This window comes from Leiobunum rupestre, chromosome 2 (assembly GCF_980474605.1).
Source record: "Leiobunum rupestre chromosome 2, qqLeiRupe1.1.hap1, whole genome shotgun sequence".
Classification (NCBI taxonomy): domain Eukaryota; kingdom Metazoa; phylum Arthropoda; class Arachnida; order Opiliones; family Sclerosomatidae; genus Leiobunum; species Leiobunum rupestre.
The window spans coordinates 31,869,592-31,930,539 of record NC_143385.1 but is presented as its reverse complement, the minus strand read 5'-3'; the positions used below and the strand labels follow the sequence as shown (position 1 = coordinate 31,930,539).

Genomic DNA, 60,948 nt, shown 5'->3' with positions numbered 1-60,948 from the left:
AATTGCTCAGAAACTGGCTTTTAGATTGTGGATTTTCTCTAATTTATGGTGAAATAGTAAGCATCGAACCAATAAAAGCTTTACTAGAAATGTATTCTGGAGAAATAAAAGCTTGTCATCGCGTCAGACCACATACTCTGCAAGAAAACTGAGCGTCAAAATGTGAGAAAACTGAGAATGGCAGCTGAGCTTGTGTCACATTCCATTGCTTGCGCTTTGCGTCGTTTTATGCCCGGAGAGAATAAACACATTTCTTTAGATACCGCTGACTTCATCGATTTGGTAAACGATTGGTTTGATGTGCTGAATAGTAGAATCAAGACTGTAGTAGATTGCCCTAAGAAAAGTGGATATGGTACTAGATTAAGTATCCAATACAAGTGCTTGGAAGATATGATTCAAGTTGCCTCGAGTATGACATGTATAGGAAAGCAAGGATTGCAAGTATTCCAAAAAGACATTATTATGACATCAAGATCACTTCAATCGCTATACAGGGAGCTTGAAAGATAATTTGGTATCAGTTACATACTGTGTCACCGGTTTAATCAAGATCTTTTAGAGAACTATTTATCTCAACTTAGAAGTAGAGGTGGTCTTGATGACCACGCCACCGCTTTAAATGCCATTTACAGGATGAGAATAGTGATGCTAGGAAATAACCCTAAACAAATTGAAATTGAATTCAGAAAGTTTCACGGTGAAAATATAAACAAAGAAGACCATGCTATTGAAGTACTAACCCTGAAAATACACCAACAAATTCCAGAGTTTCCACAGGATGTAATCAGGTGTTATGTGAAAGTACGAACTTTTATTCGAATAAAATTTTTAAATGAAAAACTAGATGAAGCGAAAGCTAAGAAAAATTGTAATAAACAATGTGTAGACGAAGAAAGTACTGGAGGAAGGAAGATAAGAAAAATATACAGAAAATTTTAAAATAACTACCCGGTTTTATGTGGTTTTAAATGTGCAGAAGTACCCGATTTTTTTAAATATTGTTCCTAATACAAGCAAAGACCTTTAAAATAACTACTTATATTTAGCTAAAGTACCTGATTTTTATCCAGTGAAGGATTAAATAGTTCCTAATACATAGCTGTGATAAAATTGTGGGTGAAGTATTTTATATTAAAAAAATTCATAATTAAAGAAATAAAAGTTTAATGTTTGTTTTCACTACTTACAAAACCAAAAAAGTACATGTTCTATAATATACACACACCAATGACAACAGCCAAGGGTTCACACTGTAATTTAACGTTTTATTTTAAATTAATTCAATAAAAATCGTTTTACCTTTGACTGTAAATATTGAAAAGAAACCGAAATGTAATAAAATATCATTTTATCTAGAAAAAATATCTTAATTAAGTTTTCAAAGTTAAAAATCATCATCCTAAATGTAAACCGGATACTATTTGCAAGGCATTTCAATATAGTTAAAAACGTCGTCTGGTTGTGAGGGATCCAGTGACGTCAAAATACGTGGGGTGGCGGTGTGGTTAGCACTTTCGCCTCGCAGCAAGAGGAACCGGGTTCGATCCCAGCTTGTGGCACTGGGTGAAAACTCGGAACAACTCCTTCTGCGTTGAGTTTGCAAGTTCTTTCCCCACTGGTTTAAGGGGTTTTCCCCCGAGCTCTTCGGTTTCCCCTTCCATAAGAACTTGTTGAGGTTAACGGTAATAGTTAGTGTAGGGAGCTGTTGGCTCGATCGCGTGGCATGCAGGGCTTGCCACCACCCTCCTACGCATTGTAACCCGGCCACCTGAATTAAAGGCTTCAAAAGTCGCTTGATGACTTAGGCCTAAGGTGGTGCCTTGGCTATTAGCCTAGCTGATTATTATTATTATTATTATTTGAATTTTAAATAGCCAATAGCAAATACTTAAGGCTAATATGCCTCCTGGCCCTTGCCTGTACTATTTTAAATTAGGCCTGTAATGAAATGGCCTACTTCGTAAAAGAGTGTATTGGAATTGAAATGTTTCACGACTTAAAAAGATTCAGGAAAAAACTGTGCCACTTACAATATTAAAACCTTTCGAGACAAAGGCTTATGAACAAGTTCTTTCATTTTCCCAAATCGCGGGGATTGAGTGTTCAATATATTAGAAATGGTTGGAGGCACAACCTTTTGCAAATGATTACGGCCAGCTGATCGGGGAGATCGTCACCGAAATCGCTCTGGATGTAAGGGCATAGAACAATGTAAGACATCAACTGGTTTGTTATTTTAATTCTTTTGAAGCTAGTACAGGCACAAAATGTATTTCCCAGAAACGTCTGAGAGACCTTCTGCACTCTCAATTTCTAGAAACTTGTCTTTGGTATACTTCAATACATGGTTAGCCGTTAGCGTCGAAAACTTAGGTGGAAGACTCTGTTTTCATTATAAGGGCGTGGTGCTACAGGATTAAGTTTGGTACGGGAGCCATGACGCATCATTTTGCAGTTCGTCTTGTGGTTGTCAGTAACAAGTCTGATGATAAAAAAAACGAAATTTTCTACTTCTTTAATGATCAAAAGGTTTAATTTGTGGAGCTCAACACCTATGAGTTGTTTGGGGAAAAAACACGCAGCTGGGTCATTCCACGGAGGTTCGAACACAGGGGGAACCATGTGTCGTCCGATTTTAATGAAATTTTACACACGGTAAATTGTGGCTAATGGAAGGCCAATTGTGAAATTTTAGCCTAATATAATGCGTCGTTCCGAAATTATTGACTTTGGAAAATACCCCACGTTTTTAGGGTTTCGTTTGCGCAAAAGTCGTACCCCTAAGCGTTATGGTGAATATCATTTTTGCGACCAAGGCTAATATCATGCGAATCTCGCCTCTAGGACAATTCAAAGCGTTGATTTCTAAAATACTAACAAAACTTATGTATCAGTAACGGTTGTTTAAAAAATCGAACGTTTTTCAAAATATTTAGTGCATGGGGGGTCAACTTTGAAGTCAAGTACTGAAAAAGGGCATACTCCGATTTTAATGTTTCCTCTATATATTGATAGCCATAAGCCTAAGCGTTTATATGATGTACAATATGATTGTGATATCGGGGCGTTAAAACCCAAAAATAAAACAAACATTATTTTCATAAAAACACGTTTTTAAGAAAGAAAAAACCAGCATATTTTTATTCAGCTCTGATAAATTTTATTTAGATTGAAATATAATCTGTGCATTCGCTATGCAAATTTTAGGAATTTTCAACTTGGTTGACTTCCGTTGAGATGAAGACCAATTAAAAACCATTTATATCTAATTTAACGAAGATAGATGGCGACTTTTTTCTCCCGTATTATATCGGTCGTTCTTTTCACTTCAGTAAAAATATTACTACTTATTTCTTGACCTCTTTTATCTTTATATCGTCTGCTCTAAATTCTGCTAGTTATGTTACTTGTTAAGTTGTTCAAACGGATTCGAGTTTTATCACGTGTTTTTAGTACGTATATTTTCTAAAGTATGGTAGTAGAAAACCCATTATAAATGTGTTCCGTTGGAAAATTTATTCAAGAAGAATGCCATAAACTAAGCCATTGTAAAACCCAAGGAATAACAGATCTGAGCACCTTTGAAGATGAATTTCAATCGGTAATTGTGGCTCGATCTGGTGTTACGGTCGCGACGGTGGGCGTAAACTTTAAAATCCCCGTTAGGCCTATTACAATTTTTTTACGGTCACGCCCACCGTCGCGACGGTTTTGTCTTCGTGAAAACCAGCCTTTAGCGGTCCCATTCGCCTAAACTTAAGCCTCGGTCACACTTACACCTCATAATCACTTCAAAAAGCACTTTAGTTACTCGTTTTCAACCCGTTCGATCTTGCCTGAAACCGCTTCAAATCGATTGTAAGCGGTTTCGACTTTCGAAAGGAAACATTTAAATCGGAGTAGTCCCTTTTTCAGTACTTGGCTTCAAAGTTGACCCCCCATGCACTAACTATTTTGAAAAACGTTCGATTTTTTAAACAACCGTTACAGATACAATATTTTTCTTAGCATTGTAGAAATCAACGCTATGAATTGTGCTAGAGACGAGATTCGCATGATATTAGCCTTGGTCACAAAAATGTTATTCACCATTACGCATAGGGGTACGACTTTTGCGCAAACGAAACCTTAAAATCGGATTCTTTGAAATGTAAACTACAAACCAATAACCAATACTTTTGCTTGTTTCGTAAGCTTCATTAGTGGCAAAGTCTTTACTTGAAATGTTCTTAAGCCATAATTTGCATAAATAAATTTTTATAGTGAAAACGTACATTTTCGTTGTGAAATCCTACGTTTTATTTCGTAAACTTCGGCAAATTATTAGAAAAATAATTGAAAAACGTTTCAAACTGCCTCACTGTACCACCGTCTTCTCAGTTTATATCTATGTCAATTTTCCCGCCTTTTCTCACAGAAATGCCAGTGGTGCGAGCGCCTTTAGCGGCATGAAGCGGTGGTCGGCGAAATACATGGAAGAAAAATTCTTGGTCCCGGCCGCTATGGGCGCGAGTGATCACCAGGGGGCCGTTCACCGGTGCAAATGGCGCTGCGGTTCCTGGACCCTCATCATAATGTCGCTGCCCGGAATCTATTTTTGAGGCACGTTTTTTACTCAATTTTTTTAGGTGTATACTCTGTCATTTTAGAAATCGTTTATCGGCAGTGGGCGGTAGTTAGTCTTGATAATTTAATTGGGGTATTTTTTATGAAGCTGGTCTTCGATTTGAACATTAGTAGCGGCAGGACGGCTTGAAGTAGTTTTCATAATAAAATTTCCTTCTGGATTACGAGCGTTCTGGAGAGATGGAATCTTGCACTGAATATCCAAGTAAGAAACAATTTAATGTAATTTATTTATGAAATTGTTTGTAACATCGCAGTTATTAATCGTTCCATGAAAAATATTATAAAGAGGTTAAGCATAGCGACCTGGAAGTCAGGAGTACCCGCCGTAGCCAAGCAATGTATTTTTGATATATTTATTAGCATTCTTTACAACACCTGAGTCGCTAATCGAATGTTTTAGTGACGTCGTCGTCAGACCCTTTCACTTTCATCTCGTCTCTTATTTGAAGGCTTTAAAAAGGGCTGCGCGAGCACACCTATATTTGAGTTTCTAGCCACCTTGATGAGTACCCAGGGGCGGATTAAGACCTTGTGGGGCCCAAGGCCCACGCTAATTTTTATGCCCCTTTTCAGTGGCGAGCGTAGCGAGCTAGGCGCTCCCACAATTTATAATTGACAAATGGATGGAAAATACAATTTCAGTGTAGACTTTGCGGATATTTTAGCGACGTTTTAAATGATTGCTTTACATGGTATCGAAAAATGTGGACGCATTTACTAAAATTGTGAAAAGTAAATGGAAAAAAATTTGTACTTTTAATTTTTTCGAACCTCCTGGTAACCTTCGTAGGCTTGGTGCCCTACGAATTAGTCGCTCTATTGGATAATCCAGCCCTAGGAGTAAATGCTCGGGAAAATGTTAAGTTTCCTATAGAATTTTTACAATTTAGATTAACCAGGTTACCCCATGGAAATATAAACGTGTCTAAACAATATTAAAAAGCGCCATATGCATGACTGTGAGCATTGTCTTAAAAGTGAATTTGGTTTTCGTGTACCCGGGTTTACAGCTAAATATCTCTCCTTGTATATTCGTTCTGATTTCGTCCTAATTGTACAAGGATTTAGTTGCACTCATTGAATTGGGAATAGTACCGCTAGAATTAGTTTCAATCTGCCTTCCGCGAAACAATTTTTTCAAAATTGAGAACTCTATCATTTGTTGGTGGCGCCATCCGCTGTTAGCGGCGGAAACTATATACTATACCATTGAATTAATAGTACTAATGTACTTTGAAAGTGATAGATGGCGCCACCCGTAGAATGATAGATTTGACGGCTTGGTGCGCCGACTCGAAATTTCAGAATTGGTTTTGCGTAACCATGACTCCCGAACGCGCCTATGTAATACTAGCGGTACTATTCCTAATTCGATAGTTGCACTTCATATAAAACTGTATTTTATATTTAAAACAAGTATGCTGCTTGAAATGGGACAATTAGCCTTAACATTTTTTTTATTAATTTAGCTGTAAAATATAAATAATCAGAATTTGAATTTAAAAACCAAGTGTTATCATATGTAACATACCATTATCATAAGTACCATGGATGCTTTATACTTCTGCCACCTAGATATTATTGGTAACCGTAGGCTACACGGCTTGGAAAGTTGTTTCCACATCCAAATGTAAGTGCAAATACACTACCCGATCAGAATCACTAAAAAATGTAATATTATCAACACCAAATTTTCGTTCGTTTTGTAACTGTCCCAGTAAATACCATTACATTAAGAACCATATCACATTTTCCACCGTGATTAGCCTTAAAAAGGGAAATACAATACTCTATCCAAATCCAGTAAAAATTGGAAAAACAAATTTTCTTCGTCGTGTATCGTACTACACACAATAATATTACGAGGGCAGAAGTAAACAAATTCCCGTATCATAAATAAATTTTTTAATGATACCTTGTTTCACACTCAACATACAATCCATAGTGTTGTCGTTTGATACGATTTTGAAAACTTGTAACGTCACAGCTGTAGTGTTAATACTTAATAGTGGCCGCCATGACAGTTACCGTTTTTTATCAATAGGCAAATTACAATGGTGACGTCGCAGGCAGGGTCGGATTAACCAATAAGGCCGAATAGGCCTAGGCCTAGGGCACCAAGCCTACAAGGGGCACCAAGAGTATTCGAAAAAAATAAAATATAAAACTTTGCTTTTCACAAAATATTTTCCGGAGTAATTCTAATAAATGCGTCCACCCCTATGAACCAAAAACGTTTGATTGTCACATTCTCTGACGGACTGCCGTCTAGCCCCTTACGACATACTAAATCTGGCAGCAAAATGAATTTTCCTTCAATTTCTCAGTTATACATTGAGGAAGCGCCTAGCTCGCTTCGCTCACTATTGAAAGATGGTACAAAAATTAACTTGAGCCTATTGCCCCATAAAGTCTTAATCCGGCCCTGGTCTCAGGGTTTCAGACGACAACACTCTATAGACCCTAAAATGGAAAATTAAAGCCTCGCGATCACAAGATTTAATTTCCATGGTAACCTTATCAATAACGCAAGGATTATGGCGTCGTCTTAAAGGTATAAAATATTAGATTCCCTAATAGAAACGATAAATGTAACCGTCCCAAATGGTCATGTGACTCTCGAAGTTGTCGTTTTTGCTTTTAGAGTTCTGTACTTTAGACCTTTCTATTTCTAATATTAAAATGTCTACCTCGCGCTAGAAAACGTGTAGGGTAAATAGTCTGTGTACATAAAAGCTAAGTCATGATTAAATCTACATTTTACTTCTGCGTTTTTTCTGTAGAGTCGAATGTTTCAAAAACTTGAAGACCATGACATATTGCGGTCGACCTTATATCACGCTTAATACAGGGTGTTAACTAAAACATGCACCAGGGTGAATATATCAAAATGTGTTTTAGCTATGATTTAGAAATTTTAGGTTGTTATAGAGCGCTCAGGGGGTCACCCAACTATGAAAATTTCAATGACCTTGAACCATTTCTTCAAGGTCGTTCGAAAATTAACTTGATAACCGTAAGAGTTACGAAGTTGGTTTCAATTAGAAACGTGTTCCCCGTCACATTTTATGGTTAAATAGCTTTGACTCGATCTGATTTGCGAAATAGGAAGTCGAGAAATGTTAGGCCAAAAACAAGACGGTCGTTAAGTTGATAACTTTTAGAAGACGAGTTTTGGGAGCTGAAATTTTCAAACTATAGACCCTCAACCACGATGAGGTTGCCTCACAAATTTCAGTACTGTAACAGAGTAATTTTAAGTTATCAGTTGAACGTCGTCTTTAACACGTTATCAACTTAACCACCTTCTTGATTTTGGCCTAACATTGCTCAACTTCCTATTTCGCAAATCAGATCGAGTCAAAGATAGTTAACCATAAAATGTGAGGTTGAACAACTTTCTGATTGGAACCAACTTCGTAGCTATTACGGTTCTCAAGTTAATTTTCGAATGACCTTGAAGACATGGTTCAAGGTCATTGACATTTTCATAGTAGGTTGACCCCCTGAGCGCTCTATAACAAACTAAAATTTCAAAATCGTAGCTAAAACACATTTTGAGATATTCGCCCTGGTCCATTTTTAGTTAACACCCTGTATAATACTTAAATTGTGTCAATCCGGATTTTTATTAAAACAATATTCTGGATAAATCTAGAGCTTATTATAGTAAGCTGTTCTTTTTCTTGCAAAATAGTACTTGAAATAGAAATATTCCCAAGCCTTGTGTAGCTATCACCTTAACTACACTAATTAAGAGTATAAGTATTGACAATTGTGGTAGCACAGGGTACACCAAAACAAACTTGGGTGAAATTTTTGCCCTCTTTTTAATTCTGCTAGAAAACTATAATAGATAGATCGATGAAACCAATGCAACTATTATTTATTTTCTAATATCTTTCGTTATTTATCGGTTTCGTCCGCCAAAAATTAATAGTTTTGGTGGGTACCGTCAAAACTCATTTTTGACAACTTTTTAAATATTGGTTCTACGGCACTGACTCGCACGTTTTGATTTCACAATGGTTGGTTCATATTAAGAAAGTGGAAAAATTATCCCTCTACAACCAACGGTCGAAGTGGCGTTATTAATAATAACTTGATGCATTTTAGGTGTTTCCTAGTTTCGACGAAAGTTTGTAAACGCGATATATTCTCAACCATTGGTTGTAGAGGGATAATTTTTCCACTTTCTAAATATGAACCAACCATTGTGAAATCAAAAACGCGCGAGTCAGTGCCGTAGAACCAATACTTATAAAGTTGTAAAAAATTAGTTTTGACGGTTTCCGACAAACTATTGATTTCTGGTGGACGAAACCGATAAATAACGAAAGATATTAGAAAATAAATAATAGTTGCAATTGGTTTCATCGATCTATCTATTATAGTTTTCTAGCAGAATTAAAAAGAGGGCAAAAATTTCACCTGTCGAAGACTTTTAATCAGCTAGGCTAGGCTAGGCTAATACCCAAGGCACCACCTTAGGCATAAGTCATCAAGCGACTTTTGAAGCCATTAATTCAGGTGGCCGGGTTACAATGCGTAGGAGGGTGGTGGCAAGCCCTGCATGCCACGCGTACGAGCCAACAGCTCCCTACACTAACTATTACCGTTAACCTCGACAAGTTTTTATGGAAGGGGAAACCGAAGAACTCGGGGGGAAAACCCCTTAAACCGGTGGGGAGAGAACTTGCAAACTCAACGCAGAAGGAGTTATTTCGAGTTTTCACCCAGTGCCACAAGCTGGGATCGAACCCGGCTCCTCTTGCTGCGAGGCGAAAGTGCTAACCACTCCGCCACCCCACAAAGTGTACATAAATTCCGTTTTCTGAGTATCGAGGAAATTATCTAAAATGTGTGAAAATTGTATTAAAAGTGTAGTGGTTAGCCGTAGACCCAAACGCACGCTTAAGGGGCCACAGAATCGTTTACATTTATCAGGTTGGGATTATTTAATCACGTGATTTGATAAGCAAGAAATGGTTTGAGTAACTAGATGAAAACAGATGAGCTATCTGAAATTCGGTCGCAATTTTCCAAACGATTTGGTGGACATTTAAACGTCTAGGTTGTCCTAACGAGCTTCTAGAATGCATTCCTCCCACCCCTACAGTCATGATAATTTCCTCCCTCGTTATCGTCCCCAATGTGGGTTTTCTAGGGCGAGCTTAACCAAGAGCTTTTTTAGTGAGGATTTGGGGGTCAACCGCAATTTAATGGTTCAAGGGGGAGGGTGCGGAACATTTAAAGTGTCAAGGGGGTAGTTGAAAACGTAAGAGGCTTTTGGGTTCAAAAAGGGGGTCTTAATTTAATCCCACTGAATTGAATTTCTGGATGCACCGTTGCTTCACGTAAACGATAATTCTTTGTATTTTTAATAGGAAGACTATACTCAGTTGCACGTTTTCAAAGCACCTTTTCTAAGCTTACCCTGGATTCGCCAAATGGATTTTTTAAACTTGTCTGTGTTAATTATTAATTAATTATCACTTTGAAATATAACGCAATAGATGGTATTTTCCAAATTTATATAACGCGCGCAGGTATACTTAGAAATTCAACCGTAAACAGGCCAAATTAGAAATCCCCGCCGCCGATTTCATGGAAATTCTTTCTTGTATCTTTCCGCCAAATGGAACTTTTCCTTCCTTAACCTGATACCGAGTATAGTTGGCTACTGTGCTAGGGTTATTTTAATTTTTGGAGATCGTTTACGTAAAAATGTCTCAACTTAATTTTGAATATTTTCTCTTATAAAAGAGTTGAATCTATAAATGGGAATGGTCATTGATTATTAAAGTAAACCGATAGGTTTAATGTTTATTCTTACCCTCGACTCCTGCCTTCTACAAGCCCCCCCTTCTACAACGCAAACTGTTCCGGATCGCCTGGCTTTGGCCTATGCTGAAACCGTAAGCATTTTTTAACATGCATTTCTTGTTATTTTTATATCTCTAAAACTATTGGTCCTAGGCGAAATCTAAAACCACCACTGGATTCCTGACGTCGGAAACATGTGCCTTTTACATGTTTCGATATAATGGGGTTTTATTTAAGTGCTTAATCATTAGTTTAAAGAAATGCTATTTTTTCGGCGACGCTCTTAACAAATTCCCGTTTCGCGGTACTGGCTACTTGGGGAGCGACAACGGGGGAGACGGTTGATTCACAGAGAAGAGAGAGAGAGAGAGAATACGAGACAGGAAAGGCGTCGGGGCATAGCGGAGTGAACAAGGAAACAAAAATAAAAAGAATGGAATTTCATATTTTTAACAATAGTTTTGGAAATACTACCGAAATTAAATACTATTATAAATAACTATAAGTGAAAAATACAGCAATTCCAAAATTCTTAGTAATTGTTTTGGTAACGAGATGGCGTTGGGAGCCCAAAATGAATTAAAATGACAAGATAATGAATTCGAGGAATTTAAGTAATATTATTAGAGGAATTTAAGTAATATTATTAGAGGAATTTAAGTAATATTATTAGAGGAATTTAAGTAATATTATTAGAGGAATTTAAGTAATATTATTAGAGGAATTTAAGTAATATTATTAGAGGAATTTAAGTAATATTATTAGAGGAATTTAAGTAATATTATTAGAGGAATTTAAGTAATATTATTAGAGGAATTTAAGTAATATTATTAGAGGAATTTAAGTAATATTATTAGAGGAATTTAAGTAATATTATTAGAGGAATTTAAGTAATATTATTAGAGGAATTTAAGTAATATTATTAGAGGAATTTAAGTAATATTATTAGAGGAATTTAAGTAATATTATTAGAGGAATTTAAGTAATATTATTAGAGGAATTTAAGTAATATTATTAGAGGAATTTAAGTAATATTATTAGAGGAATTTAAGTAATATTATTAGAGGAATTTAAGTAATATTATTAGAGGAATTTAAGTAATATTATTAGAGGAATTTAAGTAATATTATTAGAGGAATTTAAGTAATATTATTAGAGGAATTTAAGTAATATTATTAGAGGAATTTAAGTAATATTATTAGAGGAATTTAAGTAATATTATTAGAGGAATTTAAGTAATATTATTAGAGGAATTTAAGTAATATTATTAGAGGAATTTAAGTAATATTATTAGAGGAATTTAAGTAATATTATTAGAGGAATTTAAGTAATATTATTAGAGGAATTTAAGTAATATTATTAGAGGAATTTAAGTAATATTATTAGAGGAATTTAAGTAATATTATTAGAGGAATTTAAGTAATATTATTAGAGGAATATACTTCAACCTGTGTTGCCACGTCAATTGGCCGTATGTTGTATAGCGCTCTTGATGATTTACACAACGCAGACTAAAGGTCTTTTCACACGAGCCAACTTTTCAAATCAAAATGCTGAGTCAGCAAAAATGGATCAGTGATCCATTTTTTTCTGGCGTACTTTTTTGGTGGATCAACTCATCGAACTTTTATTCACACGAACCAACTAGTTTACTCAACTCAAGTTGACTCATCTAGTTGGATCAAAAAGTTGGCTCGTGTGAAAAGGCCTTTAGAGGAATTAACCCGCTTGGCTACGTGTTTTCGCGTTCCCAATCATACCCGATCACACACACATACCCACCCACCCACTCACATGGACGACACTAAAGTACACGATTCATAAAAATCTAGTAACGTCGTTTTTTTAGTTTCAGTTTTGTCCGTCCTTGCATATACGCTTAGCTGTCGCTTCATTTTAATGAAATAATTAGCTTTAAATTCGGTAATTCGCTTAACTTTCGTTTTAATTCATTAAAAGGATACCCCAGTTCAACTAAACAAGGTAATAAAATTTAAGCCAAGTAAAAACCCTAAATACGCTTCAAATTCCAAACTAAAATACTTCGTTAAGTCTTAGCTGTTCTAAACAGTGTTTCCATATGAAACCAATTTGGTTTCACCTAAATAAATATTATTACGTTCCATTTAATCTTTTTTCTCCTTCTGAAAAAGGGACATACATTATACAAAAACCAGTTCTTCGAACTGAAAAAAAAAACAGCGTTTATTCTTGTAAGTGTTACGGCTAAGAAGGGACAGACATTAAAATAAATTTAGAATTAAGGTTTTTACGAAACATCATAACAAAAAAATGTACGCAAAGTTTATCCAGAATAAACTCTATAAATGTTAAGAGATTAAATACAAAATTAAAGAGTGGAAAAATAACTATGAAGAGCGATTCGAACCGCACGTCATAGTTATTTTTCCACTCTTTAATTTTGTATTTAATCTCTTAACATTTATAGAGTTTATTCTGGATAAACTTTTCGTACATTTTTTTGTTATGTTTCGTAAAAACATTAATTCTAAATTTATTTTAATGTCTGTCCCTTCTTAGCCGTAGCACTTACAAGAATAAACACTGTTTTTTCAGTTCGAAGAACTGGTTTTTGTATAATTTCATTTATAGTCAGCGAAGAAAGCGAAGTCCATCGAAAGTTCTAAGTCTATTCCTGAACCTGCTACTGAGTATAGTTTGAAATGGTCCTAACAAGAATGAAGGGCCACCTAAGGGAAAGGCATATATCTAGCCCTGTTAACATGACTTTTGCTTCACCATTGCCCACTTACAAAGTTCTAAAAACGGCCGCTTGGGGGGAATAGGACTGATATTATACGTAGTTTTCGTGACTGGTTGAAACACGTTTTGATAAATGAGTAATTGTAACTGCGTACTATTTAAGATAATTTAACCTTGTATTGCCATTTGCGAATATACCGGTAAATTTGTTTTACACGAAACTTTTTTATTCAATGAGCCCAACTTGATTTTAGCGTTATTATAAATTTTTATGTTTCGTGAATATAGCTCCGACTTAAGACCTTTTCACACGAGCCAACTTTTCAAATCAAAATGCTGAGTCAGCAAAAATGGATCAGTGATCCATTTTTTTCTCGCGTACTTTTTTGGTGGATCAACTCATCGAACTTTTATTCACACGAACCAACTAGTTTACTCAACTCAAAGTTGACTCATCTAGTTGGATCAAAAAGTTGGCTCGTGTGAATAGACCTTTAGTTTAACTCCAATATTTCGGCAAAATTGAAATTTACCCGAAAATTTTAGGCGTGGTACTATTATTTAAATTTTGGAACCTCTTGGAAGTCGTGAATGGAGCTTTGGTGTAAATGACAATTAACGAGAAAACAGTAATCTGCTGATGAAGACCTCATACACTGTTGGTTTGTGTCCGTACGGCTCAGAGTGGCCGTTTCCAACTGGGGAAATATAGCGCCATCTGGCTCAATATCAGTTAAAATACTGTGGGGAAGAAAAGCCGACTTTTGGACTTGCTGAAACTTTCAACTGTTTTTACGATGAATTTTGGAATCAAGCAGAAAGTTTTAACACACACACATTTTGAACTTGGTGGGCAGGATTTTTTTAAAGATTTCTACCCAAAACCGAAAAACAAACGGTACCGATAAGGTGGTTGGTAATGTGCCTTTCTTTAAAGTAAAGTAACCTTTTTTTTACCATGTAACACTCACGTCACTGTCTCAGTTTTACAAATCTACCAGCGCGTACTCGAGGCGCCAAATGATATTAGAATTTTCTAGCTCGCGCGCCAATCGCACGTGCGACGTATATAGTAATAAAGCTCTCTTGTGAAGTAAGAGTAACATTTTATGTTTAGACTTTTAATTATTTATTTTTATAAAAACATCTATTACAGCAGTTGAAATGGCTGAAGGTAAATATCTTAAATTTCTTGTCGGTTTTTGCAGTGGAAAAAGCAGAAAACCAGGACTTAGTGAAGCAACTAGCCGGCCAGTCTGAAAAGCCTCGAGCCGTTGGATATGGCGCGGCTTTGCCCTTAAAAACTCCGTTGAAGGAGAATCTGATTTCTTCGACTCCCAATATGTGGCAGAAATGTAACGGGCAGGACACGGGGGCAGGAGATCGGAGCAGAATCCGCTGTTCGTCAGGCGGGACGTCCACCCCGGGCAGACATATACCGAGAAGGAGGTCGATGGATACCGAGACGGCCAATTTTAAGCTCACTTCTTCAAGTATCTCGCAAATGTCCATGGATGAAGACGATGACGTCTTCAACGAGTCCGCGGTAAGAATAAGGATTGAACCTTGGCCGGTAGTGGCGTGACAGAGCTAGAGGTCCTATAGGCAGACGATGCCTGTTTATTCCGTTGGTAGTCTCATGGACCAAGGATCTAAGGGGACTCACTGTTCAGGCTTTAAAAAGCAGGCGTGAATATTGGGATTATAAAAATCACGAATAATTTAATTTCAATGTGGACCAACTTGGCGTCGCTGAAGTCAATTTCCGACGCAGGTTGGTAGAGAACCTGGATCGTTCAGTCAGTTTTGACAAAATAGCGCCGTTGTTGTCGGGTTAAATTATTAGGCTTAGTAAGTTTTAGTCCTTTAATTTTTGATATTGGTTTTAAGTTAAAGTAATGATAATTAACCAGTGTGTCAAATATAAATAACCAGTTTTTTATAATCAAATTCAGTAGAAAACATTTCATTTCTTTACTTAAAAAAATTAATGAACTAAGCCTAACCTAACTTTTTCACATGTACTGTCGCCTAAGCCCCGACCAGCCTATCGTAGTGATAGTTGAAAAGAATTCTTGAGGAACTTCAAAGCGGCTAGTGCACCTCAGTAAGCCTTTCGATTAAAGCCACGACTAGCGTGTTAAAATATCGGGAACAGTGAGTCCCCTTAGATTCTTGGTCCATGGTAGCCTCAACGACCAGTACTTATTCTATGCCTCCGAAATAGATAAACTGTAAATTTATACTCAAAAAAAAACAACACTATCGCTCTTCGGACTAGATTTATTCAAGCCTCGAAAACAAGTTGGCCCGTTAGGATTAATGTTTTATACGCTTCCATAGGGCCTTGCACACTATGCGAGTTAGTAGCTCAGCTAATCAGGGGTGGATTGTACGAATATACAAAGAAGTAGTCATCTTTTAAGATTTACTATTATCTGTAAATCCTGCAGAGAAAGTCGAGCCTCTTTAGTGTTTCGTAAATTGTGAACGAGAATGGGCCTTGACTCTGACATTTTTCGGAAAATGATAATGAGCTAAAAACTCACTGTACTCTCATCTAAAATAATTTAGAAGTATCTGACCTATCGCCATGTATTATTTATCTTTTGAAATAAGGTTCATAAGCGTTTACTTACCAATTCATTTAGAGAGCTTTTCACTAATCTCCTAACGGGAAACAATACGCCGTGGTTTTTGCGTGCTTTTTGGCGGCTAGCGACTGTTCTAGACCGCTCGCAAAATAAACAGAACGCAATCCTGTTATTTTTACGATCGAGATTTCTCTCTACACGCTGATTTGGCACGAAGTTGGCAATGTTTCGAAACCACGCTCCATTTCTATTAATTTAGCGAGGAATCGATTCTGAAAAACATAACTGCATTGGGCCCTTAGTTTTCAAAAACATTTTTGGTTGCCTTGGCAAAATGACAGCCCATTGTAACTTTTTCCCATAGCGAGTTTACAGATACACGAAGGTCCACTATTCCCCAGAATTTGAATCAAATCAGAGATAAACACCTTGGGTAGTCTCATATTCAGTCATTAGGCCTAATACTCGCTCGTTTAATTATTATCCCAGCAATCAATAATGGTTCTTGGAATCAATCTGCCGGCATTCCTCTAGCAATCCGTAATGGTACTTGGAATCAATCTGCCGGCATTCCTCTAGCAATCCGTAATGGTTCTTGGAATCAATCTGCCGGCATTCCTCTAGCAATCCGTAATGGTTCTTGGAATCAATCTGCCGGCATTCCTCTAGCAATCCGTAATGGTACTTGGAATCAATCTGCCGACATTCCTCTAACAATCCACAATGTTGCTTGGAATAAATCTTCCGGCATTCCTCTAGCAATCCGTAATGGTGCTTGGAATAAATTTGCCGGCATTCCTCTAGCAATCCGTAATGGTACTTGGAATCAATCTGCCGGCATTCCTCTAGCAATCCGTAATGGTACTTGGAATCAATCTACCGGCATTCCTCTAGGCTATTGTGTCGCTATGTAGTGAGTGTGGCCTGAATGACGTAGCTTCAACGGGACAGTTTTGATTTTTAATTGACTTCATGTACACGGATTTCTCGTTGTCACGTCGTGGCCACGATACCAAAAATAAACAAGGAAAATTATGGTTGATCCACGAATAAACCTAATCCAAGAATGGAAGACTGTAGTAGCGCGTGTTAGCAGACGAGTCACTGAAATAAATAGTTTTATTTAAGCATCAATTCCCAGCAAAGAATATGACCATCAATCGATTTGAAGGAAATTGCCAAATAAAATCACGTCTCTGTTCATGGTAACGAAAATGCGCGAGCACGCTTCAATGAAATTCAATAGGCGCTTCAATAAATTCCGCTACCTTCTTCTTTCCTCAGCTACGCGCTAGTCACTGATTAAAATAGTGAAGTGTTTTTTGTTAGTTTTATTTGTAAGGCTAAAGTTGATAGCACGCGTGTGAAATTGAACAATCCGTTCTATATGGAAATATTAAACAGCGCTTTCTGAACTCGCTACTTTTAGACAAATCGCCGAACAGGTTTTATTTAAGCGTCTATTGTAAAAGGAGGCACCATAGAGTAACCCACTCACTTAAAGTGGAAGGCCTTATGGAAGCGCATGAACATTAATCCTAACGGGCCAACTGGTTTTAGAGGCGTGAATAAATATAGTCCAAAGAGCGATGGTGTTGTTTTAACATTTCGAGTGGAAACTTAGTTTTTATCCAGATATTGTAAATTATCTTTAGGCCAACTTGTTTATTTCACGCCTCGAAAAGATGTTGCGTACGAAAAGTGTTTTAACAAGTTTCGCTGATAGACTTCCACTCTGAGTGCTTAAATCTTATGATGGGCATGTTACTTTTAATGGAAAGTTATTTATTCCCGCTTGATGTTCGCTGGGAATTAAACGTTTTCTACATCGATGAACTTGTTTGTTTCACCTTAAATAAATAAGGGGGCCTTCGTACATCAATTATTTCGTAGCTCTAAAACGGCGGCCCGTAGGAACAAGTGTCATCGAACGTACATTTTATGTTCGAAATGACCTCAAGAACTTGTAGACCTTCGGTCATACCACCATTTTTGGAAACCATCTGTTTAATGTATATTTCAACTGAGAGATTCGAAATTTTTAAATTTGACCATTTAATGATTTTAAAATAATACAGAAGCCTTTTATAGTTATTGAGCCTGAATTTAATTGTCTTTTATCTCGAGGATGCTTACCTAAAACAATTTGGTCCAAAGCGTCAGTACCGGCGAAGGATGGCTTGTTTGAGCGAAGGGGCGACCAACACGAGGATCTACAACTTCTCCTATCCTGAAAGTAATCAGAAATTTTCGTGAATGTATCTATTTCTTCCACCAATATCTAAAGGCCTATTCACATGGGCCTGTATTTTTGCGAAACCATTGTTGGTCAGCACGAGTAGCAAACCGAGATGCTCAGTGTGAATGGAGAAAATATTTCTACAACGTAATTGCACGCACAAAACTATTTGGTTGGTAGAGTTGTGATCGAAGCCTAAAATTCAAATATTTGAACTTAATAATTTTCGAACACAAAATTTGAATAACAAAGTTAAATCATAATATTAAAAAATTAGTAACTGAATTATTATTAATTAACATATTTGGCAGTAGAAAATAATCTTTTCATTTAAATTACCAGGAATTATCTTCGCGGTTTAACGTGTGAAATCTCGGTAACCTTTGGTGAAGCGTGTGTTTGATATCCCACCGTGTAAGCTACTGTGAATGGGCTTCATGCCCGACAAGAGAGGGGGAACGCCGCTAAAAATTACCCGGGCCCATGCGGCCTAGGGGCCCGTGCAAACAGTTAGCTTTTCTATAATCTCGGAAGAAGAATATCCCCAGTTACTGTGGTAACGGCTCTCTTGGGGCCCAGAACTTAAATTTTACCGGTCCCGGGCCCACTCTCGTCGGCCCTGATGGGCTTTAAAACACTTTGTAAACTGGGGGTCGAGGATGGGCGGTTACTTTATACACGTCTTAACCAACGAGGAAGTTACCAAGTATACAGTGGACTCAATAAAAACTTTTTGTCATCGGGATTTGAGTCGTTAACCAGCGCAGTGCATAAAATAGGTTTAAATACCAGAACAAGAACGAATGTTGAATAATATTACACACATTTCTTTATGATAAAGAAGTGTATAATATTGCTCTTACGAGTTAAGTATTCAGCTCAATGTTCTGCTGATGTTAATCGCTTGAAACATGCACCTTCGCAGGCTCCCACAGATTTTTCAGAATTTTTGGTAGAAAACCAAACGTGAGTTTCAAAAAATATTACCGAGGGGAAAGGATTCATTAATTAGTACATATTCCTATACAGTGTAATTTTATCATTTAACATAGGAAAATCAGTATAAGTGGTGAATTTGGAGCCGTAGTGCGGTGTATACGTACGCGGTTTGCCGTGATTTTCTCGCCCAATGGAATCTGCTTCGAGCTTGCGAAATAAATGTTTCATTTTTACGACCTAGATGGACATCTCCCTGGTAACAGATAATCTGCTGGTAATTTTAATACAAATTTTCAACATGAGAATATACGAAATGCAAAATTTGCTGCTTTGGTCCGCGGAACGTTACCATAATACCGATAATGAAGCGCCCGCCCACGTTTGACCCAGTGGTCAGACTACCTAATGCAGTTAAATATTCCTGGTAGAAATGAATACATTCGTGGATAAACGGGAAAATATTTTTCTCTTGATTGGCTGATAAATCTATATTTACGTTCACTAGGAGAAAGAGGTATAAAGCGTTTAAGCAGTTCGGACAAAGACATTCTTCAGCCGGACATGACCTACAGACGAACGGAGCGCAAATTGCCCAAACAATCGGAAAGGATTTTGGACTTACCCAATTTCGAAGATAATTTCTGTGAGTAAACGCAAGATGGTATTAATTTCTAATTAGGGAGAATGAACGTGTTGAGTCTATCCGCAAGTATCCTGGTCTAACTTAACCCCGCTACGAGAAGGGGACCAAGGAAGACTAAGTTTTAAAGGATCTAGGAGATACCGGTATAAATTAATTGGCTTTAGGGATGAACGATCTTCCTCTTCGGGGGATTGGGAGCGATGCTCAACTAGTGTCAACAGTCATTATCCGTAAGGAGAATTAAAAACATTTTTGGTAATAATTTCGTACAAATGGCAAAAGGTTTTGGAAAATTAAACAAATTACTCAAATTTAATGAAGACTTCCTTAAAAAGTTCGGATGAGGGTTGTAGAAAAGCACGATTATGTTAGGTACAGCCGGAATCTATAAATGTATACACTCTGAATGTCTAAGGATCCTTTGGCACTGTGCTTTAACTACGTCGAATTAAAGACGTTATTCAATTTTTCAAATTCATTGGCTGGCTGTCTTCGCTAAGAAACCGCGCTACGAAATGTTATGGTACACTCACTGGGAAAATAGAATAAACATAAATTTAATTTAAGAAAACACTGATTAGCTCTTAGAATGAAGAATTTGGATAACTAACTGGTTATGTTCTTCGCGTAAAATTTAGATGCTTAAAAAAGCGAAGGAGGTAAGTGAACACTTGATCGAGACAAGGCTTAATGTCGACTGGGGGCTGAGAGTGCTGAGTCTAGTGTATGAAGTCGCGAACAGAATCTCCGCTGTAAACCGCACCCGTTTCTGTGATAATTATATCCGGACCACAATAGCCTTCCTTAGACATTCTACATGTGTACGTTACTAACGTAAATAGTTTCGTGTTAGGAGCAATGTATGTTAAATAATATACTTCTTGCATAATATATCCCTGTTATTCTGAAAATTTAATGTTATTCACTTGAAACAGGATAGCGAGATGTATTTTAAATTTATGATTCAATCGTTATTTGCTGCTACCAATAATGCATTTGTTTTCTACTTCGGGAGAATGCCCATTTTTAGCGTTGCTCCGAATCTTCCTCACGCTCCAGCATTAATCTTCTTCCAGGGCCTATTTTAACGATTTTCTTGAACTAAACAAATGCGATTCTGCTTTCTCACCCCATCCCGCGGAAAGAATAAACCAAAGCCGAAGGAAAGGTGAAGTTGGGCCCTCTGATATGTCATGGCCTTGTCATTCGTTCTGCCCCTAAATACATGGTTTCCCATAGTTTATATAAACTCAATTTTTGAACTAGTCAAAATTAGTTCCCGAGTAAAATTTTGGGTAGTTCTTAAATTCAGAACAGCCCACTAAAATAGGCCCTGGCTTCTTCCCCTGATAAATAATAAAATCAGCCCTGCATCTCATTGCTTCCTAAAACTAAGTTTTTAAGTTTCTTCAAATTTGTTTAGGGTTTAGCTGTATTATCCCTTTTCATAATGGACTTATCTTCTCTTCGCTACTTTTATCATCCTTTACAATGCAGTCCATAGGTGGTTCCTTTTAACTTATCCTAAAACTGAAGTTGTCTGACGCGTTGGAAGCCCACTGGCCGCTGACGAATTCCCTTGTTCCCCACTCGTGGAATTCGATCGCGGTGCCAACGGTTCGTCTTAACAGTGTCATCCTCCCTAAGTTGAAATAAACGCTTCTAGACTTGTTACGTGTGTTGTTTGTCTCGTTCTTAGTTACGCATACCATGAAATGGTGGACAGAATCAACTATAATATCTGCTCTCGAGTGCTGCGTGTTCATCTGTAAAGTCGATGGTTCTGGTGCCGACCTGTTGCACGAAATGCCCGAGAACACCAGCTACTCCGCTGTGGCGGTGAACAAGAATGTTTTAGCATGCGGCACCAACCGAGGTGAATTGCAGGTAACTAAGTCCTTCCACGATTAGACAACATAAGGGGCGTTTCCCAATTCTGTTAAATAACGGCGCGCGACGCACACTCAGTGGCACGTTTCAAATAACACGTACCCACATCGTGCGGCACCCGCCATTATTTAACATAAACGGGACAGCCTCCCTAATGCCATCTAGCGTCGTCTTCTGCATAGCCATTTAATTTAATTTAAGAAAAATATTAGGGGCGTTTCTCAAATTATTAGACGTTCAATTAAAACCTGATCAGTGATTTGCTATAGAAGTAGTAATATAGAGAAGCAGGACATATTGTAAAAGCGTTAAATTTTAAGGCGCGCATTGCTTAATATTCCCATAAAGAAGGGCTTGTTCAATTTCACATGCGCCTCCTCAAAGAAAAACTATGAGCTAGGCTAATACCCAAGGCACCACCTTAGGCCTAAGTTTTCCAGCGACTTGTTAAGCCTTTATGCCACGCGAGCCAACAGCTCCCTGCACTTCACTATTACCGTTAACGTCTACAAGTTTTTCTGGAAAGGGGAACCCTCTAACCAGTGCGCTATCAACGTAAGCCTTACAAATAAAACTAATATAAACACGTGACTATCGTATTCGGTGATTGGCGCGCATGCGCGTAGAGGGGAAAAAACGGCATTTATTGAAACGCCTATTGTGAAAACTCTCACCCTCGAACTTATGTAACAAATATTTCTTCATAATATATAAGAAAACTATATACCTTAAAGTTTAATTTTACTCCTGATAGTATGGTCAATTTATACCTCTTGTAATTTAACGTGGTAGTTATGGGATTTGGAAACGAAGAAATCTCTGGGTCGAGCTCGTCACCCTCACGTGGACCGCGAGACGATAGTTTGGCCCCTCTACGAGTGTCGCATCGGGTGCATCGAATGGCAGCCTGAGAATGAACACGTTTTCATTACGTAAGTATTTGTCTACCTCTAGAAGTCCTTGTTCGATTTTAAGAGTACATATTTTCGCTTCACCCTTTGGGTCAAATATTTGGATAGGTGCCCACGAGGGTCCCGCCATTCGCACCAATCCGTACACTCTAAAGAAAAAAGATTTAAGGAATCTTGAAATCAACTTGAAAATACTGAAATTGTATAGAAATTCAGTTCCAAAATCTCGACATCAGACTAAAAAAATCAGAAATACACACCGAAATCGTACCCTTAAATCTCAACTTTTTTTATTTCTGAAATAATTTGTGATTCAAAATCGCGTACACAAAATGTGCAAGTGTCGGACCCACGGGACCACGGCAAACTAAAAAAGTACGAAAAATTTCAAACTACGTGCCTGAATTTATCAAATCAATTTTCTAATGTTGTTAATTTTCTGGAAAAATAAAGTATGATCCAGTATGATTAAAACCCGATGTATCTGGTGGTTTAAACCGTTTAAAAATATTTAAAAAAAAATGCTCAAATTGTTTAGATCTAGCCCTCATTACATCGAAAATGCTCAAATTGTCCGATATAAAAATTAGTTTTTGCGCGTGACAGTACCTTTACATAGTGAGGTATAGCAGACTTATTTACCTGCTTTTATACCCTAACATGGCGGCGTATTTTCACGCGAAAAAAGAATTTTTAGATCCCCTATTTGCTTATATCTAGCTCTCATTAGTGAAAATTATGTTTAGTTTTTCAATATTTCTAATTGTTATAAGAAAAAGTGGTTTAAATAATGGTTCTTGACAACCCTGAAAATTAGCCAATTGAAATATGAAATGCCAGCTCTAGGACAAAAGTGGTGCGGGAGCTCGCCTCATCCCCCCCCCCTATGACTACGACCCTGTAATGAAGATATTTTTCGTATAGAATGCACACTTCGTAATTTTTAAACGCGCAATCCAGCATAGCATTCGGACATACTAGACGCATTATCATAAGACTGACTACGACAGTTGGATAATGGAATTTCGTTCTCATTTAGAAAGTTTACAACACTATTTGCTAGATTCTTTATGTATGAGAAATACTAGGAATTTACTTTATGAAACACTCTAGAGACTAACACCACAAATATAGCGGACGGTAACCAACAGTTGATCAATGTGTGAGAGGTCTATAAGTGGAATCCACACATAGATATTAATACTTTCACCCTAGAAATTCTTCCCGAATGACACAATGAACATTTTCACCCATTATTTCAATAAATTCCTCGCAAATGTTTGCCGGTAGATACGAAAGGGCACCCTGTCTAGCAAAACTATCGCTGCGTGTATTAACGTTAAACTTCAGTTTTTTTCTAAATTTCACAGACACGACTACTCTACGCTCGGTCGGAATCGGATCAATATCGCGCTTGATTCCGCATTTTAGGCGCTTGGATAATTGGGCAACAAGTTTAATGTCCGTCCAAGGTGAAGATAATTCAGTGATACTACTTGTAAATTCGTTTAACCAGGATTTAAATTTGCCAGGTCTTGTAGTTCCTTGGATGTACTAGAGGAGTTCATAAACAGATAAATAAACCTCTGGAGTAAATCCTAAAACTTGATCAGAATTTATGACACCCTTAGAAAAGTGTCGCCTTAGTAGTAGTGCCCTGCCATTTGTAGCGCTATATGATTGGTTTTAAGTGGCGAATTGTTTTCTCTAGAGGCACTTACCCTTTACGGTGATTCCACATCGCTACGCGAGAGACGAATTCCAGGAAGTCGAGATACATGACTTTTGTGAATGAAAATTTTTTAATATTAGGGTGACTAACAACTGGAAATTATTCCAACTATTTTTTACTCTAACCAAAAATATAAGGGCAGAAAAATAATGCACTTATATTTTTGGTTTACTATGTTCATAAATGCCGAGGTAAAATAAATGTATTCTCGAATAGGGGTTTCAAGACTTGCTCGAATTTTTCTCTCAGATCGTGACGTTTACCCATTAATATTATTTTTACTAACTGACACACCTATTAAACATAATTGTAGGCTTATAGCGTAATTTACCGTTACCACAGATTATCTGGAAATCATAAGGAATTTTAGATAGTACCCGAATTGTCGTAAGATAAATTTGAGGGGTATTAAATTAATAGCTTAATATTTTTAAGTTTAAGTAGAATAAGATGAATAATGTATCTATCGCCATATTTACAACGAGGTGGTTTTGGTTCTTAACTGACTGCCAAGAATCATTTTAAGCTTAGTTAGAGACTTATCAGTCAACGCGAGAAGATTTAACTATCGGATAATGGTCTGCTAAAGAAACTCCTATTATTTTATTTTCGCAAATCGTAAGCAGACGAAATCAAAGCAGTTTATGAATTTCTAGTGTAGTCGGCTACGTCAATCTGTATGTGGTTAATTTTCGCCTGTTCTGGGATTTCGGAGTAGGACATAAGAGTGGGGTGGCGGAGTGGTTAGCACTTTCGCCTCGAAGCAAGAGGAGCCGAGCTCTATCCCAGCTTGTGGCACTGGGCGAAAACTCGGAACAACTCCATCTGCGTTGAGTTTGCAAGTTCTCTCCCTACTTGTTGAGGTTAACGGTAATAGTGAGTGTAGGGAGCTGTTAGCTCGCGTGGTATGCAGGGCTTTCCACCACCCTCCTACGCATAACCAGGCCACCTAAATAAATGGCTTTAAAAATCGCTTGATGACTTAGGCCTAAGGTGGTGCTTTGGGTATTAGCCTAACCGATTATTATTATTAATAACAAAATGACGTTACTTTACTAAAATTCTTTGGTGGAGAATAGTTGACATTACGTTAAAAATGTTTTCCGTAATGGTTTCCGGTGGCTATTTTAGCAGATAACTTCTGGATAAGGAGTTGATTTGATCAGTTTACTCTCATTACTCCCGCTTTTAAGGAGGAGTAAAAATTGTAGCCCAAATACTCGAACCTTTATGAATAGAACAAGCGAAAAGTATACACTTCTATTTTCCTTAATAAATCGGAATAAGCAAAGATATTATGGTGCATAGTAAATCTCATCCCTGGAACAGGTGAATTAAACGTTTTACGGTAACAAGAGTACACTTTTTGTTAAAGAACCGGCGCTAAGAAACTATCTTCTGTAAACTAAAGGGGTATTTTCGTTTGGCATGTTTTGTAGAGGTTGTCGCAATGGCCAATTAGATTTTTGGGACAAGAGAATGAACCTCGGCGATCCGCAAATATCCAAACCGTTTTCGCACACGCAAGGCACTATTTGCGGCGTAAAGTTCAACGCGAAAGGAAAATATCTGGCAACTGGTGACAGTGGACACGTGCTCAAGATTTGGGACGTCAACTTCATGGGAAAACCCCTTTTCGAGATCAAAGCGCACACTTCATCGGTCAGAGTAAGTTAACCAGAAAGTATTTATTTATATCATAAGTGGATAATAAACATAAGTTTGACATTACCTATTCACCCAATGCAAATTTTTTAATGATAAGTTTCGCCAATGACAACGTATACTATTACGTACGAACGGACTGACAACTCTCCGCGAACTGATCCTAGTATTTGGAGGAAGTCGGGAATATCGACGATGGTCCTATTGAAAATTTAAATGCTTTCAAAGTGTAATTTACGCTTTATAAAATAAACTAGTTTAAGAGACAAGATACTTCATGACTGGTATATACAACTAAATTTAATGTCTTAAAATACATAGGTCAGACTTATGAATTTTTATACATATTAAATTTAGTTTTATATACCAGTCATGAAGTATCTTGTCTCTTAAATTAGTTAGTTTTATATTATAGTTTTAACCATGGCTTTTAATAATTTTAAAATACAAGAGTAAATAACTTTTGGAAAATACTGATGAATTATTGATTCGGAAGATAACAATAACTATTATAAACATAAAGTTAGTTTTTTGAATTTAGAACTTAAACGCGTGTACGCTCGTATTTCTCGCCATCAAACTAAACAACTATTTTTCCAATGGAAACGGTAGGAAGGGACGAGTTTCCTGTTCGGAAACTTCCCATTTCGCAATCACTCGGCAGACTATCCGAATACGTTCTGTGCCATACTTATGTTTATTATCCACTTATATTAATAAAGTTAATGAGCACGTTGAAATTGTTTAGCGTTCCTCCCAATACCCTTGCTCTAATAGTAAGGTCTCTTCCCGTACTAAAATTCAAATATGCCCAGTATCTCATTGGTTCTCTTAAACTACCTTCTCCCAACGCGATCAAAGCGCACGCTGCTGTGATTTATTTTCGACCATGATTTTTGAGCCCTGTTTTAGGATATCGCTGGGGAATTAAATAAAATTCAAGAAGCGGTGTACCCCTGTTAAAGGAGAATTATCCTAGCAGGAATTGCTTAGCTTCTTGTGGCGTGACAGTCTAGAACGTTGTTGAAAAGTACATGGATCAACCTGCTGCGAGGTGTACAGAAATTATCTTGGGAGATAAAATCTAAGGGTTTTCTACTTCGTTTTAGCGTGAGTAATGATGGAAGCTTGGATTTTGCAGTTTTATTCCATTTATGTGAATTGAAGTGATAAAAATTGGTTTGACAATAGTTTTTTTTCTTGAATGCAAGCTATTGTTGTTAAAATTTCGGGGAAAGGTCAGGGAATTTAATTTTTAAAATAGTGTGACAGCTCTGATAAATCTTTCTTTTTCTATTTGAACCTTACAAAACCTAAGCATGCGGGAGTAGCGAAACGGGTTGGGAGTTCGGGTTCACGGAAACACCTCGCACCATCTTATGCGATGCATACAACTAATGCAAAAAAATTGTCTTAGATGTATAGAGTTGGAACAAGGCGAAAATAAGCCCCAGGGTGCATAGACCGAACTCCCCACTCAGTCTTAACCATCCATTCTAACTGTAGGCAATGGCTTGGCACCCTCGAGAACACCATTTGCTGGCGACTGGTGGAGGAGTCGATGACGGTTACATCCGGATGTGGAATTTCCTGAAGACAGACAAGCCGATCCTGGAGAGATTCGTGAAGGCGCAGGTGTGCAGCCTCGTCTGGAGCGAACTGAACAACGAACTGATCAGTTCCCAGTACCTACGGGGAAGAAATTTCACTCAGAGCAATCAAATCTTGGTGTGGAATTACCCGGAACTAAGGAAGATCGGAAACTTATTGGGTCACACTGGTCGGGTGCTGCACTTGGATTTTAGCCCCAGTAAAACTTTGCTAGGTAGGCTTCCACATTATCAGAACTTAGTATTATCTGTAAAGTGATATTTATCTGTCTAACCAGATATATATATATATATATATATATATGTATACACACTGGGAACGTCTAAGTGTCCATTGCAATCGTGCTGTGAAAGCGCCTCGAATGTAAGTGTCGTTCATTTTCTTCCTAGCGCTACGCTAGGAAGAAAATGCACGACACTCTTAAAATAGACTGACCAGAAAATGAATTTAAGAAATCCCAATTTATTATTACAAAGGGCTAGGAGAATTTGCCACTTTCTTCGGGAAACTGGTCTTATTTCGTGTAAAAACCCACCTTTCGATGCTTAAAAAAGAAGGTAAGTGAGACCAGGTCTAATTACAACTAGAAGCCGAATACAGCTAAGCACGTCAAGTGTGAAATGTCGGTTACAAACCACGCCCATTTCTATGTGAACATTAGGGCTACATAGTCTTCCTTCGACATTCCAAGTGTATATATATTTAGTTACAAACCATATTTATTATCAGTAATAGTTTTAGAACTTCACCATATGACGTATTTAGTCCCACACTATCAGCGGAAGCCCGCGATGTACGTGTATATTAACAGGATATTTTTTAATTAGTAGTATAGCATTGCTAATAGCTTTGGGTATTAGCCTAGCTGATTATTATTATTCATATTAACGCATCTAGAGATGCAGATAATGTGGTGGGCCTTGTGAGGATGACCACTATCCCTCAACGGGTGGTTATCATACTTCCGCCACATGTATTTCGTTCAAATCCCTAAGTATCCCCCGTTGGCGTGGCCTTGACACAAATTCCACCTCTGATTTATCAGTTAAACGAGCAGACTGAATTGTCTCACACGCTCTAATCACAAAAAGAAAGTATATAGCATTATCGTCTTTTAAGTTATACCCCTATTAATTCCACTAAAATTCGACATTTCAATAGACCTTTACGTTAAAAGTTAGTTAACTTATTTGTATTTGAACTACCGAGGATCTGTGTCTTTACTTGGTTTAAATTAAAATTTCTACGACTTGTTTGAGATATTTTGGTATCAAATTAAAAGAACAATATACCTTAATATTTGAGATCGACGTATTTTGCGGCCCTAAATACCAAGGTTACTTGTTTACCTCTCTGTTGCTTTAACCACAACTAAGCTACGTTTAATCCTTCAGAAGCGAGTAGCGTGTTTGTAATAGTTGAATAAAATAACTTGTATTTGCGAGTTTTTACCCAGTGCCCCAAGCTTGGATCGAATCTGGCCCTCGTTCTGTGAGTAGAAAGTGCCAACCACCCCACCACCCCACTTACCTATAGATGGCGATAGTCAGTGTAAAAACAGTCCTTTTTCTTAAGTACCCGAATTCTTAGCCTTGGAGTTGATTTAGAGGCAGCTAGCCCGCCAGCACCGAGAACTCTGTGACACTGGGTGAAAACTCGGAACAGCTACTTCCGCGTCGAGTTTGCAAGTTATCTCCCCGCTTGTTAAAGGGGTTTTCCAACTACATCTTCGGCTTACTCGTTTTATAAAACCTTTTTGAGGTTAACCGTAACAGTGAGTGCAGGGAGCTGTTGCTCCGCGTGGCATGAAAGGCCCGCTACCACAGTGCACTCTCTCCTATCCTGTCTCCTGAATTATTGGCACTAATTAAAAGTGGCTCGATGTCTTGGGCCTAAGGTGTTAACATGCGCGAGCCGGCACCTAAGTTTTAACCAATATCAAAGTGATAGAGTATATGATACCACGAGGAGTAATTGTAAAAGCAGGGTGGTTCTTTTGCAGCGTCAGCGGGAGGGGACGAGACACTACGCATTTGGAAGGTGGCCGAGAAGAAGCCCAAAGGGAAGCACTGGCCTTCGACCCTCAACATCGCCGCTCCCGGATGCCTCCGATGAGATTCGTTCCCCAACAATTAAACTATTTTTATTATTTGATTGATTTACTATTTGTATAGATATTTTATTTCTCTTAGGAATTTTAAATTAAAATTTATCACGTTTTTTGGAAGTTCATGTTTTTGTGTACCCGATTTCCTTTAAGGCTTATTCCAACGAGCCAACAGTTTTACGAAACATCCTTCTGATTACACAATACCAAAAGTAATAAATACTTCTATTAAATAATGAAGTTTGGTACTAGAAGAGGTAATTTTTAAGAACCATAGCACAGTTTTCAAAAATTCCTAACTAACAAAGCTGGGCTTAAATGTAGACTCGTATTTACACTTAATCAAAGCAAGTGAAATTTTTTCTCTAAATAAACCATTTCTTGGATAAGAAAACCTAGTTTTTTTTAACTATCTTTTAAAGCTAAGGTTACAAGAATGTATTCATTGATATTTAGGGAGGATGACTTGGTCTAGTTTCCCCCGCTACAAAAGGGGGAAGAAAAATCGTCACCGGCGTTGGCTTCAATCTGGTCGGAAGACTGACGTTGGTTTAGGTGAATTAGCTTTCTTTTCGAGCACGAGGGGGTTTGGAAACCGCGCTAAAATTCCTCTCAACATAATTATTATCCCTGAACAAAAATAAATACCTAATTAACCACTTATAATCCAGGCAATATAGTAATTATTTTGGCAGAGTTCGGAAAATATAGGGAATATTTGAAAGTTGCAGGATATGTAACTTTGACCTTCTTGATGAACGTACGTCGCGGAGTGCCCTGGTGTCCAAAGTAAGGGTTCGCCGCCATCTTGGAAAATGGCCGCCTAAATCACTCTTTTTCCCTACATTTATCGTTATCTCATAACCCGTACAACCCACAAGAGTATAATATTTTTTGGAAGATAAAAGAATAAATTAGGCATAAGAACATGTATCTATGTGTGTATGTACGACTAACTGCCTGACAGATTGATTTTAGTGGTTTTCGGAACTTTCTTGTTTTTTAATTGTTATAAAAGCCACAAAAATAATCTATAGAGATTTACTTGACTACAGTTATAAAATCTCGGTTTAACCATAATTATTACTATGCGTGCATCAAAAATAAGTAAAGTTGTTTGAAATATAATTTTATTTTGTCGCGTACCCGTTTATACCCAATTTTGAAGATTCGAAAGTTTCATTCTTATACTATTGTGACCTCGTTCACACAATAACGAAATACGGTGCTAACCAACACATTTGTGGTTTTGTTTCCCGGCCTTTTGGGGCACACCTGCCCGCTGTGCTGGGTTATGTGGACCATTGTGGGCCCGTCGTTCCCCTGTAGGCTCTCTCGAAAGGGTATGTCTCTTCACCTACGTAGGTAGGGTGTCGGCTGGAGTTGCTATAGCATCCACTCTTAATCCTTCTGCTGGGTTGAGTGGCTTGCGTCAAAGGTGCGACCATCAGTAGTAGGGTACTACTACCCATGCTGAATTTGTCACCTGTCCGGGCTTGTGGACGCTTACGTAGGGCACTATGATGATTGACCTCCGGTAATATGGTCTCCTTTACTAGGTGCACCGAGCTTTAAATTCTGACACACTGACTACAACTGTGCTATATGCAAAAAACCACTTAAAGACAGACAAACTGTATTGGTGAGCCAAGGGTTCGAAACATGGGTGAACTTTAGTTGAAAACACGAGGATCGCCTAAATGAAAAGTTTGAAAATACGGAATCGATGGAGCTACATAAGTCATGCCTAAAAAACTATTATTGTAAAGCAGCGACAATTTATCACCATTCTAAACCGAAAGAAGTAAACTCACAAAGTAAAGTGTTTCTTTTGATTTCAAAGATCATTGTTTTACATGTGCTAATGAATGTTATCTAATAGCCTATAAGTAAGAACTCATTGCATAAAACTTACAAGGAGACTACCCGAGGTGTTACACACCGATTTTGTTCAAACTCGGGGGATTGGTAGACCTTCATGTTACTTGAAAAATCCTAAAAGGATTTTATTCAATGGGCAACAGGTTTGCCATGGCAACGAAAAATGTTTTTGACAACATAAAATTGAAATTTTCCCATTGAAAATAACATGGGATTTTGACCGATTTCCCTGTGAAAAAATTAAAAAATGATATAAAATGTGATCAATTTAATTTTTTCGTCAATTTTTATTATTTTGTTTTAATTTTAATTTGTTAAATTTAATCGGTCAAAATCCAATGTTATTTTCAATGGGAAAATTTCCATTTTATGTTGTCAAAAACATTTTTCGTTGCCATGGCAAATTGATGACAACTCATTTAATTACATACTTTGAATGGTTATGAAACCTTTCGCGGAATGGGAGGAATAATGTGCGTCACACCGAAAAATGCTATTTCAAAGGGACATGTTATCGTTAGGCAAGTCCAACAACCGTCCTCTAAGCACATGTCAGATATTAACCAAATAAAAGTTCGAACGTGGTGCAATACCAATGAATCAGTTCCAACCAGACACGGATTGTGAATACTGATATTTTATGGATGAGTTCGTTTTGGTGGAAAGTACCAGAATGTCAAAATTGGAACGGATATATGAAAGTTATAACGAAGGACCAAGGCAATTTCAAAACATCTCAAGTACTAACTCTTCCATTCGTTAACGTAAAATCATCAGACATGAACACTCTTTACATAGATTTAATGTTCGCGTCGGAAGAATGTAAGAAGCTCAAACAAACCACGTGTTTCGTTTGACTAGCCTCTTCATTATAAAGTGCAATAAATCATAAAATCAGAGACTGGAAATGAATTATCTTCTGTAGCAGTTAGACTTGACGGATACCATTGATTAATGTCTTTCATGGGAGCAGTTGTTCACTTTATGGGTAGAAGTGGTCTTCAGGAGCTTTGGTCGCAAATATACGCAGGGGAGAGTACAGATAAAATGTTATCGGGTATTCGTATTCAAGAGCTCTTCGTGTATTTAGCAGTCGTTTTGTTTAACAATCTCGATATCGATGACGCAACACGGGGAATTATTGAAACAATGCAACGAACAAAAAAGTTTCCATCGATGCCATTGAGAAAAATTCATGGATGACGGATTTACGGACAAGTTCAAAAACAATAAAACGACGTTTTTTTATTTTGTACCATGTGGCATCGTTCTCCTGATGATGGCCTAAATAAGCTGACACTGAAGTCGGTCTTCGTAAATACTGATTTTAATATTTAGCCAAATTAAAAAAACGTTGTTTTATGATATTAAGGAGCTGGGAGTAGTGGCGTACTCCTGTAATCCCACGCGTCTGGGAGGCAGAGTTTGTGGATGGCCGTGTGAGGAAGACCACCAATCCCCCAACGGGTTGTCGGAATATTTTCGCCACGGGTGTCCCCACCCCTGTTGCCACGTATCCCCCCGTTGGCGTGGCCGTTACACTTATCTCGCCCTGATTTATCAGATATTGTGTGCTGGTGTCCAAGGCCTTAGGTCGACACCGATTTGTGTATCTCAAAGGCTACAAGAAACCCATTGGACGATTGAGCACGTAAGATTTTTTCGAGATTGTTTTCGTGGTCGAGTTTTTTGGGATAATGATCCATCTACTACTTTTTGCGGGTTCGCGATTTGTTTTCGTGCCGGCTTGGATATTATCCCTTCGCGAGTTTTTCGCAGCGGCTGCGGGTGTTTTTTATTTGTCTCCGCGGTCGTTGAAGACGTGCCTTTGGATTTTTCGAGTATTTATGGGCCGAATGTAGTGTCGGCGCGTACTGCTTTCATGTCAACGGCGAAATTATGGTGCTCTATTTTACCTCGTCCAATTATTGCGCGCGATTTTATAGATGCTTTCAACTATAATCTAGATCGCCACTCTGCTTGCAAGGCCTGTCCGGTTTGTCAGTGTTGTAGATCAAAATAGATGTTTAGTTTATGTAGATAAAAAAAAACACTTTATCTCGTTAGATAAGATTAGAAGTTGTATATAAAGGGAAATCGTGATATGGAGAGGCACTTCTCTCCGAATGTTAAATAACCATGTATGATTGTAAATAAACCTTTTACCAAACAAATCCACCTTCTTGTCACTTGGAGACACAACAAAATGGCGACGGAATATAACCAACGAACCCAGTGAAGTACTCGGCAATACTCAACCATCGCATCCGCATTCCTTGGCAACGACGATCCTGATAGACTACCAGCTTAGAGAATCATGACATCGCTTGGGAATATTGGGCCTTTCGATGAAACAACCGAAACATGGTCACAGTATGCAGAAAGGTTGGATCAGTACCTTTTGGCGAATGGAGTCAGAGAAGAATTAAAACGACCTACTTTCTTGACGGTAATTGGCAAACAAACATATGGGTTATTAACGACATTTTAAAACCAGGAAAACCAACCGACAAGTCGTATGAGGACTTGGTAAAAGCCTTGCAAGATCACTTGAGCCCGAAAACATCCGAGATCATGGATACATACCGATTCCATAAACGTGATCAACAACAAGGGGAGTCCATAGCCACGTACATTGCAGAACTCCGCAAAATGTCCGAGCACTGTAATTTTGGTGAGTCACTAGAAAGAGCATTACGTGACAGATTTGTTTGCGGAATAAGATGTGACACCACACAGAAGCGCCTTCTCACTGAAGAAACGTTGACGTTGAAAACAGCTCTGTCTATAGCTCAGTCAATGGAGGCAGCTACAAGAAACGCAATTGACATGAAAGGTCAAGGCGTATCAGTATCAAACCCTGTGAACCAAATTCGTCATCACAGGCGTGGTGGAGCAAAGAAACCGGCAAAATCTGAGACGCAAAAAGACAGCTCAACAACCCAAAACGCCAGATGCTATAGATGTTCATCCACGGAACACAGGTCGGACGCTTGTAAATTTATTAAATCGGAGTGCCATTTCTGCAAGAAGTCGGGACATATAGCCAAAGCCTGTAAACAAAGGGCTAGAACCACTAAAAATGTAAGCTCGACACATAACACCGTTCATAACATCGTTCCAGTTTCAAGTATTCCGACAGAAGGCGCAAACTTCCAGGCGGAATACGCGCTTTTTCACGTTCAGCATGGAGATCCTTTTCAGCAACGTGGAGGACTGGAACCAATCCACATTCATATATCGATTGACGGACACGCAACACGTATGGAGTTAGACTCAGGTTCAGCGTTCTCTTTAATGCCGGCAGGAGCCTACTCAAGCATTGGGGATTTGACGTCCGTCAAACCGTTCGATAAAAACTTAACCTCTTTCTCTGGTCACCAAGTGAAAATTCTGGGATATGTAAAAGTAACTGTAAAATTTAAAAACACTAAAGATACTCTTCCATTATTAGTTTATGACGGCAAAGGGCCGACTTTGTGCGGACGCCAATGGATCTTCTCAAAAATGAACCTCATCGAGCAAATTCGGGAAATTCACCAACTTTCCGTACACTATGTGGAGAAAATAGCAACTCCTTGGCGTCAATCTTGGAAAAGAACCGGGAATTGTTCACGCCCGGAATTGGCCTTCTCAAGGATGTAAAGGTTCACCTGCATGTGAAACCCGATGCAGTACCACGTTTCTGTAAGGCACGACCCGTACCATACGCCTTCAAAGACAAGGTTGACAAAGAGTTGAAGCGCTTACAAGACGCCGGAATTTTAACCAGCGTCCCACATTCAGAATATGCCGCACCGATTGTCACCGCAGCAAAACCAAATGGCGGAATACGTCTATGCGGGGATTTTTCCATTACGGCAAATCTCGCCATTGATGTCGAAAAGTATCCACTGCCGAAGACTGAAGATATCTTCGCCAATCTGGCCGGATGTCGATATTTTTCTAAGATCGATCTAAGAGAGGCTTATTCTCAACTCGAACTCGATGAGGAATCAAAAAAACTTGTCGTTATAAATACTCATAAAGGTCTTTTTAAACCTAACAGATTACCATACGGAGTATCGTCCGCTTCCGCTGTTTTCCAACGTCACATTGATATGGTCGTCCAAGGTATAGATGGTACAGCAGCTTTCCAAGACGATCTACTAATCGGTGGCAAAACCAGTAAAGAACATTTACAGCGATTGGATGAAGTACTTACGGCGCTTCGACGAGCGGGTTTAAAATTACGTAAGGAAAAATGCGAATTCCTTAAAGAAGCACTGGAGTATCTGGGATACAAAATCGACGCTGAAGGACTTCACCCACTCCAAGATAAAATGCAAGCCATAACCAATGCTCCAGAACCGCAGAACCTAGACCAACTACGATCTTTCATTGGCCTGCTAAACTACTACGGACGTTTCCTTCCAAACAACTCAACTACGCTCGCACCTTTGTATCAGTTATTACAGAAGGAAAAGGCCTGGGAATGGACGGATGTACAGCGAACAGCGTTCAAAAAGGCGAAACTAGCGCTAAAAAACTCAAATTTGTTAGTACATTATGATCAGTCGAAACCTGTCACACTAGCATGCGACGCCTCACCTTACGGCATCGGAGCCGTACTGTCGCATGAAGGAGAGCAGGGAAACGAGCGGCCAATCGCGTTTGTATCTAGAACGCTCTCCAAAGCTGAAAAAATTACCCACAGATTGAGCGAGAAGCGCTAGCCATCGTCTACGGAGTGACCAAATTCAGAAATTATCTGCTGGGCAGAAAATTCAAGTTAGTAACTGACCATAAACCACTAGTACCCATCTTTTCAGAAAATAAAGCCATTCCAGCTATGGCGGCATCCAGAATGCAGCGTTGGGCTTTAACGTTGTCTTCATACCAATATACCATTCATTACAAACAAGGCAGGCTACATTCAAATGCCGACGCCCTCAGCAGACTTCCGTTGACGTCGGACGACTTCGAAACTCCAGAACCGGAAGAGCACGTTTTCAGCATATCGGAGGTGCATTCGTTTTTCCACGTAACGTTAAAAATGTTACAACAAGAGACACAAAAAGATCCAACCCTCCATAAGGTCCTGAAATTCACTGTGGACGGGTGGCCAACGTCAGATCCGAAGCGATACCTAACCACGACCTTACCATTCTTTCGACGCAAGAACGAATTATCAAGTAGTCGAGGCGTCATTCTATGGAACAACAGAGTCGTCGTACCCCTGAAGTTTCAAAGGAACATCCTCGATGAACTTCACAGTACGCACCAGGGGATGACTCAACTAAAAGCACTCGCTAGATCCAAGGTATGGTGGCCACGAATGGATGCCCAGATAGAAGAGAAAGTCCGAGGATGTACAATTTGCCAAAGTAACGCACCCATGTCACGAAAAGACTATTCAACTTGGCCGGAATCAACAGCTCCGTGGTCGAGAATCCACATGGATTTCGCGGGACCCTTACAAGGGAAGTATCTATTAATAATTGCTGATTCCTATTCTAAATGGCTAGAGGTCGAAGTCAAAAATACCACATCCACGGCAGCCGTTGTCACATCGCTGAGGCAAATCTTCGCACGATTTGGTTTACTACAAACACTTGTCTCTGACAATGCAACTTGCTTCAGTAGCCAAGAATTCCAAAATTTCCGGTCCAACAACGATGTAAAACATCTCTTCGCCGCAACATTTCATCCGAAGTCAAATGGGTTGGCCGAAAGGAACGTACAAACGGTGAAGAGTTCCCTCAAAAAGATTTCGGGAGGAATATCCAAATTAACGGAACTGGTCGATGGTGGTCTAAAAGAACACACTGGCGGATCTCTCGAGACGAGAATCGCACGATTTCTCATCAACCATCGGCGTACTCCAAATTCTACTGGACAATAACCTAGCGAACGCATGCTGGGGAGATCTATCCGTACCAGGCTTGACATCTTTCATCCTGGCGATCACAACCCAGACTCCATAACACTTAATAAAGAAAGTAAGAACACGTCACATCAAATTAACGATTTTGTCTTTGCAAGAAATTTCGGCAAAGGACCCAAATGGTTCAAAGGAAGAATCACACAGCACATTGGAAACGCAATGTACACCGTACGGATTCTGGACGGTTCAACCATCAGGCGACACAGAGATCAAATTCGGAGGAGGAACAATAACAATGGAGAAGAAATGAACAAGAACAATGTAGAAGTATCAGACGATTGGTTTCCGAACTGTCCGAAAAATGCGGAAACTGTCAGCTCGAAAATAAATCCTGAAACGTCAACAACAACACCACACAGTGAATCAATAACGACGCCACACAGCGAAATCGTCCAACATAGCACTTCCGCGACAAGCCAGCTGACGAGCAGCTCTGAACTACTTCCTTCAGTGGACATCCGGACGCAACCTGTTACATCAACGATGGTCAAGTCGAGCAAGCAACAAAAAACTGTAGAGCCCAGCGAACCAACACGCAGATCAACGAGAAGTACCAAGGTACCAGAAAAACTCATTCTTTAATACCAAAGACCTATTTAGCATACCTAAGCCATCTAATTTAAACGGAAAGGTATTGTTGTAGATCAAAATAGATGTTTAGTTTATGTAGATAAAAAAACACCTTATCTCGTTAGATAAGATTAGAAGTTGTATATAAAGGGAAATCGTGATATGGAGAGGCACTTCTCTCCGAATGTTAAATAACCATGTATGATTGTAAATAAACCTTTTACCAAACAAATCCACCTTCTTGTCACTGCTGATTACCTACCTGGAGACACAACAGTCAGCCTACGTCTTTTAAATTGTGGTCTGTGGGACTGGATCTTCATGATCCCTGGCGGATGTCTCACCAAGATCCCTTCGATTTCACGCATTCGTCTCATTTCGCCTATCTCCTTTTCCGTTCATGGAGCCGTGCCTTTAGTTTTTGATCCTAGTGCTGTTCAACTCGGTCCAATGGTTTGGGCATTTAATTCTACTTTACTGTAAGAAGACCGCTTTCGCAATGCCTTCAGCGTATGGTTAATTGGAGTCGCGACACCAAAGAGTACCGTCGGGATGGCCGACCGGTCTAAGGCGTCAGGTTTCAGCTATGCTTCCTCGAAAGAGAGCGTGGGTTCGAAACCCCCTTCTGAACAGATGTTTATTTTCATTTATCTCATCTTCGATCGATAGTTTCGTTTTCTTAATTGTAAGACAATTGCTGTATATTGTGTTACATTATATCTGAATATTGTGTTACATTATCTCCGTGTTTCTGTTTCGAGTTTCTTTTATTTGGAAAAAAATATTTCCCGATATTAAAATAAACGATCCTCGTTTGAAGCGTTTAAGTTGCGAGAACACCTACTTTACGAAGAAATACTCGTTATTATTAACTCATAAAATATAAGCCGAGCCAAATTTTCAACTGATCTTTGGCATTGACTCTTGTGGACAGAATTTTAAAACAATACTGAGTTAAAGACGTCATATTAAAAAACCATCTCAAGCGATAATAGCTGCCAAGAAGATGTTTTGGAGAATTTAATGGACGTAAATGAAAATAATCAAAATGAAAATCCACGTCTTCCCTTGGATTTAAAAAAGGCTTTTCTCTTAATTATTCTTAAGTATAGCGAACAGCGCCGGTTGGCACATTCAATTATTCGGGATGAACGATTTGCTAGGCTTATGCAAAGAACAATTCACCGCGTAAGCGCTGAAAAGGTTCAACGCTGACGATAACTTTGACAAAAGCGCTCGTAAAGATATCGAGAACATGATTGGTTGAATAGTTGATTTTATAAAATAAAAAGTGGTCTTGCCCAACTTGTTAAAATGTTGCTTCTACGTCACAAGATACAGCTTTATTAGTATATTTTGCGCACGAGCGATTTGCACGCGCGCTAAAAAAACCTATATTCCTCGCGACTGTAGCGCGCGCTAGTAGGCTTGTGAAAGTAAGAGACTGTGACGTAAGAGCAACATTTCAACAAGAAGGCCATGTTAGTTTATAAAAAGAACTATTCTATTCAAAAGGTAAAAACCTAAACGCCATTTCCATAACGTATCCTTACTTAGCACCATTGCAAATCTTTGCAAAGAACCTGATGTGTTTAGTTACTATGAAAATTTCCCCGATGTTCTGTCTAATTTCGTTAACGCGTCGTTTTGCAAACAAATCGAAGAAATAACCCGACCAAATTTAGAATTGGCAGTAGGAAATAGCCCTAACTCGATTCATCTTTAAATTTATTTTGACCAGTTTGAAGTTGTTAACCCACGGACCGTAAATTTAAGAGGACAGGTTTGCGATAGCCTTCCACAGTGCATTTCATTTCTCCCCGCGTATCAATCAGCTCGAGAGACTGCCTGGGAGTAGTACAAGGTCGTTTGTACACGGATCTTAAAATCTACTATCCGTGGTTTGTACCACGTGATCTTAATATTTCAAAATGGTGATCGTTTTCGGTTGATATTGTTGTTTTTTTCGCGCTTTATTTTTATGCAATGCAATGCAATTATGACCAGTATTTAAGTTCAAATAGGCGAAAATTATAGTATAGATTATTAAAATGCCTAAAACTAAGCAATGTATGTATTCTTTGTGCCAAAATAGCACGTATTCACCCAGGCCTCCGTCGGCTATTAGCTTTATACCATTCCCGCGTCCTCGAAAAGATGCACAAAAATGTAAAAAATGGATTACCGCATGCGGGCGATATGACGATCGGTTAAACATCGAAAACGTTAGCAAGAAATCATATTATTTGTGTGGAGAACATTTTGTAGGAGGTAAAGGACCCACTGCCGAACATCCAGATCCGGTACCTTTCAAAGAAACCACTGAAAGCTCGAATCTTATGGTATATGTTTAAAATTATTTACTGTATATTTATATTTGTTATTAATTCAATATATTTATACCAGAACCAGTCCTTTGGTTTCCAGGAAATAATACCTGAAATAGACATATCTGTTACCTCAGAAAATGTAGTAGATCTATCCATTACTTCATCACATCTAGAAGGAGATCTATCCGTTACTTCATCACATCTAGAAGGAGATCTATCCGTTACTTCATAACATCTAGAAGGAGATCTATCTGTTACTTCATCACATCTAGAAGGAGATCTATCCGTTACTTCATCACATCTAGAAGGAGATCTATCCGTTACTTCATCACATCTAGAAGGAGATCTATCCGTTACTTCATCACATCTAGAAGGAGATCTATCTGTTACTTCATCACATCTAGAAGGAGATCTATCCGTTACTTCATCACATCTAGAAGGAGATCTATCCGTTACTTCATCACATTTAGAAGGAGATCTATCCATCATTTTGCCAAATGCTTCAGGTGCGGTTGATGATGTAATAATAGAAAGTGAGGGGTCTGATCAGATGGTTTGCATACCTGGAGTCACAATTTCAACCTCTAAAGAACTGAGAAATATAACCAATACCTATTTGAATCTCGAGAACCAAGATGATACATTGGCTGAAGGTGCAAACCCAAATGTAAGAATTATAAATTCTAAATCCTAAAAGTTTGTACAAAAAGTTAATTTTCACCTTTAATTTCAGACTGCTTTCAGTAAACTAGTGAATATTCATACTCTCGCTGGCAAACCTGTTCCGAATAATTGGACACTGTTAGTTATGGAAGAGGGTATAGCTTTCACGAAACAAAACATCGAGAAAGGCTTGATAACTAAATCCTTTGCCTTAAAAGATCTTGAGATACGAGGTGTTCTAAAGATAAATGGCAAACTTGTAAATTCTAACCACCCTTTAGTGAAGGTGCTTCCTGATGTAACAAATGTTAACATGCTTTTCCAAATCCTAATTACTGTTGATGAATACCCAATCTGCAGTGGAATCAATCAACAAGAACTTATACATCATTTCAAAATGAAAGAAAAAACTGAAGGTTATATAAATTTATGTGATGACGCTCTCCATTCTTCATCTTGTGAAATAGTTCAAAGTCATCAAAAGAAGCAAAATAAAATTAATTTAGCAACGAAAGATTTATGCGGTCCTTGTACCAGATATCGACGAGTTCTAATTAACAACATTAGACGTCAGGAGAAAATCAGTCATTCAAACTGTGGTGAAAAAAGACACCAGTATTTACAACGGGATGTGTTAATTAAGAAATTGAAAACTCAAACTCAAAGAACAATAGATCTTCGGAAGAGAATAAGGACAGTGAAGAGTAAGATGAGGAAGGATGTCAAAGAGACTGGCCAATATTTTTGCGATAAAGACAGCCAATTTATATGTAAGCAACTAGAGAAACAACAACAGATGTTACCTAAAAATTCATTCAAAAGACTGTTTGTGGAACAGCAGTTATCCATTATGAAAACAAAAAGCAAAACCCATAGGCGGTGGCACCCGAAAATTATTAAATGGGCCATTCATTTATACAAGAAATCGGCGTCAACCTATAAAGCAATGGCTTCCAGTGGCATGCTTGAGCTTCCCTCAAAAAGGACTCTGTATAATCATAGTTCACATGTTGGACTTAAAGCTGGACTGACGAAAGAGTGTTTGTTACAGGCTACTGAAATGCTTTATTCAAGTTGTCCAGAAGAACATCAGAGGTACGTCTCAGTAATCCTAGATGAAATGAAGATCAAGGAAGACATTATTTGTCGGGCAAGCACCGGAGAACTAGTTGGTTTCAGTAATTTGGACAAGACCGGAAATGAAATTTTAAATTTAAGAAACGAATCAAATGAATTACCAGAAGTAGCCACGCATGTTCTTCAAATAATGATACGGAGTATCAGCGGAAACTTCAAATACCCTTTGGCTTATTTTCCGTGCAAAGACTTGAATACCGATAGTTTGCATAGGATTATTTCTGAAGCAATATCTAAATTGGAATTTCACGGAATCAAAGTGTTAAGTGTCATAGCAGATGGAGCCAGTACGAATCGTAAAATGTTTCGTAATTTTATTTCTTCTACCAGTTTCAGTTGGAAAAACATCTATGCTTGTGACGAAGAACGGGACATTTATTTCGTATGTGATCCTCCTCATTTATTGAAGACTGCTAGAAATTGTCTAAGCAATAGCAATTTCCACACAAAAACTAAAAACCTCATCAAAAATGGGAAAAGAATTGTTTGGACTCATGTTGTAAATTTATTCGATTTGGACTTTCCACGAACAATCAAGTTGGTTCCCAAACTCACCAGGGATCATGTATTTTTGAATTCTCATTCCCGAATGAGAGTCCGGTTTGCTGCCCAAGTACTAAGTGAAACGGTAGCCAATGCTCTTGAAATAGAGTTTGGTGAAGAATGTCAGGAAACTATTAATTGTATTCGTACAATCAATAAGTTTTTTGATTGTATGAACACCAGAAATTTTAAAGAGGGAGTTTTCAAGAGAAATCCTAACCTCATCCCATATACCAGTGAAAATGATGAAAGGTTAAAGTGGCTTGAAGGAAAATTTACTCAGTATTTTTTGGATTGGCAAAAAGAAGTTGACAGTTTACCTAAATCGGTGTCTGCAGCTGAAAAGATGAAAATGACATTAAGTCGGGAGACAGTTGAAGGCTTGTTGATGACAGCAAAATCAATTCCAGCCATAATTCGTTTCTTAATTAAGAAAAAGGCCAAATTTGTTTTAAGCAGTCATATCAATCAAGATTGTTTAGAACAGGAATTTGGTAAGCAGCGGGGTTCTTGCGGTGGAAACACTAATCCCGATATATTGCATTTTGCTCAAAATGTAGACCGTTTTAAAGATTTAGATGATATTATTAAAGCTCCCAAAGAAGGAAACACTCAAACTGAAAATCTGTAAAGATTTATTGTCGTAAATGCAAAAAATTAAATATATTTTTAAATTTTGTACTTAATTCATTTTTACTTTTTTTCAGGAACAAATACTTGTTTTAGGATTATCACATTTTTCTTATTTAGAAAAACTAAACCAAGTAAATATCACAACCATCGTGCATAATTCCTTTTACTTTAAGGGGCAAGGAAAAATCTTTCACGAGGGTTGTGTTTTCTTTCGAATTTGTTTTAGTCATGAGTTTTGTACCTTTAATTTCTTTTAAGCCCTTTCGTAGGCTGGTTTGTGATTTTTCATTTTCTTTCTTTTTCCCAAAATACTTAGCACGTAGGAAAAGTTGCAACCCCTTGCCCCTGAGTCTTAAATAACTTTCGACAAGTTTTTGCAAGATTAATGTTTTTACATTAATTTCATTTGCCACCTGGGAGCTTTCCAATAAAAACGTCCACTTTTGTTTTATTTCCATATTTCCCATTACTCTATCTCTAGCGTTATGCATTCGGTTTGAATTTTCTTTCAGTACATCCATCCCATTGTAATACATATCAATAATTTTATCGACCATTTGGAAGAATATAAAGGTTTCTTTACGGATGTAAAGTAGGCCACCTCGGTTATTTGTAGTTACCCAGTTTGTGATATCTAGGTTTGGTAGTTCCCGATTTAAATAAATCTTTATTTCTTCGCCCGAGCCTTTTATAGCTAGAGCATTCATAATTTCATATTTCTTAGGAATAGTCCTACAAATTGCATGTACAGTAGATCCAGAAACTTTGGGTTTTGTATTTCGGGCTCAATGTTGTTTTTATTGGACTCTAAGTTCGTAGCTTTTTTCTCCACGTACACTTCCAATTCATTTAATACGTTACGAAGAAGCTCGGATGCACAATATTTCTGCTGGTGATTCCCAATGTTAACGAATATCTGAAATTGAATACAGAATTATATAAACGATGGAAAAGCCAAAAATGGTGTAAAAATATTTACTGGAGAAGTGAACGAAGCTAAATAAGATATTGTTTCTGCTATTATAGTTCCATTTGATTGTAGCAATTGGGCTGTAGACCAGTAGCCTTTACTTGGTGTAAGAGTTACATCACTAAGTACTTCGTAACCTTTTCTCCAAGGAGGGATTTCATCCTGTTGAAGTGAGCACCCTAATTGTTGTATGACTAGATTCAAATCACAGTTTTTTGTTGATTGCTCCAAGTTAGATATAGTTTTAATACTACTGACAACAGCTTTAAAAAAATCTTTCTCTGATATTCCTTAAAATGAGAAAGTATATAAGTCATTATTTAACGGACCTTAAAGACCACATTTTTATCAAACTTACTCATTTGTTGGGTCTCTTTTTCCCTTTTCTTTTTGGTTACTGGTTTCGGTTCAGAAATATTTCGCCTGACAAGTAAATAGGGTTGTTGTTGTTTACAGGTAACTTCGCTTTGTGTTTCCGGTATTGCACTTTCATTATTTAAAGTTGTAGTCGAGATCTCTAAATCCACATAAGGCTCTATTATAAGCACTTCTTCTTTTTCTAGGAATCTTTCACTATGAATAAATAACAAACAATTTAAAATTAAAATCTTTTTAAGCAAACAATCAAAAGTCAGTTTAGCTACAGCTTCAATGTATTAATAATAACCAGTCCAAGGCTTACGTTGTTTTTTTAATTTTAAAGTCATTTTGGTTTATTAACACAATGAAAACAATCAACTAATATTTAGTATATTATATTAAATATATAAAAACGTAAAAAATACCTTTTGGCGTAAACATGTTCTTCGTGTTTTTCTTTTTTCTTTCTTCGTACGGTATCGTCCACTCTTAGCGATCGAAACACACGCGACATCTTGGTTTTCTCAAATGGCCTTGGCCCACTCCCTTAGTGTGATTGGTTTATGGGGGCTAAAAACCAGACTCTTTACCGATCCTCTTAAATCTACTATCCGTGGTTAACCCATTAGGCTCTAAACGGGGAGTTCATAAAGTTTTAGGGTGCTATTTTAACATTTTAAAGAGGAAAAAAAAAATTAAATGAAATCTTGAAGACATTTAATTACCCTCGCCAATTTTTTAGATATGGATAGTTACGGATGAACTGAGTTTTTAAAACCTTTAATATTTCAATTAATTGGCCAGCGATGAAGTATTTTTTGAAGGCTTAAGCAGCGTTCAGACTATGTGAAAATATTACGTTAGTATCGGTCGTGTCGTTTCGGTTATGTTGGTCGCGTCGGTTCGTTCATTTCACTGTTCAGAAAGGAACCAACCTTGCACGGAGATTAACATAAAAAGTGATTGTTCATCCAATCAGAGCTCAGTAATAACGGCGGAAAAATTGAAATAATTTTTATCCACCTCTGATTGGTTATAGTATTTCGATGGTTCTAAAGGTCGCCACTACCTAGAGTCAGCGCTGATGAGGCATAAGGCTATATGACTGCTATGAACTTTTTGAGCGGAACGAAATGAAAAAATGTAAACGACACGCGCGAAAATTTAAAGTCTCTGTTGAGAAGTCTGAACGGTGTAAAAAATCGAAAGAACCGACACGATCGACGCAAACGTAATATTTTCACATAGTCTGAACGCAGCTTTAGGTGATAGCCTAGGTGAGCACAAAGTAGGTGGTTTTGTTCCATATTGTGGTTCTGGTTGAATTTGCAGGTTTTGCAAGACCGATAAATCAGCTAGCGTTAGAAAATCCGAAAAAGACGTTGTTACGAGGACGTTAAATAGTAGTGTTGGAAAATTTTCCGGAAAATTACCGAGGCCTTTTTTCCGGAAAATTTTCCGTATTTTTCCGAAAAATATTAAAAACGTTCTCATTCCATGAATTGTCTAATATATTGTTTGCAAATTTAAATTTAATCGGCATTTTCACCTCATTTTTTCTCATCTAAAAGTAAAACTAAACCTATAGACTAGTTTAAACTGGTTGAAATGTAACACTATTAATGTTTTGTAGTATGTTTACTGATATTAGTCATTTTAAATCGATAAAAAGTTTAAAACATTAAAAACCCTTGAAAAGTAATTTATGTTTAAATTTTTTATTTTTCCGGAAAATTAACAACCCTATTTAATAGACACAAATACCATTTATCGTTCATAATGAAAAATCGAAATGAATCCTCTATATATGGAGTATTTTGATGTAACCCAACAACCAATCCCCGATATTATGCATGATTTACTAGAAGTGGTTTTACCGTTAAGCAGTTTTACTGATGAAACAAACCTTTCCATTCGGTTTTTCAGACATGCTATATGGAAATGGGAACCTAAAAGGATCGGCCAGCGGAATATTTTGCCTTTTAAGGCTTTTGCCGTTATTATTTTAAACTTATATCAACAAAGATAGTGTAGACAGGTAAATTTATCTAAAAGCCCGCCAAATTTGCGATATTATTTTTGTGGTAAAAATTCTGTTTTCACAAATTGACTTTCTAGAAACATTAATTGTAGTATTTCTGGGAAAGGTGGCGGGCCAATATGGGGCTCACAGTGACACAGCCTCACACCTAAGATTCATTATTAAATACATTCCCCTAGCTGCTGCATTAGAAAGTTTCATCCTCTATTTCCAATATCATGCATGTATGAGGTTTAAAGCAACGCATGCGTTTTTCAAGAATAAAGCATTACGAAAACGTTATCAGTACACCATCAAATGTTTGAATGTTTTAGTTCTTTAAAAACTAAATTAAAAGGTATTAAAAATTCCATTAATGGTAGATTTCTTAAACGAGATAGCTTGAAAAACGACGAGTCTGCTAGTCGAACATACTGAGAGGTGATTACATACCCATACGAACATATGGCGAACGACGCGATGAGAATGGTGTGGGAAGTTGTTAAAAGCAGGCCTTTGGAGGCCTCCCATCATGGAAAAAAAGAAAAAAGCATAAATTTTGAACCATTTGAACATTCTATCTTATTACTTTTCAAGGAATTTTATGTCCAAAGAAGTAAGCCCCTACAAAGTGTCAAGAATATCTGTCCCACAACGCGAAAATCTTATTTAAGTGAACGCAAAAGGCACAATATTTCCCGTGTTGGAATAATCTAGGTATTTTCTTCAATTTACCTCTAATTTAATCAGTTAATAACTTGCTGCGCTAATACCCAAGACACCACCCTAAGCCCGAGTCATTTGAATCGATCAATTTTGTAAAACATTTCTTATCACGTTGGATTTCTTTTAAAATCATGAAGACTTTCTACTAAATGGGAATTAAGCTTCATCACTTCTGTTGGATTCCGAAAGGTTCCAATATGATCCACTTCTTCCACGTTTGAAATTCTAGGCTCAGCTGAACGATTTGTTGCGAACTTAAGTTCTTAGGATTTGTCATACAGAAGGCTTTCGTGGGTAGCTTGGTGCAACAAACAGAATGTTTTAATGGAAAGGGGGAAGACAATTTAAATATTTTCTCTTCCGACGGTAGCAGGTGCTAAAGCGTCTAACCAATGAAAACTGTACGGGTTGCGTAACTTGCGTTCTGCTAGTGTGGGGTGTTGTATTTGTTGCTCCTAATTGGCAGTAAGAACCAAGCTGTGTAGCTATCTCTTTGGTATAACCTAATGCTTATTAAGTAATGCTATTCTACTACGGTATACAAGTATAGTTAACAGCAGGAATTCATACCTCTACTTGGAATGCATATCGCGGCAGATTTTCGTTTCGATTTGGCTGACGGTTTTTTTGACATCACTGTACTAACTTAACAAACAACAACGTGAGAAGGGAGCGCGCAGAGGGGACTTTTTCTCTCGTAGGTTAGCCCAAACCGTCAGATTGATCTTACCATACGCGATACGGCTGGATAAGCATTGCAAGGATTTCTGTTAACAGTGATAAAAAGCTGGCATTTTAGATTGTGTCAGGTCTGGCTGACAGGTGCCTCAAACTGTAAATTGGGAGATGTAATTTTTAGCTGTCCTGCCTTTGGCTTCACTAATTTTCACTATAAAAACGTTCGCTGAGGCTTTAAATAACTATCGGGAAGATTTAATTAATAAATTACTTAGCATAAAATCAAGGCCAAGATAACTAAAAATCTTTTCGCGCGAGATTAATGACTGCTACGCAAATAACCGGAACTTTTTTTCATCGTTTTCATTCGTTAAAATTATGTTAAAGGGGAACGGTCAAGCTTTAACCAGTTCGATATCCCTATAGCCCATTAAAAACAAAAATTTATGGCGAAAAACGCATAAAAAAATATTGAGTGGTTAATTTTTAATAAAATAAAGAAATTTCGGGAAATCGAAAAGCGCGCGTCCGCCGCGACACCTGGTGAGAAGTCAGTGAGACAGAAAAACAACGTAAAAGCGCGCGCTGCTGAAGTCTTAAAAAATATGTTTTGCACGCGCGGCGCGTTCCAGTTATAAGAGGCCTAAGCCTAAATTGCGCGATTTTAAAAGTTAGGATAGTTCGCAAATCGCTCATACAGGGTTAGGGGCGCTGGCGGCAGCCCCTAAGATGGCGGCGAAAATTCAAACCCAAACACCTGGCGTTATTTTTTGTTTCAACTTTTTAGGCCAAAAGCTATTTTTCAAGACAAAAAAAGGTACGTGTTAGTATATTGAACGTCTTGTTAATCTTTTGATACGGAAATAAGGCCATATTTGGAAAAGCTTGGCCGTTCCCCTTTAAGCCCCAAACGTTAATGTTAAATCTAATTTCTTCGTGAGAAAAGTAACAGTTGAAGATAATTGGCGGTTATATGCTTTAAGTTTTGGTCATTTCGTTACAACACTAGTTGTGTATGTATATGTATGTTATATATATTATATATATATCTATACGTATATTTATACAGGATGTTTCAATTTGCTCGATCAGAGCTTTGTTCTCAAAATGTGTTTTTCCTAGTGTTATGAAATTTTCAGGGTATATTTGTTAGGTATGGATGGCTTTCGTTTAAAAAAACGAACGATTTTTCGCGGTTTTAGAAAATTTATATTTTCAACGGTAGGTGTCACACAAAATGTTTCAATGGAAAAAATGGAGAGCATAGTCGAAAATTTTAAAAATAAAAGTGGTTCGGTCGAAAAGGACCTATTTTTCAATGAGTTTGGAGTTCGTGAGAAAAAACAAGCTGTACGACTAGCCAATAGGCTATAGCCTTTAACGCAAACAATCTTAAATTATCACAACATTCATGTACATTTATTGTAGGGAACTTATGCTTTCAGCTATGTTTTGAATATTCAAATCTGCAAAAAGTAATTTTTAAAGAAAATGAAACGTCCAACACCCAATTAGACAAAGTAGACCAAGAGCGCGTCTTCCATTTCGTCGGGGTTACGAGTAAGATCTCAAAACGAAGATTTGTTCTTCTAAAAAGTTCTTTAACAATATTTTTGTTTTTCATTAACGTAAAATTTCAATTGTCCATTCAGTATTTAAAGCGTTAACATTTTAAAATTAAATAATTATTCCAGCTTGGACGATTGTTGTAAAGTATGCTTTTTAACCCTCGAGTTCAGCGCGCTCATATGTTAGATTTATTTTACAGAGAAGGTCGTCGTAACGCTACCCTAGTAAGTCGGTTATTTTGACGACGATTTCACAATTGTAGAACAAATCATACGGCGGTTCTTAGAGTGGTCCGCGACTTCTACAACTCGGGTAATATAAATCCGACGAACACCGGGATAGATATATATATATATATATGTATGTAAATATATGTATATATGTATATATGTATATATGTATATATGTATATATGTATATATGTATATATGTATATATGTATATATGTATATATGTATATATGTATATATGTATATATGTATATATGTATATATGTATATATGTATATGTTTATGTGTATATATATATGCATATGTTTATGTGTATATGTTTATGTATATATATGTATATATGTATATGTTTATGTATATATATGTATATATGTATATGTTTATGTATATATGTGTATATGTTTATGTATATATATATATGTATATATATGTTAATATAGGTATAAATATATGTCTATATATAATAAACCAACCCATAGAGAACAATTGGGTCCAAGGAATAATAGAAACTGAACATTCGACGTTTTGGAGGTCGAATTTTGACGGCCAATTACTCAGATACTGTTGCATTAAGGAAAACGTTTATCATGACTTTTTTCAACCCTTGTTACCCAAAGAACACACCTGTAAATGTGTGCCAGACATCTCTGAAACACCCTGTATAAATATAAAAAAATAAATACGATCTAGATAAATGGCTATTATTGAGCCATATAAAGGAGTTACTATATGATTAACTTAAATAATTCTCAAGATAACGGGACATAAAAATTAAATCTACTTCGATCTGTTTATTTCTATACCTTTATTTTAATTCGAAATGAGCAAAAGATTAAAGCACATAACTTGCCATTAACATCAACTGTCACTTTTCTCACGAAGAAAACAGAATGCACGGAAATGTTTGTGGCTTAACATTTGTAGAAGGAAAACTATATCAAATCATTTCACGGTTATTTGCGGAGCAGTGATAATTCTTGCGCGAAACGTTTTTAGTATTCAAGTAAGTGTAGCCTTGATAGTATGTTTAGAGATTTATGAATATCAATAAGTCTTCCAAGTTACATCGTTAATTTGATCGCAATTAAAGCATTATTTAGTCGTTTTTCATAAAAACTCTTAAGCACCACTCTAGTTTCTAAATAATTTGGAAATAGGTCTTTCAATAAATGTTACGTCCCCCTTCCATTCCGCCCGCCGCGTAAAACCGGAAATAGATGATTTAATTTCTGTTACACGGCCAACAGATTTTATCGGGTAGTTGTACAGCCAACCCTTTTTGAAATAGCCAACTTCAATCCAAGATTTCGCTTTAAACTGTAAGCCTCGGCACACGCGTTAGCAGCGTTACCGTTCTCTGTGGTCCTTCGTTAAGATATTTAACGTTGGGTAAGTTAAAATTTTAATTAAATGAAATAAATCTAATGTAAATAACTTAATAATTTCTAGTTTTCAGTTAAATAGAGAAGATATTGTGACGCATTCAGAGAACAACCTTTCCCAAGATTCAAGATCGGTGAAAAGCCCGCGTGCTTCGGAGAACGTGGGGAGGATATTAAAGAACGAGCGCTCGAGCGAGGTGGAAAACGACGGTTAGAGGAGGTTTGAAAAGAAGGAGTTTTAGGTTTAAGTCCGGAGAAGGAAGGAGAAGGTTCAACCGCCGAAATCGCCGCTAAGCTAAAGTATTATTTTCGTCCAAGAATCTTCCGTCCCCGCTACAAGACCTGAACGTCACGTTTATCTTTTATTTTTATTCTTAATTGTTCCTTTTCGTTATAAATAAACTTATTATCTTCCTCAACCTTATTGAACGTCGCAATATGGAGCCACTAGACGGTTTTAAAACCCCAAAACCAGCAAAAGTACAGTTAATGCTCTAATCTCCGAATATATTGAAGGAAAATTCAAAACGAGAAAAACTGATGCCATTAGAACCCACGTAGCTTTTTTAGGCATTTTAGAATAATGAAATCCTGACTTATTATCTATATCTATGATCCCGAATTCCAACTTAGGCCTAACGTTTACAGCGTTAAAAATATTTCCTTACTTCAGGCACCAAGCGACCACAATTGACCAAGACTATACAAAAAATAATCTGTTAGTCCAGGTGCGGAATGTTAATGCTCCTTGGCGAGTGCTGAACAGGTTTCATTGAAAGGTCTATTAAATTAGCTAAAACCGTATTTGTATATATATATATATATATATACACATATATGAACCACATGAACAATAAAATAACCCAATCAGAAACACTCATCGGAGGTACATATCAAAAACCGGCCAAAATGAAAAAAAACCTATGTCGTCTAAAATTTGCATATTCAATTAAAACACCCAAAATTCGGAAAAGGTCCAAAATAGAGAGTTCTGAAAATAAACGAAAACATAAATTTACAAAACCACGAAAATCGATAAAAATTCTGTCTAAAATCACCGAAAAACATGTTTTTAAAGGTAACGTAAACTTGATAGATCTCAAAAGGTACAATTGTTATTCCTAAAAAGCAAACATAAATTATTCAATAGATTTTCTCTGCACTTAAAAAAAAATATTAATAACAATGTGAACGTAAAATAAATAAATATTGTCTTAAATGGCATGGTTTTTGAAAATTAGAAAACAAGTTGGCAAGCCAAAATATACCTATCCTCGTAAGAGTTTGCCTGTAATGTTTACTATTTTCATTAAGTGACATGAAAGTCAATTGCTCAGCGGTAAGCAAACTGCCTGCTAAATATCTCAAAATCTGTTTTAGGTACGATTTTCATATTTTCAAGTCGTATACAAGATGTAGGGGAAACCTACTGCGAAAATTTCGATGACCTTGAACCATGTTTTCAAGGTCATCCAAAACCTGATGTTACAAAGTTGGTTCCAATTAGAAAAGTGTTCCACGTGACTTTTTAATTATAAAAATCTATTTAGAAGCAACTTTCTAACACTTACGGTTCTCACGTTAGTTTTTGGACGACCTTGAATACATGCTTCAAGGTCATTGAAATTGTTAAACAAAAGACCCTCAATCCTGATGAGTATGTGTAGCAAATTTCAGTACTCGAACACGAGTATCTTTAGAGTTATCAGCTCCCGCACCTCGCTTTTGACACGTTATCAACTTATCGACCTTCTGGCTTTTCATCTAGCATTTCTCGGCTTCCTATTGCTCAAATCCGATCAGGTCAAACCTACTTGTACTTAGAAAGTCACGTGGAACACGTTTCTAATTGGAACCAACTTTCTAACACTTACGGTTCTCGAGTTAGTTTTTGGATGACCTTGAAGACATGGTTCAAGGTCATCGAAATTTTCATAGTAGATATTCCCCCTACTCACTGTATGCGACCTGAAAATTTCAATTTTCTACCTAAAACAGGTTTGGAGATATTCGCGGCGCCTACTTTTTTCTCGTTTCGTCCCACTGTGCGCCGTCACTTAACGACGTTGGCCAACTAGCGTCAAATGTCCGCTCGGCGCGACGTCGTTGGCGACTTTTCACCGACGAAAACTCGAATACAATCCTTAACCAAAAGACATAGAAGGAAAAGAGTCTGCCTCAAAGGTGGGAACTGTACAGATTACCTATGCAACTCTGCAGATAAGTGCAACCTGCACAGGTCAGGGCAGGTCAGATCGGATCACGATAGAAAAGATTTTTTGCAGGCTGCAGGTTGGACAGGTGAAAAAAGTCGCAGATACAAGTTGGGTAGATCATATTATCACAGATTTGCAGGTCCGGGAGCGCTAAAGCCGGAACCGTTTTTCTCTAGAAAATTAGAAGACACGTAAGACGATGTAAAACAAATATAAAAAATGACTAATTCCTAATTAATATTGAAGAGTGAGGAAACAAACAAGGCGAACTGGTTTAAAGAAAAGCGAAGTTGATGACCCATTCACACAGACTACACATTGCCACTGGACTTTAAATGAACTGACAAGCCACCGACGTTTCAATCGCCAACTATATTACCGCTCAAACCTAAACAAATTTGATGAAATTTAAAAACTTACTAATAGCTCGTACCTATAGGTCTTCGAGCAAACAAAAAGACGCGAAACTCAGACCAAATAGATCTTCGAGTGAAAAACTAAATTAAATTAAATAAAATAGCCAGAAATTCCATCGGTAGACCGGTTTCGTCCTATTTGGGACTTGTCAGTACCGTGCTGGAAATCTGACTCGCGACTATTACACCGAAAAGAAAAACTAAGCCTAAACATTAAAAATTTCAAAACGAGTTGCGTAGCAACGGAAAGCCGAATAGGGGGAGAGTGGTGGAGATTAGTTTCAAATTTTCAGTGAAACGGTATAAGCGTTGATGGTTCTATGGTAGAAAACTCGCCTGTCAAGCAGTAGGGCCCGGGTTCGAATCCCACCCGACGATTTCGCAAAATGGTAATGAGACGTATACCGTGAACATTAGCTGGAAACCCTGCCATTTGGATGCTAAGACGTTTAACGTAACCCAGAGCGCTCTATCCGTCTTAAAAGTCATAACTAATAGCAGACGGACTGAAGAAATACAAAAACCGCAATATACGTTATAACACACAAACTACACGCGCTTATTTAATACATTCAAAGAACACTTTCAAACACTCCAGCATATATCACCACACAAAACAAGCTAACGAGGCGCACCTAACACATAATATCCCCAATGGAAGAAAGAACGGCTTTTGGAAATCCCCTGTTCCACAATTTCAGAAACTGATTACACTTCGCCCCGAAACTGCGAACCCGTTTCCGTAGCCAAACACACACAAAAACAGCCCCCCACGGTGATTGTAAAACCCCTCCTAGGGAACATAGTTTCATCGGAGAGGTTTTGAATTATTTCAAATATTTTTTTAAAATTAGAAGTTGTACCAAACAGTGAATATATGTAAATATCGAAACAAAATCTACTTAATTTTTCATTAAAAGAAGTTTGCAAGAGCATATATGAATATGATTCTTTACATTTTGCTTGATACATAATATCTATCACAAATCGAATATCGTTGATTTTATTTGTTTACCCTCGAAACCCTCTGTCTAAAAAAAATAGTCAAGCTTTTGGAGTCTGGCGTACGTGGCGCTGCCAATCACTCTTTTGGTCTTTTAAAATCGTTCTTCGACCTTACACGCTTAGTGGCGAAAAATTCTCTGACCTCTAATCCCTAAGACAAGCAATGTTTTCGAATGGTGAGTACTGTATAAGCACGAGGGCTTTAAGTCGCAAGACGACTTGGCCCTCTACACCTCAAAAATATCTTAAAAATAAAAATTATTTTGAAAAAAAAAATAGGCCGATATACCGATATATCGGTGCATCCCTACTGGATATGCGATAAACAGGGTGACCACAGTTCCTATATTTCCTATTTTTTCCTATAATTTAGCGTCCTTCCTTTTTTATCCTATAATTTCATTAAATTTCCTAAGTCTGAAGAAATTAAAATAGTTGCTAATTTACCCTCAGAAGTCTTTAAAACGTCCTAGTTTTCAAAGATGCTTATTTCCAACACTGTTCGCCGATAGTTTCCGACTATTTCTATCGGTTATCAACTTTATAACAACCGTTTTCAATTATTGTATAATGAATTTTATCCTATTTTTATCCCAATTTTCTTCCTATATTTTCCTAAAATTCCTTTAAAGGATTTTAAAATATTCTGTGGTCACCCTGAATAAAGCTAAAAAAATGTTTATTACTACTTAAATTGGCGGAATAAATGCTGTTGTTACTTTTTAAAAAGATTTGGAACTTCGACCCGTGACGACTGACGAAATATTTGAAGTCATACGTGCTAAGTATCGTTTAGTTTTTTAAATGTTTTATATTAATTAAAAAAATAAATTTCTTACACTGTTAAAACTACCCCAGCACAATAATAAAGATAACGAAACTCCGAAGAGTAAAATACAATTAAAATTAAAAATATCAGAAAATATTCCTTCTTGGAAGTTATACAGAAATAAGCCATTACTGGCATTTTTGGCAATTCTCAATTCTTATCTTTAAAACGAAAGTATGGTAAAGAAAAGGGGTTATAAATTAAAATAATTTTGGTATTTGAAAGAAGGTCCTAACAAAGACCAAAAGTGGAGCTTCGCGAGCACATACGGAACCAGGTCAAAAGTGACAAAACGGGGAATAGTGGGCTATGGCCATTAGACCCTCTAAACCAATTTAAGAGCGACCCTGCGAGTGTACCTGGAGGGAAAACTCGCCGAGCGTTTGAAGTAAAACCGTCAACCGACAAAAAGGGGAAAGGACGGCCAGCGTCCATACCGGACGATTGATCGGTCTTAAACGAGCATTGGAAATGTAAAAGTTACTGTATTCTATTTTAATAATATTCCGTAGGTATACAAGTTAGGATTAAAATTACGTAAACTATAAATAAAATAGCAATTATATGTAATGATAATTAAATCGGAATATTTATTGTTACAGTCTGAATCTCATGAGGGTTCAAGAATTATCGACTATTTAAGGGAACGCAGAGTATGCCTTTTGATGTATTGCACGCATTAATAAGAGAACGTAAAACCAACTCTTACTTATGGTACACATCTTTAACGATGCTCGTGCATAGGGGTTCATATTCTTAGCACTTCTAAACCACTTTTGCAGCTTTCACACTTACCAGAATACAGTGAAAATGCTTCGAGTTACAGCGGCATATGTAAGAGTTATTTTATTACCATAATGTATAAATTGGTATTTAAGTTGAAATTAGACTTTTAAAATTAAAAAAGGTATTATTACTAATCAAATTAAATTGGAATTTCCTACCATTATTCATTTCCCAAAAAACCTCTATCAAAGTGTGTTGGTAAATATGGGATTTCTATCTGTAGTAGCGCGTTGTTTTTTTAACATGAACAACCAAATTTCCCTAAATCAAACATTCCTCTAGAATCTTTAATAGTTAAGGTCATTTTAGTCCATTATTTATTGACATATGAATGCTATAAAGTTAAACTATTTGAAAATTAAATACAAAATTGTCAAAATATGCCCAACACCCAAGAAAAAGGAGCTCTTACCTTAAAATTTAAATTAACAAATGTAAAATGAAGAATAAAAGCGTGGTATTGGAACAATAATTAAAAGCACAAAGTGTATAATAGATTTCTAAAGGAAGATACAAAAACAGCTTTCAATGAAAGATAGTTACTCGGAGAAACGATGAAAAAATATCGCCTATAAATATTAAAGAGTAAGTTGCAAATAGATTTTCGGAATATAAACTAAACTACTTCATATTTTTATCGTTCATTTGATGATTGGTTTTCCGAAAATGTAACTCACTTGATAAAATACCGTCGTTAAGTTTATTTAATATTAAAATTAAATTTACGTGCAGCGCCCCACTGCGGCTTTTATTCTGGTTTGTGACATCATGGACTATGGTTCTGTTTGAATTTTTCCCACTGCATCTGGAAGATTATATAGTCCCCACTATCCTACTAAGATGATTCTGGTAATGTCCTCGCTAGATAATATGGCGATTCCAATTTAGCTCGCGCTCTAAAGGGTAAGCGTGAGCGCGTGTTTTTTAAACCGTGTAAGCACCCACGTACAAAATTCAGTAGTAGAATCCCATAATTCTATTGGTGATTATTCGTATTTGAAAACAGAATCAGTAGCATCTACATTTGGTATCCAAGCCTCAGCTCTATGTTGGGGATAGCAGCCAATGTGAAATAACGTGTAGTCAATGACGTCAATCACCATGCCAAAATTCAAATTGTTTTGGCGTTTTACTAATTATTTCTAATTAACTACGAAACGGAAAGCAACGAAACTTCGTTTAATAACAAAATTAAGGCTGTAACGAATAATTTGCAACTTACTCTTTAAGTTATCAGCAAATCTTTTTTGTGATATTATAGTCTTTCAAAATCACTCTATGGTGTACTTTGTCCTGCACTATTTTTCTGAAAAATACATTTCAAAAAGCCTGCGAAGTACCATATTTCAAATTAAAATTTTTAAAGTATAAGAAGATTAATACTTCTTTTGTAATGTGCTTTTGTTAATAATCAAGACGGCAAATGCAACATGAATATTATTCCGTAATCCAAATCAGATAAACCTTGTGTACTTTAAAAAAAATTAAATTCAAAGATTGGTTGTTTTTATTTACATTAATTATAAATTTCTTTTTGAATTTATAAATTTAACAGTTACCGTCTTACTTCGAAGATGACTTTGAAAACGGACATTTAATTTTAGATGGTCACCTGGGCAGAATGGCCCAAGCAATATTACCCAGGATCAATACTAGGTACGGACATTTATAGTTAATTTTACTAGTTCTGATTAAAAACAGTCCTCATTCGGGTTCCAGTTATTCCTTTGAAATGTTGGAGGAATATGATTTGGGAGGACTGATCAACGGAAGCTGGACAGGACTACTTGGCGCCGTTGTCACTGATGTATCTATAAAACATTTTCCTTAATACTCAAAAGCTTTCCCAATTTGATTCAATGTTAACAAAATTACTAAATCACGGTGCAATAAATTAGCCATCAGTTAATAAAGCTAAGAGTATGTAACTGTGGTTTCGTAGACGAAACCATGCGAACGTGCTACACCATGAAAGTGTACGCTTTTATTTATAATCCACCAATCGTGCAATGCGAAACTAAATGAACGTCTTAAACAATTTAACTAAACAACTTTTCCATATTAACATATTCCCTAATTGTTGATTAGGTCTCGCGTCGACATACGAGTATTCGATAGCCGCAGCTTTAAATTGAACACTTTCATTTTGATGAACTTCTGATTTAACCTTTTAAGAGCGAATTTTGGATTTATCTAATAGGCGAAACTATAAAGTCCAGGGGGGCTGAAAAGATAGTATCCACGTGACTTTTTGGAGAACCGCAGCGCCATCTATCCTAAGAAATACTAACTATTATTCATTTTATTTTGCTAATGGTGGTTTAAATTTTGATCGATTCATCTAAATTATCTATTTATTATTATTATTTAAAACACTTTGTAATAGAAAAGTTAATTAGCTGTCTGCAATATCTGGAAGGAATAACTTTTTTTCTTTAACGTCGCACGGCCAACTATTTACACGAGTTACCGAATCGAAGTTGGCTGTGAAAAGGTAGTCACGTGATTTTGTTTTCCCATTTTAACAATTAGGTTAAGACCAAATTTACTTTATAGTATCGCCTATTGAAAATTTAGAAACTGAATTAATCTATATGTAACCTATTAAATCAAGACATTTTCAGGCTATATGTATTCCAAAATTGAAAAGGTTATCATGGTATTATCAAAGTTACTTTTTTATTAGTAGGTGGTAGACAAAACGTTTCTATGAGAAAGTTGTCTCGATGTAATCACGTGGGCTTGGGGGCTAATCGAGAGCCTCGGAACTCTGCATCTTTTGTGTAAACTGTAAATAGTGATAGTAGCGCTATATTAAAAAATTTGATGGGAATAGTGATAGTGGCGCTATATTAAAAAAATTGTTTGGAATAGTGATAGTGGCGCTATATTAAAAAATTTGATGGGAATAGTGATAGTGGCGCTATATTAAAAAATTTGATGGGAATCGTGATAGTGGCGCTATATTAAAAAATTTGATGGGAATCGTGATAGTGGCGCTATATTAAAAAATTTGATGGGAATCGTGATAGTGGCGCTATATTAAAAAATTTGATGGGAATCGTGATAGTGGCGCTATATTAAAAAATTTGATGGGAATCGTGATAGTGGCGCTATATTAAAAAATTGATGGGAATAGTGATAGTGGCGCTATATTAAAAAATTTGATTGGAATAGTGATAGTGGCGCTATATTAAAAAAAATTGATGGGAATAGTGATAGTGGCGCTATATTAAAAAAGTTGATGGGAATAGTGATAGTGGCGTTATAATAAAAAAATTGATGGGAATAGTAATAGTGGCGCTATATTAAAAAATTTTATGGGAATCGTGATAGTGGCGCTATATTAAAAAATTTGATGGGAATCGTGATAGTGGCGCTATATTAAAAAAGTTGATGGTAATAGTGATAGTGGCGCTATATTAAAAAATTTTATTGGAATAGTGATAGTGGCGCTATATTAAAAAAAATTGATGGGAATAGTGATAGTGGCGCTATATTAAAAAAAATTGATGCGAATAGTGGTAGTGGCGCTGTATTAAAAATTTGATGGGAATCGTGATAGTGGCGCTATATTAAAAAAGTTGATGGTAATAGTGATAGTGGCGCTATATTAAAAAATTTTATTGGAATAGTGATAGTGGCGCTATATTAAAAAAAATTGATGGGAATAGTGATAGTGGCGCTATATTAAAAAGTTGATGGGAATAGTGATAGTGGCGCTATATTAAAAAAATTGATGGGAATAGTGATAGTGGCGCTATATTAAAAAAAATTGATGCGAATAGTGGTAGTGGCGCTGTATTAAAAATTTGATGGGAATAGTGAAAGTGGCGCTATATTAAAAAATTTGATGGGAATAGTGATAGTGGCGCTATATTAAAAAATTGATGGGAATAGTGGTAGTGGCGCTGTATTAAAACTTTGATGGGAATAGTGGTAGTGGCGCTGTATTAAAAATTTGATGGGAATAGCTAAAGTGGCGCTATATTAAAAAACATTGATCGATTAAAGTTATTCATCTTTCATTTGAAAATAATATTTAAACTTTGCGGGGTTTAAAAAATTGATCGTGATAGTTATATTAACGCCATCTTGATGATTTTGAGAGGTGAAAAGATAGATAGGCAGAAGAGTGCCCATCTCTGCTCGTAACAGGTGTCTTGTAAACTCCGTCCTTGAAGAAGCGCACTGGAAACCGTTCGGGTTTTGTCAGGTATGGGAATCTGGGTGACCTCTAAATGCGATCGTTCCCTAGAATCCATCATTGAGTAGGCTCAAACATCATGATGATGAAGTGCTACTGTACCTTCATGCTGGAACGAAAGACGTTTATCTAGCAGAATGTTTGTCAACTGGTTCGCTATTTTGTTTCGAAGAAAGGATAATTGGTTAATAAGGCGATTTACGGCCAGACTCGAGCATAAATATTTTTTTATATTTGGTAAGGAATTATACCATTCCACGTCTGGCTGGTTCAATAGACCATCTGTCGTTTAAAACGATTTGGAAGAAAATTTGAGCCCTGACTATAGACGTGCTAAAGTGTACTTGGTACACTGCAA

The 60,948-nt window shown here is 37.1% G+C and overlaps 2 protein-coding genes across 3 annotated transcripts; both read left to right on the top strand.

Annotated features, from left to right (window-relative positions):
- Window positions 1-4,720: 4,720 nt before the first annotated feature.
- Window positions 4,721-29,616, top strand: LOC149957340 (uncharacterized). Of its 2 annotated transcripts, none has more exons than XM_090165522.1 (9): window positions 4,721-4,834; window positions 14,391-14,728; window positions 17,934-18,012; window positions 19,460-19,597; window positions 21,297-21,484; window positions 22,280-22,419; window positions 25,570-25,798; window positions 27,302-27,620; window positions 29,409-29,616. In XM_090165522.1, exons 1-9 carry the CDS (start codon window positions 4,810-4,812, stop codon window positions 29,519-29,521), a joined length of 1,569 nt encoding a protein of 522 aa, XP_090021648.1. In that variant the 5' UTR covers window positions 4,721-4,809; the 3' UTR covers window positions 29,522-29,616. The 2 variants fall into 2 exon arrangements, with proteins under 2 accessions (XP_090021648.1, XP_090021647.1); XM_090165521.1 differs by having other exon boundaries at window positions 17,904-18,012; window positions 29,409-29,615.
- Window positions 29,617-33,758: 4,142 nt separating this feature from the next.
- Window positions 33,759-36,109, top strand: LOC149957339 (uncharacterized). Its single transcript, XM_090166979.1, has 2 exons — window positions 33,759-34,943; window positions 34,994-36,109. Exons 1-2 carry the CDS (start codon window positions 33,759-33,761, stop codon window positions 36,107-36,109), a joined length of 2,301 nt encoding a protein of 766 aa, XP_090023105.1.
- The last annotated feature ends 24,839 nt before the right edge of the window (window positions 36,110-60,948 follow it).

Coding starts and splice junctions, on each gene's coding strand:
- LOC149957340 (XM_090165521.1), top strand. CDS start 4,810: ATGGAATCTTGCACTGAATATCCAA. Junction 22,420..25,569: donor AATGAACACGTTTTCATTAC/GTAAGTATTTGT, acceptor CATGTTTTGTAG/AGGTTGTCGCAATGGCCAAT. Junction 25,799..27,301: donor CGCACACTTCATCGGTCAGA/GTAAGTTAACCA, acceptor TTCTAACTGTAG/GCAATGGCTTGGCACCCTCG.
- LOC149957339 (XM_090166979.1), top strand. CDS start 33,759: ATGGTCACAGTATGCAGAAAGGTTGGATCAGTACCTTTTGGCGAATGG. Junction 34,944..34,993: donor GGGAAATTCACCAACTTTCC/GTACACTATGTG, acceptor ATCTTGGAAAAG/AACCGGGAATTGTTCACGCC.